Genomic DNA, 72,089 nt, shown 5'->3' with positions numbered 1-72,089 from the left:
CAGGCTTTACTGATATTGTAAAGTTTTACTTTTATGACCAAAGATAATGCTTTATTATTACTCTTGTTCACGTCCACGAGTCTAACTTTTTTCCAGGCCAGACCTTAGAGCATTTGCATCCATGACCATAAGGTACTAGGCAGATGCTAAACATGGAAGAAATTGCCAAGCGACAATGCTAAGAGCATCTCCACTCCCCCCCCCCAACAGGCCCCAGGGCGCCTTTTCTAGCGCCGACGGCGAAAAATCGGCTCAGTCGCGCCCCCAGATCGTTGTTTATCGCCGGTTTGGACCGAAATAACAACCGGCGACCCAAGCCGAACCCAGCGCACCGGGGGGCGCCTGGGGCTGCCGGCTGAGGCGAAGAGGCGCATGGGCCCGCCCTGTCGGCGGCAAACATGCCTATTTTCCGTCGTTTTCCTCCCTTTTCCCTCCATTTCCCCGGTGCTTCCCCCTTCTCCCCCGCTGTTCCCGCCATTCTCCTCCGGTTCCGGCCGCCATACGGCCGAAGAAGTATGCGCCCCCTCGCCAAGCCACCGATACCACCCAGCCGAAGCAGAGGAAGCCGAGAGCGCCGATGGCAAGGCCTGCGGGCTTGTCGAACGCCGAGTGGAAGGCGGACGTTGAGCGCCGGGAGGCGGTCACCACCGATCAGTGGAACAGGCTCATCACGAAGAAGGCCAGGGACGCGGTGGCGGTGGCGGAGCAGGGAGAGGCGTCTCGAGCGAGGATGATGAACCTTCCGCCCGGCCACTGCCCACAAGCCGCATGGGGGAGCCTGCAGAGCGTCGCGTCGCCGGCCAACTTCTCACCGCCAATATGCGGGTGCGCGCCCTTGCCTGGCTACTCCGACGACGACGTGCATGGCGGCTTCAACTCTAACATCACCTTCCCGCATGGCGCCGCCGCGTGCCTCCCCCTCCGGCTTCAACCCCGACTAGCGCATTCCCTCCCCCGCGCTCACCGCCGGCTTCAACACCCAGTACAGCTACTCGCCACCAGCGTACTCAGGCTTGCTTGGCCCGCCACTACGCCGTGGCACCCTACCCTTCGCGCATGCCTCGGCGCCACAGTTCAGCAACACTGACGCCGACATGGACGAGATCATCGCGAGTGGCTCGGCCACCGCCGCTTCGTGCCCCGGGTTCAGCGCGCAAGGCGAAACAATGGACACCGCTGTCGACATGGACGACGAGCTCAACAACGCCGAGAAGGAGGTGGAGGAGGAAGAACAGGCGGAGCCAGAGCCGGCGCCAAAAGCGGGAAAGAAGAAGCGGCCGAATAAAGCCCCGCCGGGCGAGCCTCGCGTCAAGTGGACGTCCAAGGAAGATGAGTGCCTCGCCGAAGCATGGAAGAGCATCAGCATCGACCCGATCACCGGCTCGAATCAGAACGCCAAAACGTACTAGAGAAGGATCAAGACGGTGTTCGACGAGCGCAAGTTGGTCGACCCCGACTTCGCCAACATCCACATGGATCGCGGCGAGAAGGCCATGGCGAACCATTGGGTGACCATCCAGACGGCATGCAACAAGTGGCATGGGATTCAAGAGGAGGTCGCGGCTCGTCCGAAAAGCGGCGACAACGTCGCGAGTCAAGTATGACCATCGGTCGCCGGCCCAGTTCTTCGACGTGTTCTTCACCGACACATTTGTCTTCGCCTGTGCAGACGGTCCGGATGTTCAACATGTTTCACCAGGACAACAATGACAAAAAGTTCAAGTTCCTTCATGTGTTCACCAGGATCGAGTCGTGTGAGAAGTGGAGGGAGTGCCGGCTCGCTCTCGCCAAGGCCAAGGAGACCTACAAGCCGGACGCACCTGCCTCGGCGACGACAGAAGGGCGCCCTGATGGCAACAAGAGAGCTAACGCAGCGAGGGACGCGGCACCCGCTGCCGAACAGCTACGATCATCAATCGAGTGGTGCATCGCCGACGCCAAGAACAACGCCGCCAAGAGGGAGGAGAAATCCGACGTGAGGTGGTCGGCGTTGATGATGAAGTAGGACGTCAAGCTCGACCTTCTCAGGACCAACGTCGCCGCGAAGAAGAGGAGCACAGACATGGCGTTCTTGATGGCGGCGGACATGTCGACGATGGACGAGCAGGTGAAGGCGTTGTACCTGGCGGAGCGTGATGGTAGCTGGAACTACGTCGGTATTTCCCTAGAGAGGGAGGGATGATGTAGCACGGCGACGATAGGTATTTCCCTCAGTTATGAAACCAAGGTATCGAACCAGTAGGAGAACCAAGCAACACAACGTAAACAACACCTGCACACAAACAACAACACCTCGCAACCCGACGTGTTAAAGGGGTTGTCAATTCCTTCTGAGGTACGACGCCTCAAGATAGGCAAACGGACGTGAGGTAAATTGTAGTAGATTGATAGATCGAACGCCAAATAAAATAAATAAAGATAAAATGCAGCAAGGTATTTTTGTATTTTTTTGTTTAATAGATCTGAAGAAAAATGCGAAGGAAAAGTAGATCGCATGGCAAATATATGAGAAAGAAGACCCGGGGGCCGTAGGTTTCACTAGTGGCTTCTCTCGAGAAAAAATAGCAAACGGTGGGTAAAAAAATTACTGTTGGGCAATTGATAGAACTTCAAATAATTATGACGATATCCAGGCAATGATCATTACATAGGCATCACGTCCAAGATTAGTAGACTGACTCCTGCCTGCATCTACTACTATTACTCCACACATCGACCGCTATCCATCATGCATCTAGCGTATTAAGTTCATGGGAAAACGGAGTAATGCAATAAGAACGATGACATGATGTAGACAAGACCCGTTTATCTATATGGCGGTAGATATAGATCTCATCTTTTTATCCTTAGTAGCAACGATACATACGTGTCGGTTCCCTTTCTGTCACTGGGATCAAGCACCGTAAGATCGAACCCACTACCGGGCACCTCTTCCCATTGCAAGATAAATAGATCAAGTTGGCCAAACAAAACCCAAATATCGGAGAAGAAATATGAGGCTATAAGAGATCATGCACATAAGAGATCAAAGAAACTCAAATAACTTTCATGGATATAAAAAGATATAACTGATCATAAACTCGAAGTTCATCAGATCCCAACAAACACACCACAAAAGAGTTACATCATATGGATCTCCAAGAGACCATTGTATCGAGAATTCAGCGAGAGAGAGAAAGCCATCTAGCTACTAACTACGGACCCGAAGGTCTACAAAGAACTACTCACGCATCATCAGAGAGGCACCAATGGAAGTGGTGAACCCCTCCGTGATGGTGTCTAGATTGGATCTGGTGGTTCTGGACTCTGCGGCGGCTGGATGAATATTTCATCGACCGTACTAGGGTTTCTGGAATATTGGGGTATTTATAGAGCAAAGAGGCGGTCCGGGAGGCACCCGAGGTGGGCACAACCCACCAGGGCGCGCCAGGGCCTCCTGGTGGGTTGTCCCCTCCTCGGGACTCCCCCCAGGTGCAACCAGGGCCCATCTGCTTCCTTTTGGCCCATAAAAATTATCGTGAAGTTTCGTGGCATTTGGACTCTGTTTGATATTGATTTCCTGCGATGTTAAAAACATGGAAAAAACAGCAACTGTCACTTGCCACTATGTCAATAGGTTAGTACTAAAAAATGATATAAAATGACTATAAAATGATTATAAAACATCCAAGATTGATAATAAAACAGCATGGAACAATCAAAAATTATAGATACGTTGGAGACGTATCAGAGCGGGGCCTCATCTTGAACCAGATGCATGGGCCGACAGTGACCACCACCCCTACGCCCACCCCGACGCCCAGCCCGAGCAGTGAAGCTGTGCCGACGCCAACGACCAGCCCGAGCACTGAAGCCACGCCAACACCGAGCCCGAGCACGCCCACGCCGGCTCCGACGCCGACCCCGGCCAGTCCCACGGCAGAGGAGCCTACTGTTTGATGTGTTTCATGTCTACGATTCCTTCCTTTTGATCAGTATGTTTGATCCCCAACCTGTGGCATGATGATCGCCAAACCTATGGCTTTTTTGGCAGCAGGAAAGACAAGTTCAAATTTTTTGGGCGTCTGGGGGCCGAAACCTGGGGGTGTGGCTGGAAACTCGGTCGCCCCCAGGGCAAAAAACCGCCGGCGCATACGCCAAAAGGCATTCACCGGGTGCGCTGGGGGGGGGCAAACGGATGGAGATGCTCTAATGGATGTGTTACTAGCCTCGACCCAGGACACATGTCCAAGACGCCTATACCGCTCGATTCGGTGCAAACTCTACTTTGGGACTTGTGGTTGGAGGAGCTCGTGTCTACAGTTTCAGTTGGGATTGGAGACTAGGATGGTGGATGTGAGGGCAAGATAACTGTGATCGCGGGGGCGAAAAGAACCACAACATATACCTAGCGGGCATGGAAGAAGAGACTTGCGTGGTGGCAGAGGAATTTTGGTGGAGGAAGAGGTGTTGATGTCTACTACACAACCTTCTTCTTGTAGACGTTGTTGGGCCTCCAAGTGCAGAGCTTTGTAGGACAGTAGCAAATTTCCCTCAAGTGGATGACCTAAGGTTTATCAATCCATGGGAGGCGTAGGTTGAAGATGGTCTCTCTCAAACAACCCTGCAACAAAATAACAAAGAGTCTCTTGTGTCGCCAACACACCCAATACAATGGTAAATTGTATAGGTGCACTAGTTCGGCGAAGAGATGGTGATACAAGTGCAATTTTGATAGTAGATATAGGTTTTTGTAATCTTAAATTGTAAAAACGGCAAGGTAACAAGCGATAAAAGTGAGCGTAAACGGTATTGCAATGCTAGGAAACAAGGCCTAAGGTTCATACTTTCACTAGTGCAAGTTCTCTCAACAATAATAACATAATTGGATCATATAAATATCCCTCAACATGCAACAAAGAGTTACTCCAAAGTCACTAATAGCGGAGAACAAACGAAGAGATTACGGTAGGGTATGAAACCACCTCAAAGTTATCCTTTCTGATCGATCTATTCAAGAGTCAGTAGTAAAATAACACGAAGCTATTCTTTCCGTTCAATCTATCATAGAGTTCGTACTAGAATAACACCTTAAGACACAAATCAACCAAAACCCTAATGTCATCTAGATACTCCAATGTCACCTCAAGTATCCGTGGGTATGATTATACGATATGCATCACACAATCTCAGATTCATCTATTCAACCAACACAAAGTACTTCAAAAAGTGCCCCAAAGTTTCTACCGAAGAGTCAAGACGAAAACGTGTGCCAACCCCTATGCATAAGTTCACAATGTTACGGAACCCGCAAGTTGATCAGCAAAACATACATCAAGTGGATCACGTGAATATCCCATTGTCACCACAGATAAGCACATGCAAGACATACATCAAGTGTTCTCAAATCCTTAAAGACTCAATCCGATAAGATAACTTCAAAGGGAAAACTCAATCCATTACAAGAGAGTAGAGGGGGAGAAACATCATAAGATCCAACTATAATAGCAAAGCTCGCGATACATCAAGATCGTACCACCTCAAGAACACGAGAGAGAGAGATCAAACACATAGCTACTGGTACATACCCTCATCCCTGAGGGTGAACTACTCCCTCCTCGTCATGGAGAGTGCCGGGATGATGAAGATGGCCACCGGTGAGGGATTCCCCCCTCCGGCAGGGTGCCGGAACAGGGCCCCGATTGGTTTTTGGTGGCTACAGAGGCTTGCGGCGGCGGAACTCCCGATCTATTGTGTTCCTCGATGTTTTTAGGGTATATGGACATATATAGGAGAAAGAAGTCGGTCAGGGGAGCCACGAGCGTGGGGGGCGCGCCCAGGGGGGCAGGCGCGCCTCCCTGCCTCGTGGCCACCTTGAAGCTTCCCTGACGTCTACTCCAAGTCTCCTGGATTGCTTCCATTCCAAAAATAACTCTCCCGAAGGTTTCATTCCGTTTGGACTCCGTTTGATATTCCTTTTCTTCGAAACACTGAAATAGGCAAGAAAACAGCAATTTGGGCTGGGCCTCCGGTTAATAGGTTAGTCCCAAAAATAATATAAAAGTGTATAATAAAGCCCATCGACGGGAAGTTCGGCCCCTCAGCTGGAGCAAGGCGATGTATCAGGTTAATTGGATATATAATAGCATGGAACAATCAAAAAATTTGGGCTAGGCCTCCGGTTAACATGATATATAATAGCATGGAACAATAAAAAAATTATAGATACGTTGGAGATGTATCAGGTGTCTATAATGCTCGTGGGGATGGGGCTTCGCGCGAGGATCTTGGTTGTCGGGAGAGGATGCCTACAGTGGCAGCCCTTCGACGGGAAGTTCGGCCCCTCAGCTGGAGCAAGGCGATTTGGTCCATCGATGGAGCAGGGAGGTGATAACCCACAAGTATAGGGGATCGCAACAATTTTCGAGGGTAGAGTATTCAACCCAAATTTATAGATTCGACACAAGGGGAGCCAAAGAATATTTAAAGGTATTAGCAGCTGAGTTGTCAATTCAACCACACCTGGAGATTAATTATCTGCAGCAACGTGATCAGTAGCAAAGTAGTATGATAGTTTCGATATATAGTGATAGCAGCAATGGTAACGGTAACAGTGATAGCAGTAATTTTGTAGCAAGTGCAACAGTGATGATAGCAGTAGTAACTTAGCAGAAACAATATAATATAAATTCGTAGGCATTGGATCGGTAATTTGTTGGATGGTATTCATCATGTGACAGTCATAACCTAGGGCGATACGACACTAGCTCCAGTTCATAAATATAATGTAGGCATGTATTCCGTAAATAGTCATACGTGCTTATGGAAAGAACTTGCATGACATCTTTTGTCCTGCCCTCCCATGGCAGTGGGGTCCATATTGGAAACTAAGAGATATTAAGGCCTCCTTTTAATAGAGAACCGGAACAAAGCATTAACACACGGTGAATACATGAACTCCTCAAACTACGATCATCACCGGGAGTGGTCCCGACTATTGTCACTCTGGGGTTGCCGGATCATAACACGTAGTAGGTGACTATAACTTGCAACATTGGATCTATAACATGGATATAATGGTGATAACATAGACGGTTCAGATCTGAATTCATGGCACCCGGGCCCAAAGTGACAAGCATTAAGCATGGCAAAGTCATAGCAACAACAATGTCACAACATAGTGGATACTAGGGATCAAGCCCTAACAAAACTAACTTGATTACACGATGAATCTCATCCAACTCCTCACCGACTAGCGAGCCTACGAAGGAATTACTCACTCCCGGTGGGGAGCACCATGGAATTGGCGATGGAGAAGGGTTGGTGATGACGAAGAACGAAGATCCCCCACTCCGGAGCCCCAAACGTACTCCAGATCTGGCCTCCCGATAAAGAACAGGAGGTGACGGCGGCTCCGTCTCGTGGATTGCGATAATTCTTTCCCCCTGATTTTTTTCTAGAAAAATAGGATTTTATAGCATCGGTTTCAGGGTCTGCGGGGCCACCAGGTGGGGAAAACCCACCTGGGCGCGCCAGGAGGGGGGCGCGCCCTGGTGAGTTGTGCCCACCCAGGTGCCCCCCTCTGGTGGGTCTTAGCTCCAAAAATTCTCTTTATTGATATAAAAATTCCTCGCAAAGTTTCATTCCATTCCGAGAACTTTTATTTCTGCACAAAACCAACACCATGGTAGTTCTGGTGAAAACAGGGTCAGTCCGGGGTTAGTTTCATTCAAATCATGCAAATTAGAGTCCAAACCAAGAGGAAAAGTGTTAGGAAAAGTAGATACGTTGGAGACATATCAACTCCCCCAAGCTTAAACCTTTGTTTGTCCTCAAGCAATTCAGTTGATAAACTGAAAGTGGAAAAAACCTTTTTACGAACTCTTTTGCTCTTGTTTGCATAAATAAGCTTAAACAACACCCAGGTTTTCAGCCAACATTATAACTAACCATGCCGACAATAACTCTTAAAAATTATATTCACTCATATCAATGACATAATCAACTAACGAGCAATAATGAGATATCTCAAACGGCAACACGTTATCAAAACAACCATGATATAATATGACAATAGTGGTATCTCGCTAGCCCTTTCTGAGACCGCAAAACATAAATGCAGAGCACCTCCAAAGTTCAAGCAATGACTAAACATTGTAATTCATGGTAGAAAAGATCCAGTCATGATGCACCCAACATTACCACACACAATGCATAAGCATGACAGTAGTGCTCTCAGGTTCTGGCGCTTATTTTAGAGGGTGATGACACAACATAAAAGTAAATAGATAGTCCCTTCACAGAGGGAAGCAGTGATTTGCAGAGGTGCCAGAGCTCAAGTTTTTAAAAAGAGATAAATGATATTTTGAGACATGCACCCTTCTCATTTACTTCACGACCATCAGTTATCAATATCTTCCATGCTAAGCACGCTAGTGGCGGTTCCCAAGCGATAAAAGTAAAGGTTTTGACTCCATTGGGAGTTTTTGTTTGATTATTTGTAAGCTTTTTCTGTTTGCTGTTTGGGACTAGGCATCCCTATTACCGCCCTTTTCTTGTGCGATGGTGATACGTCTCCGTCATATCTGTAATTTTTTATTGTTCCATGCCAATATTATACAACTTCCATATACTTTTGGCAACTTTTTATACTATTTTTGGGACTAACATATTGATCCAGTGCCTAGTGCTAGTTCCTTTTGTTGCATGTTTTTTGTTTCGCAGAAAATCCATATCAAACGGAGTCCAAATGGGATAAAAACTGACGGAGATTTTTTTAGAATATATGTGATTTTTGGGAAGACAAATCAACGCGAGACGATGCCCGAGGGGGCCACGAGGCAGGGGGCGCGCCCCAGGGGGTGGGCGCGCCCCTGACCCTCGTGGCCACCCCGTAAGGCGGTTTGTGCCCTTCTTTCGCCGCAAGAAAGCCAATATCCGGATAGAAATCGTGTTCAAATTTCAGCCCAATCAGAGTTACGGATCTCCGGGAATATAAGAAACGGTGAAAGGGCAGAATCAGGAGCGCAGAAACAGAGAGAGACAGAGAGACAGATCCAATCTCGGAGGGGCTCTCGCCCCTCCCATGCCATGGAAGCCAAGGACCAGAGGGGAAACCCTTCTCCCATCTAGGGAGAAGGTCAAGGAAGAAGAAGAAGAAGAAGGGGGGCTCTCTCCCCCTCTCTTCCGGTGGCGCCGGAACACCGCCGGGGCCATCATCGTCACCGCAATCTACACCAGCACCTCCGTCATCTTCACCAACATCTTCATCACCTTCCCCCATCTATCTACAGCGGTCCACTCTCCCGCAACCCGCTGTACCCTCTACTTGAACATGGTGCTTTATGCTTCATATTATTATCCAATGATGTGTTGCCATCCTATGATGTCTGAGTAGATTTTTGTTGTCTTATTGGTAATTGGTGAATTGCTATGATTGGTTTAATTTGCTTGTGGTTATGTTGCTGTCCTTTGGTGCCCATCATATGAGCGCGCGCGTGGATCACACCATAGGGTTTGTTGTATGTTGATAGGACTATGTATTGGAGGGCAAGAGTGACAGAAGCTTCAACCTAGCATAGAAATTGATGCATACGGGATTGAAGGGGGACCAATATATCTTAATGCTATGGTTGGGTTTTACCTTAATGAACGTTAGTAGTTGCAGATGCTTGCTAATAGTTCCAATCATAAGTGCATAGAATTCCAAGTCAGGGATGACATGCTAGCAGTGGCCTCTCCCACATACAACTTGCTATCGGTCTAGTAAAGTAGTCAATTGCTTAGGGACAATTTCGCAACTCCTACCACCACTTTTCCATACTCGCTATACTAACTTTATTGCTTATTTATCTAAACAGCCCCTAGTTTTTATACGTGCTCTTTATATTCTTGCAAACCTATCCCGTCACCTACAAAGTACTTCTAGTTTTATACTTGTTATAGGTAAAGCGAACGTCAAGCGTGCGTAGAGTTGTATCGGTGGTCAATAGAACTTGAGGGAATATTTGTTCTACCTTTAGCTCCTCGTTGGGTTCGACACTCTTACTTATCGAAAGAGGATACAATTGATCCCCTATGCTTGTGGGTTATCAAGACCTTTTTCTGGCGCCATTGCCGGGGACTTGTAGCGTGGGGTGAATATTCTCGTGTGTGCTTGTTTGCTTTATCACTAAGTAGGTTTTATTTTGTGCTCTTGGTTTCTATCTTTAGTTATGGGTAGGAAACGCAAAATACCAAAAAATTAGTTGTACCTACTACACCAGTGGTTGAAGAACCACTCAAAATCTATAACACTCCTGAAGCTTTTTACTTGGATCATCTTCGATCGCTATGTGCTCGTGCTGAAACCCCAACTAGCTTAGTTGAGGGCAAATCTTTAGATGAGCATGCTTGTTATGTGCGACACCGCATATCTGAAAAAGGGAAACTTTTATTGGATCAACTTCGTCGTTTGCAATGCTATGCTTGGAATTTATGTGAAATATATGATGTTACTTGTTGTTCTGAAAACCCTAAGAAACACCTTCCCTACCAATGTGAGTTTAGTGATAATGGAATCGTATCTTCGTATGCTAAGGGTGTTTATAATTACTATGATGTTCAACAAATTGAAGAATTTGTTGCTTTTAAGGGTGCTTATGAAATTGCTTCTTTGATTGAAACGTATGATGCTACTCTTTACAAATCTGAAATTTTTGCCATAATTAAATATTGTTATGATAATTATGCTTCTAATGCCTATGTTAAACCATATATTGAGGACTCCTCCGCTGTCCAAGAAGAGACTAATATTTTGCAGGAGTCTATAGAAGAAGGAATTGATGAAACCGTGAGCTCATTGGATGAAAAAGATGATGTGGAGAGTGGAGAACAAAAGGAGGAAGAGCGGATTAGCTACCCGTGCCCACCTTCTAATGAGAGTAACTCTTAAACTCATACATGTTTAATTTCCCTTCGTGCTTACCGAAGGATGATTGCTATGATGATTGTTATGATCCCGTTGATTCTTTTGAAATATTCCTTTTTGATGATGCTTGCTATGCTTGTGGCAAAGATGCCAATATGAATTATGCTTATGGAGATGAACTTGCTATAGTTCCTTATGTTAAACATGAAATTGTTGCTATTGCACCCACGCATGATAGTCCTATTATCTTTTTGAATTCTCCAAACTACACTATACGGAGAAGTTTGCACTTATTAAGGATTATATTGATGGGTTGCCGTTTACCGTTGCACATGATGATTTTGATAAATATAATATGCATGTTCTTGCTGCTCCTACTTGCAATTATTATGAGAGAGGAACTATATCTCCGCCTCTCCATGTTTTCAATAAGATAAAATTGCAAGAAACTGTTTATACTATGCATTGGCCTTTACTATGTGTGCATGAATTGTTCTTTTATGACATGCCAATGCATAGGAAGAGAGTTAGACTTTGTTGTTGCATGATATATGTTGCTTTGTGCTCACTACTAAATGTCAAATCATTGTTAATTAAAATAGGCTTTGATATACCTTGGGATCCGGGTGGATCCATTACTTGAGCACTATATGCCTAGCTTAATGGCTTTAAAGAAAGCGCTGCCAGGGAGACAACCCGGAAGTTTTAGAGAGTCATTATTTCTGTTGTGTGCTTTTATAAAGTTTAAAAATAAAAATAATGTGCCAAGATTTGCCTTTAGGATGTTTACATTGCTTGTTGGTTTGTGCGGTGCAAAACAGAAACTTTGGCTGTAGTGCGCGATTTTACATTGTTTACTGGAACGTCAAACGGATTTGAAACTTTTTGCACTGTATTTCTATACAAATTGTGTATTTTTCCTAATTGTGTCATAATTTTTGGAGTACCATAGGTATGGTAAATGTTCAGATTATTACAGACCGTCCTGTTTAAGACAGACTCTGTTTTTGATGCATAGTTTGCTTGTTTTGATGAAACTGTCAATTCCAATCAGTGGATTAAGCCATGGAAAAGTTATATTACAGTAGCTACAATGCAAAAACAAAATATTAATTGGTTTGCAACAGTACTTAGAGTAGTGATTTGCTTTATTATACTAACGGATCTTACCGAGCTTTCTGTTGAGTTTTGTGTGGATGAAGTGTTCGACGATCGAGGAGGTCTCGATATGAGGAGAAGGAGGATAGGCAAGAGCTCAAGCTTGGGGATGCCCCGGAAGGCATCCCATCTTTCTTCAACAAGTATCGGTATGTTTTCGGTTTTGTTTCGTTCATGTGATATGTGCAAATCTTGGAGCGTCTTTTGCATTTAGTTTTCACGTTTCTTTTATGCACCATGCTGGTATGAGATAGTACATGGTTGATTTATAGAATGCTCATTGCACTTCACTTATATTTTTTTAGTATGGCTTTATAGAATGCTTCATGTGCTTCGCTTATATCATTTGAAGTTTGGATTGCCTGTTTCCCTACACATAGAAAACCGCCATTTGTAGAATGCTCTTTTGCTTCACTTATATTTGTTAGAGCGTGGGCATATGTTTTGTAGACAGAATTAAACTCTCTTGCTTCACTTATATCTATTTAGAGAGATGACAGGAACTGGTCATTCACATGGTTAGTCATAAAATCCTACATAAAACTTGTAGATCACTGAATATGATATGTTTGATTCCTTGCAATAGTTTTGTGATATAAAGATGGTGATATTAGAGTCATGCTAGTGGGTAGTTGTGGATTGTAGAAATACTTGTGTTGAAGTTTGTGATTCCCGTAGCATGCACGCATGGTGAACCGTTATGTAACGAAGTTGGAGCATGAGGTATTTATTGATTGTCTTCCTTATGAGTGGTGGTCGGGGACGAGCGATGGTCTTTTCCTACCAATCTACCCCCCTAGGAGCATGCGCGTAGTACTTTGTTTCGATGACTAATAGATTTTTGCAATAAGTATGTGAGTTCTTTATGACTAATGTTGAGTCCATGGATTATACGCACTCTCACCCTTCCATCATTGCTAGCCTCTTCGGTACTGTGCATTGCCCTTTCTCACCTCAAGAGTTGGTGCAAACTTCACCGGTGCATCCAAACCCCATGATATGATACGATCTGTCACACATAAGCCTCCTTATATCTTCCTCAAAACAGCCACCGTACCTACCTATCATGGCATTTCCATAGCCATTCCGAGATATATTGCCATGCAACTTCCATCATCATCATGTACATGACTTGAGCATTTATTGTCATATTGCTTTGCATGATCGTAAGATAGCTAGCATGGTGTTTTCATGGCTTGTCCATTTTTTGATGTCATTGCTACGCTAGATCATTGCACATCCCTGTACACCGCCGGAGGCAGTCATATTTTGTTCTAGTATCGAGTTGTAATCATTGAGTTGTAAATAAATAGAAGTGTGATGATCATCATTATTAGAGCATTGTCCAAAAAAAGAGAAAGGCCAAAAAAAGGGAAGGCCAAATAAAAAAATAAAAAAATAAAAAAATAAATATAGAAGGGACAATGCTACTATCCTTTTTCCACACTTGTGCTTCAAAGTAGCACCATGATCTTCATGATAGAGAGTCTATTATTTTGTCACTTTGATATACTAGTGGGAATTTTTCATTATAGAACTTGGCTTGTATATTCCAACAATGGGCTTCCTCAAATGCCCTAGGTCTTCGTGAGCAAGCAAGTTGGATGCACACCCACTTAGTTTCTTTTGTTGAGCTTTCATACATTTATAGCTCTAGTGGATCCGTTGCATGGCAATCCCTACTCCTCGCATTGACATCAATTGATGGGCATCTCCCTAGCCCGTTGATTAGCCGCGTCAATGTGAGACTTTCTCCTTTTTTGTCTTCTCCACACAACCTCCACCATCGTATTCTATTCCACCTATAGTGCTATATCCATGGCTCACGCTCATGTATTGCGTGAAAGTTGAAAAGGTTTGAGAACGTCAAAAGTATGAAACAATTGCTTGGCTTGTCATCGGGGTTGTGCATGATTTGAATACTTTGTGTGGTGAAGATGGAGCATAGCCAGACCTTATGATTTTGTAGGGATAACTTCCTTTGGCCATTTTATTTTGAAAATACATGATTGCTTTATTAGTATGCTTGAAGTATTATTGTCTTAATGTCAAACGATAGACTATTGCTTTGAATCACTCGTGTCTTAATATTCATGCCATGATTAGATTACATGATCAATATTATGCTAGGTAGCATTCCACATCAAAAATTATCTTTTTTATCATTTACCTACTCGAGGACGAGCAGGAATTAAGCTTGGGGATGCTGATACGTCTCCGTCATATCTATAATTTTTTATTGTTCCATGCCAATATTATACAACTTTCATATAATTTTGGCAACTTTTTATACTATTTTTGGGACAAACATATTGATCCAGTGCCCAGTGCCAGTTCCTGTTTGTTGCATGTTTTTTGTTTCGCAGAAAATCCATATCAAACGGAGTCCAAACGGGATAAAAACTGACGGAGATTTTTTTGGAATATATGTGATTTTTGGGAAGAAGAATCAACGCGAGACGATGCCCGAGGGGGCCACGAGGCAGGGGGAGCGCCCCTGACCCTCGTGGCCACCCCGTAAGGCGGTTGGTGCCCTTCTTTCACCGCAAGAAAGCCAATATCCAGATAGAAATCGTGTTCAAATTTCAGCCCAACCGGAGTTATAGATCTCCGGGAATATAAGAAACGGTGAAAGGGCAGAATCATGAGCGCAGAAACAGAGAGACAGATCCAATCTCGGAGGGGCTCTGGCCCCTCCCATGCCATGGAAGCCAAGGACCAGAGGGGAAATCCTTCTCCCATCTAGGGAGAAGGTCAAGGAAGAAGAAGAAGAAGGGGGGCTCTCTCCCCCTCTCTTCCAGTGGCGCCGGAACGCCGTCGGGGCCATCATCGTCACCACAATCTACACCAACACCTCCATCATCTTCACCAACATCTTCATCACCTTCCCCCATCTATCTACATCGGTCCACTCTCCCAAAACCAGTTGTACCCTCTACTTGAACATGGTGCTTTATGCTTCATATTATTATCCAATGATGTGTTGCCATCCTATGATGTCTGAGTAGATTTTCCTTGTCCTATTGGTAATTGGTGAATTTCTATGATTGGTTTAATTTGCTTGTGGTCATGTTGCTGTCTTTTGGTGCCCATCATATGAGCGCGTGCGTGGATCACACCATAGGGTTAGTTTTATGTTGATAGGACTATGTATTGGAGGGCAAGAGTGACAGAAGCTTCAGCTTAGCATAGAAATTGATGCATACGGGATTGAAGGGGGACCAATATATCTTAATGCTATGGTTGGGTTTTACCTTAATGAACGTTAGTAGTTGCGGATGCTTGCTAATAGTTCCAATCATAAGTGCATAGAATTCCAAGTCAGGGATGACATGCTAGCAGTGGCCTCTCCCACATACAACTTGCTATCGGTCTAGTAAAGTAGTCAATTGCTTAGGGACAATTTCGCAACTCCTACCACCACTTTTCCATACTCGCTATACTAACTTTATTGCTTCTTTATCTAAACAGCCCCTAGTTTTTATTTACGTGCTCTTTATATTCTTGCAAACCTATCCCGTTACACCTACAAAGTACTTCTAGTTTTATACTTGTTATAGGTAAAGCGAACGTCAAGCGTGCGTAGAGTTGTATCGGTGGTCAATAGAACTTGAGGGAATATTTGTTCTACCCTTAGCTCCTCATTGGGTTCGACACTCTTACTTATCGAAAGAGGCTACAATTGATCCCCTATACTTGTGGTTTATCAGATGGCGAGTGAATAAACACTCGACCTGAGAATAACCCGCTTAACATGGAAGATACTAACCACCTCCTGTCATTCCATGAACGATCCAGGCACACAAAAAGGATATTTATTAGAAGCTTTTAGAGGTGGCACATGCAAATTTACTTAGGACGGCAAGTTAATACCGCATATAGGTAGGTATGGTGGACTCATCGGGAATAACTTTGGGTTCATGGTTTTCCATGTATAAGCAGAATTTCCACTTAGTACAGGCGAAGGCTGGCAATTAGGTTGAGAAGCGGCCAACTAGAGAGCAACAACGGTCATGAACATGCATTATGCATAAGTAACATTGGACACTAGCATGAGTAGGATATGAACACCATGAACATAAATATCATAGAGGCTATGTTGGTTTTGATTCAACTACATGCATGAACATGTGCCAAGTCAAGCCACTCGAACATTCAGAGGAGGATACCATATCATCATACTACATCATAATCATTTTAACGCAATGTTGATATCCAAGATAAATCATTATCCACTCCCAGCTACTTATGCATGGCATGACAAAATATAATCTCTAATTATCATTGCAAACATGTTTAATCATAATGAGTTGAATCATGGATACTAGGTTAAACATATTTACACAAACAGAACAAGTCGAGTTCATACCCGTTTCTCTCTGCCACGACCAGTTCATCGAATATCGTCTTTATTGTCTTTCACTTGCACGACAGAACAATGTGAAAATAATAATTGCGCAAGAGTGTCGTGGACTAAGCTGGAATCTGCAAACATTTTATTCAACAGGAGAAGTCAAGGTAAAATGGGCTCTTTATTAGATCAACAATTATTCAAATGAGGGCCACTCAACATTTTCATCGTGGTCTTCTCCTCGGCAAGACTCAAATAAAAAGAAAAGAAATTCAGAGAAACACACTGATATATTTTTGGAGTTTTTGGTTTTCTTGAACAAGCAAATAAAAGGGAAAAGCAAAAACGAGAAAAACTATTTACACGGGAAAGCTCCCAACAAGCAAAAGAAGAACAAGGAAATATTTTTGGGTTTTGTTTTTAGTGCTACTACTAAGCATGCATAGAAAGTAAACTAACTACAACTATTTTTTTGTTTTTTCTAAAGTTTTTCAAACACACAAGAAGAAAGCAAGAAAATAAATTTAAGCATGGATGATACAATGAAAAAGTGTGGACAAACCGACAACTGGATTGAAATGTGTGAACATGAATGTAATGTCGGTGAGAAACACGTACTCCCCCAAGCTTAGGCTTTTGGCCTAACTTAGTAAGCAGTCAGTAGCGTGGATAGTAGTCGGGGTGCTGAGGAGCGGGCATCCACTCATCCCACCGCTGAGGCTCCTCCTCTGCTGCAGCCTGGTCGTTCTGGTAGGCGATGATGTCCACAGGCATAATCCTATATCCGCCCCTGGCAACAGAATCAAACAAGGCAGGAGCAGGCAATGGAATAATATCACGAGTTTCAATGCTAAAAACCAGGTTATAAGGAATAGAAATGTCAAGGTAATCTCGTGTAACAAAATGGTGATGTTCCATGGATGCGTGGTCTAGGTAGACCTTGGTCGGAGGGTAATCATGAGGGTGTATCTCAACATTAAAGTGAGCCGCCAAACAAGTAGCAAAAATCCCACCATGTATTTTACCCTTGGATTTATTAATATGGAGGCGACGAGCCACAATAGCTCCCAAGCTATAAGTGTTGTCGCCCTCTAGTGCATGACGTAAAACAGCAAGGTCTGGTGAACTGAGCACACCCACCTTCTCTCTAGCAAGCAAGCATTTTGCAATGAAAAGAGCAAAGTAATGAACAGCAGGAAAATGCAAGCCAGCGGCAGTGATATCTGACACCCCTCTCTCATCTCCCACTGTCAAGGTACGATAAAAGGCCTCAAACTCTGCCGGCCTAGGCTCAACTAAACTCTCGTCAGAAGGGATCATGATTATGTTACAAAATTCAGTGAGTGGTATCTGACGGGTTTCAGCATATAAACTAAACTGCACCTCAGGGGGATTATTCCTAGGGAGGAAAGTAAAAATTTGAACAAAGATGTTTGTGAGGAGATGATACTGTTCATATTCAGCTGCGATGAAGTCGGTGAGGCCAGCATTAGCAGCATATTGCGTGAACTCCTGAAGGATTCCAGCCTCTTCCATGAACTTGTTATGCGGCCATTCGCACGGCCGTACCTCTGCCAACCTCCGGGGATGGAGATCACTGTCAGACGACTCCCCAATAACCCCCTTGGAGTTCTTCTTAGAAGCAAACTTCCTAAAGATATTCATCTTTTTCCTATGAACAAAAATTCTGAAATTTTCAGTCCACAAATTTTTCTCTCAACAAAACTTCACAAAATTGATAGCAACTACTCATAGGGATACATAGAGGCCATAGCAAGCATTCAAACTACTTAGAACTCTAAGAATTCAACATGCAAGCTCATCTGCAGCAGCACCAAGAGTAGCTAATTATTCAAAATATAAACCACTAAAACAAAAACTAATTGGACAAACGGTGGAGTCACATACCAAGCAACAATCCCCCGGAACAGTTTCGGAAATGGAGCTTCGAGCAAAGAGATCAAAATCCGCGGGTTTGAGAGCAAGAACATGGGAGAGAGAGCAATGGAGATTTTTTTTCTGGAGATAAGTGATGATGTGGTGTCAAGGGATAAGTGAGGGGGCCCACGTGGGGACCTCAACCCACCAGGGCGCACCCAGGTGGGTTGTGCCCACCTGGTGCACATCCCTCTGATATTATTTGCACCAAAATTCTTAAATATTCAGGAAAAAAATCGTATTAAATTTTCATAGCATTATGAGAACTTTTATTTTTGGGTCATTTTTTATTTCACGGAAAATTCAGAAAACAGACAAAACATGGCATTTTATTTTATTTAACTAATAAAAACAGAAAACAAAAGATAGGTTCAGAAGGCGTAGTGCTTACTAAATTCATCAACTTCATACTTCTAAAAAATGATCCATTAATAAGGTTGATCAGGTCTTATTAACAATCACTTTCGATAGTGAATCACTAAGTTACCTCAACGGGGATGTGAATATCCCCAACAATAAGCACTTCATATTTCTTTTTGGCAGTAGGTAGAGGTATTAGAAAACTTCCAATAGTGATTGTCGGAGATTTTTCAATAACATTAATACCATTCACTTGGACTTTTTTCTTCGGAAAGTGCACTGTATGCTCATTACCATTGATATGAAAAGTGACCTTGCTTTTATTACAATCAATAACAGCCCCTGCTGTATTCAAGAAGGGTCTACCAAGGATAATCGACATGTTGTCGTCCTCGGGCATCTCAAGTATAACAAAGTCAGTCAAAATAGTAACATTAGCAACAACAACGGGCACATCCTCACAGATACCGATAGGTATGGCAGTTGATTTGTCAGCCATTTGCAAAGATATTCCAGTAGGTGTGAGTTTACTCAAATCAAGTCTTTTATATAAAGAGAAAGGCATAACACTAACACCAGCTCCTAAATCACACAAAGCAGTTTTCACATAATTCTTTTTGATGAAGCAAGGTATAGTAGGTATTCCATCTTTAAAAGTATAATTAGCAAGCATAGTGGAGATTTCAGCTTCCGGTATTTTTCTCTTATTAGTGATGATGTCTTTCATGTACTTTGCATAAGGAGGCATTTTAAGGATATCAATCAAGCGAGTAGGCAAAAAGACTGGCCTCAGCATTTCAGCAAAGCGTTCAAATTCTTCATCATCTTTCTTTTTAGTTGACTTGGGTGGAAAAGGCATAGGTTTCTGAACCCACGGTTCTCTTTCTTTCCCGTGTTCTCTAGCAATAAAGTCTCTTTTGTCATATCGTGTATTCTTAGGTTGTGGGTTATCAAGATCAGCTGGAGGTTCTATCTCAACATAATTATCTGGTTCTTTTTCATTATTTGGTTGAGTATCTTCATGAACATCAGCATTATCTTTTTCATTATCACTAGGTGAATGTTCATTACCAGACTAAGTTTCAGCATCAAAGATAGAAACATTATTATCATTATCAGGAGGTTTTTCTATTTCAGGTTCACTAGAAGCATGCAAAGTCCTATCATTTTTCTTTTTCTACTTCTTTTTAGAAGGGCTAGGTGCAGTGGTGTTGTTCCTCTGTGAATCATGTGCAATTCTTTTTGGGTGTCCCTCAGGATAAAGTGGTTCCTGAGTCATTTTACCGCCTCTAGTTGCAACTCTAACAGCAAAGTCATGTATATTATTATTCGTTTCATCAAGCAACTCTCTTTGAGATTTAGCAACTTGTTCTAACTGAGTTTGAACCATAGAAGCATGTTTTCCAGCACCTCTAACATCATTTGAGATTCTAAATAACAAGTCACTCAAGCGAGCAATCATATCAGAATTGTATTTCAATTGTTTCATAACATTTGCATTGAAGTGATCTTTTTTTCTAATGTAATTTTCAAACTGATAAAGGCATTGGCTAGGGTGCATATTGTGAGGATTGTCATTATCATTGAACTTCATTAAAGAATATACCTCTACCACCTTAGGCAGTGCTGGTGTATTAAGCCCATGTATTTATTTAATAGGAGGTAGATTTTTAACATCCTCAGCTTTAATACCTTTTTCCTTCATAGATTTCTTTGCCTCTTGCATATCTTCAGGACTGAGATATAATATACCCCTCTTCTTCGGAGTGGGTTTAGGCGGTGGTTCAGGAAGAGTCCAACCATCATAATTTTTCAATATATTATTCAATAATTCTTCAGCTTGTCCAACAGTTCGTTCGCTGGAAACACAACCATCACAACTATCTAGGAAGTCCCTAGAAGCATCGGTTAGTCCATTATACAAGATATCAAGTATTTCATTTTTCTTAAGAGGACGATCAGGCAAAGCATTAAGTAATTGGCAAAGCCTCCCCCAAGCTTGTGGGAGGCTCTCTTCTTTAGTTTGCACCAAGTTAAATATTTCCTGTAAGGCAGCTTGTTTCTTATGAGCAGGAAAATATTTTTCCGAGAAGTAATAAATCATATCCTGGGGACTACGCACACAACCAGGAGCAAGAGTATTGTACCAAGCTTTAGCATCACCCTTCAATGAGAATGGAAATAATTTGAGAATAAAGTAATAACGAGTCTTCTCATCATGAGTAAAAAGGGTGGCTATGTCATTCAACTTAGTAAGATGTGCCACAACAGTTTTAGTTTCATAACCATGGAAAGGATCAGATTCAACCAAAGTAATTAACTCTGGGTCGACAGAGAATTCATAATCCTTATCATCAATAAAGATAGGTGAGGTAGCAAACTTAGGATCATATTGCATTCTAGCATTCAGAGATTTTCTTTATACTTGCATAATAATTTCTCTAGATCATCTCTATCCTTACAAGCAAGAATATCTCTAGTTGTTTCCTCATTCATAACATAACCTTCCGGTACCTTAGGCAATTCATATCTAGGAAGGCTAATTCTAGCAGGTGTTTCAGGAGTTTTAGTTTCAAGCTCATCATCAGATTCAACAACATCATGTTGTATTACTCTAGCAATTTGTTCATCAAGAAATTCACCCAGTGGCACATCATTATCATCAAGCAAGGTACTAGCATCATCATAAGTATCATTCATAGTAGAAGTAGCATCATCAATAACTTGCGACATATCAGGATTAATAGCATGTGGTGGTGTTGCAAGTTTACTTATAACAGAAGGTGAATCTAAAGCAGATCTGGATGGCAGTTCCTTACCCCCCCTTGTCTTAGAGGGATAAATCTTAGTCTTAGCATCCTTCAGATTCTTCATAGTGATAAATTAATAATAATCCCAAGCGACTCAACAAATATAGCTATGCTCCCCCGCAATGGCGCTAGAAAAAGGTCTTGATACACTACTGCAAGATGATCCAAACGCGACACTACGATCAGAGACCCTTCGAGAAACTGTGTGCGATGCAATAATCGTAAACGGTGCTGTATGAAAACCGTCAGAAATGTATAAAACGTTTGCGATGACGGATGCATCAAACACGGTTCAGGTTTTAGTTGCGTGTGTGCAGGGCATACGGTTCAGCTCAATGAGCTGTTTGCGATGAGGCGGAACAAAAGAAACGGGCAGCCTGATGAAGGCGTGTGCGATATAGAGCATACGGTTCACTCGGATGAAATGTTTGTGATTAGGCAACACAAAAGAAATGGTCAGCCAGATCAAGGTGTGTGTGATACGCGGCAAACAGGTCCGTAATCAGAAATGTGTGCGAAGACCAATAATAACATAGACGATTGCTGCTAATAAGCTGTGTGAATTGCTCTGTCTATAGTAGAATAACATGTATATATATAACTGAAATAAACATCCAATTACATAAGTGACTATACAGATCATTCGCACACACCTCAATAAACAATTGCATGCATTATAAAGTAGGAGAAACGATCGTCTAGTCATAGACTTCTTGTGACGCCCGGATAATCAAGCTACAGTAATCCTCTTCTAATGATGCCACGTCACCACGATTACTGTTGATAAACTCGCGTTGGTTCGAAACCGGTTCAAATTTCAAATTCAAATTAAAGTCCAAAACTCAAAGTTTTCAAATATGAAAGCTAAAATGTTCAAAGTGCGGCAAATAATCCATGGATATTTGTCATGTTGGAACAAACCACTTTTGGATTCCCAAATTGCCCCTGGAAATTTATTCAGTGGCCCAACAGTATCATAATGAACATTTTAAATTCAAACCTGATTCTAAACTCTTCAAAATAACCTCGAACTTTTTATGGTAGTGTCAAAAATTGCAATACAAATTATGAACCAAGTTTCATATTTTGCATAATCTTTTGATAGCCTAAATAAGTACACACCATGCCATTTATGAAAAGCCGAATACATAAAGGCAAAAATAAAAATAGGGAGAAGGCCCCCTGGCCCAACGGGGCCAATCGGCCCAGCTGGCCTCCCGAACCAGGCCGGCCCACCTCTCCCTGCTTCCCCCATAACCCCCACTACCCAATCGTAAACCCTAGCCCACTCCCCCGATTCCCCACTCTCCCCCTCTCCCGATCCCGATCTGGATCGGGATATTCCCCCAACCTCGGTCGCCAACGCCCGAACCTCACCGCTCCCGCCGCCTGGTCCCGCCGCCACCTCGCCCCAGAACCGCCCTCGTCGCGCCGGACCGCGCCGTCCTCGCCTCTCCCTCGCGCTACTTCCTCCCCGAGCTGGACGCCGTCGCCTCGCCGTCCCCGTCGCCGTCGCGCACCGTCGCCCTGCGACTCCGGCCCTCCCCGAGCACGCCTTTGCACCTCTACAGGGCTGGTGAGCCCCCCTCCGTCCGACTCCGCTCCTGACGCCCCCATTGCGCGTGCACGCTCCTGCTCGCGTCCTCGTGTTCACCACGGCCGTCCCGACGCCCGCGCACGTCCGCCGCGCTCCGCCCGCATACTGGCCACGCACGTCCACGCCCTGGCCGCAGCTCACTGCTCCTGCTCCCCCGCTAGCGCACTACGGTCACCACGCGCGCGTTCGCTGCCCGCGGCCTCGCGCCTATAGCCCCGCAGCCCCGCGTGACCTCGCTCGCCCCGTGCGCCCTGCGCCGCACCTGGCCACCGCCCCCTCACCTTGTTGTCCCCACTCCGGTAGGCTGCGGCCGCCGGCCAGCCAGCACGCGCCCGGGTCCGGCGACCCGGCGCCCACAGCCCCAGCCGGGTCCTAGCACCCGAGAACCGCGACCGAGACCCGCTAAGGCCCCTAGGGGCCTATGATAAGGGGGCCCCGCCCCAGAACGTTTTTATTAAAAAAAGGAATTAAAAACAATAATAGTTATAAAAATATTAATCAATTAATTAATTAACTTAATTAATTCTGATTAATTAACCTAATCACTTATAGTTAACTAATTAATCATGATTAGTTAGTCTAGCCAATGACAAACGGGACCCACACGTCTGTTGACCCAGTCAACATGCGGTTGACTGCTGACATCATGCTGACATCACGCTGACGTCATAATTATATTTTTCCTAATTAAATTAATTCTGTTATTCCTAAAAATGAAATAAAACTTTAAAAAATAATATAAAATAAACCGTAACTCCGATGAAAATGTTTTCTACATGAAAGTTGCTCAAAAAAATCCAACGAATCCGAATACGCGGTCCGTTCATCTGTCACATGCCCCTAGCATGATGAACATGGAACATTCCCCCCTCCGGTCTTCTGTCCGACACAGGTCCGAAACCGGGAACACCTTCCCGGTTGAATTCCCCCTTCACCTATATCGTGTAGCCATACGTTAGGTCACACCCGGCATAGCATATTGCCACGTTATGCTTTGTGATGCTATGTTTACTTTATATGTACTGTTTCTTCCCCCTCTTCTCTCCGGTAGACCCCGAGACCGATGCTGCCCCTGTGATCAACTACGTCGACGACGACCCCTCCTTGCCAGAGCAACCAGGCAAGCCCCCCTTTGATCATCCCGATATCGCCCATTCCATTCTCTTATGCTTGCATTAGATTTTGCTACTGTTATTGTTTGCTCCTATTCTGATGCATAGCCTGCTTTTGTAACCTGCTCATTGTACCTTCCCTGCTTATCCTAAACTGCTTAGTATAGGTTGGTTAGTGATCCATCAGTGACCCCCCACCTTGTCCTTGTTGCCCCTGCTCATCATTGAAGACCCGATCAATGGGATCAAAGACCAGGCCCCGGCACCGCACATCACTTTCCCCTTAGTAGCTCGACACTACTGGGTTACTATTGAGTGCCGAGGGTGAGACCTCTACAGCACTTCTGATGTTAACCCTGTAGTGTAGCTATTCGGTCATGGTCATCACGGGTGATTTCGCCTTAACCACTTCCGATACGACTCTGTCGTGCAACCCCTCAAGTGTGAACCTCGGGGGTGGTTCCTCTTACGTTCACCTTGATGATTACATCGAGTGGAATTCACCGGGGGTGATTCCTCGGGTTTTCCCCTTGATGTTTGGACACACGGTTACTATGGTTACTATGACTTTACACTGAACCCTGTTAATAAAGATGGGTCGGCCCTGAGGGGTACCCGCGCGAGCATATTTGCGAGTGATGAGGAGTCGGGTTGACCTGGAGGGTGCCCGCGAGATAATTATGAGGCGTGGTCGGGCATTCCTAGCCCTTGCCGCAAGTCCTCGAGACAGGGCAACGGGGTCACATCTTTCGTGAGTCTCTGCTTGTTGCCGCGCGTTCCTAATCCACTACGATTTGGATATTTGATCCGAGGTGCCTCTGTCCTGATAGCACTAACCATCATGTGGGCGTAGTATGGGCGTTCTGCGTCATATGCATCAGCCGAAGCTTAATAGACGTCAGCGACTAAGTGGCGCGCGCCGGGTTGGACTGCGTAAGCACCTGCCTTGTTGAAGGAGGTAGCTAGGTCTGCTCACCGGCCGCCCTCGCAACGTGCAGGAGTTCCCGGGGAGATGGCCCATGACCCCTGGGGGCATAGGTTTAGTCCGGCGTGCTGACCTCTCTATTAAGCCTAGGTCGGGTTGCGGCATATTGTTTGGCCGAGGCCGGGCATGACCAGGAAAGTGTGTCCGGCCGGAGTTAATCGAGCGTGGTGGGTAAGTTGGTGCACCCCTGCAGGGAAGAAAACATCTATCGATAGCCTGTCCTACGGTAACGGACACTTGGAGTTGTATCCCGATCGATACAACTAGAACTGGATACTTGTGATGAGAACTGGATGGTGATGAGAATTGGATTGTGATGACACTTGGATAGTATGGCTCTGGGATTGCTTTCTCGCAGGGAGTCGAGAAATGATCTCTGGCCGAGGTTGATAACACTACCACTACTTTACTTTATGCTACTCTACTCCCTCCTATTGCTGCAAGATGGTGGTTTCCAGAAGATGCTAGTCTTCGATAAGACTAGGTTCTCCCCTCTATTCTGGCATTTCTGTAGTTCAGTCCACATACAGGCCATTTCATTGATACGATGCATATGTAGTGTAGTTCCTTGCTTGCGAGTACTTTGGATGAGTACTCATGGTTGCTTTGCTCCCCCTTTTCCCCCTTTCTTCTTCTTTCTGGTTGATGCAACCAGATGTCGAAGCCCAGGAGCCAGATGCCACCGCCAATGCTTACTACTACGTGGAGGCCGCCGACGACTAGGAGTAGTTAGGAGGCTCCCAGGCAGGAGGCCTTGCCTTTTCGATCGATGTTGCTTTTGTGCTAGCCTTCTTAAGGCAAACTTGTTTAACTAATGTATGTACTCAGATAATGTTGCTTCCGCTGACTCTTGTGTATTCGAGCCCTCGAGGCCCCTAGCTTGTAATATAAAGCTTGTATTATTTTAATTTGTGTCTAGAGTTGTGTTGTGATATCTTCCCGTGAGTCCTTGATCTTGATCGTACACATTTGCGTGTATGATTAGTGTATGATTGAATCGAGGGCGTCACAAGTTGGTATCAGAGCCGACTGCCTGTATGTAGCTCCCTTTTCAACTCCTTGGCCGAAGTTGAGTCTAGAAACCGATAACCGTTTTACTAACTTGGCTGTGTGGCTTACGGGCCCACGTCGCCAATTGGGTGGTATTAGGATCTTTTATTCCCCGTCTACACTCTGGGACTCTGATCTCTCTTCCATTCGGGTTAAACGATTTTGCTAACTCTAACATTAGGATCTCGTAACTACTTCCTCCCGGAGAGCCCCTTATTACAGATGATCGCCTGCTGCACCAGAAGATTCCGAAGATACTCTCCGATGTTATCCCGGTAACTTGTGCTCATCGCGTTTGCAATTCCCTACCACGGATAATCCCCTATGAATAACTGCATATCCTTGTCGCTCATACCTTCATCCCCAGTTGCTCTTGTTATTACAAGATACCCCGAAATACTTGTCGTTGTTCCGAGAATCTTTTTGTGCCTACTGCCTTGCAGTTCCTTGTCGCCTGAATACACCGACAAATTAATCCTCACACATATCGAGCATTTGTTTTTCCCCAGTTGTTCATATGTTTCACAAAAGTCTTTGAAATACTATTCGATCTTTTGATAATCCTCAACAGCCTGTTGTTCTTAAAATTCTTGCTTGTTTGCATTATGGATAATCCCATAAGTCTAGTAATCTTATTGGCATCCTTTGTCACTATCCTTTTGAGTCAGTTGATTCAATATGTTGCGGATACTCGCAATCCTCAGTCGGATCATAGAATTCATCCTTCCGGCTTGGACGTCATTTGACCAAGAGCTGTTTCTCGACCAATCAAATTGATGTCGATTGTATCCCTAAGGCTATTCAACTTACTTATCTTTTGATCAGAGCGTCTACTTCTGATCTTCTATTTTTTAAATCATGATTTCTTTGCATTTAAGCATCGAATTATTCAGATGTTTCTATAATCCGAAGCCTTTGCATTCTTTCTTCTTCTGGTTGAGTACCGATACTCACATCAGATTCTATGTGGACCGCCAGATCCTTTGTTAGATTTTATCCGACAATGTCCTTCATATTCAATAACCTTTTGAACCTTTCTTCGGATACATAATGCCTTTGGTAAATTGTATCCTCTGCCTTCTCAACCATGCTCCGCCTTCGAGCTTCTATTATATTACTCCTGAGGTTTGTGGTATATGTTCCTAAGATGCCCCTATGGGTTGAACCTATGCTTTCCCTAGTCCGTGTGAACCCGAGAGTTTTCACGAGTCATACTCGTCTGGTGTTTTGCCAGATATAATTTCAACACTACAACTTCATCGAAAGCGAGAAGTAAATGAAATCATGTGCATTGAAGAAGCGGGAGTCGACCTTGAACTTGTGTTCATGCCCGTGGACACGATGTAGATCTTATCATGGAAGCTTCTCTTAAAACTAATTATCCCCTTGGTATAAGATCATCTTATATCTAGGATTTGATCCTTTGCAACCGTGGTTCTGACCATGATTGTTCCTCTTTGATTCCATTTCTCGGACAAGTTAAAGGACTTGTCTTCTGTAGATAAATGCATCTTCGCAACCTCTATTTTGATCTTCCATCGAGTATTAACCTCCGGTATCTCGAGAATAACAAAGAACCGTGTTGCTCCTACGAGTCTTCATCTGGTATTGCGTCTCATCGGTTTCAGATTTCCCTGGGTTTTGAGTTGTTAGTCACTCGAGAACACCGATAAGTGAATCGATTCCGCACTGTGATTCAATAACTCTAAGTAATTTTCGTTGCTTACAAGTTTAGTAATCCTTCAAGTCATTCCTAGCCTGATCGGCTATATCATTATCGTGCTAAATTTTAACTATGGTACCTGGTCGTTCTTCCCGGAGCACAACTTTCGACGACGAGCTAAGCTTACGTTGATCTTCCTTGTCATGTCATTTCACCTTGAACAGCAAGCTTGATTTCTAGTTTGTGTCGTACCCGTGGTTCTAATAACCTTTCGCTTCATCATTGCTTTGACTTGGTGTCATCGCCGATCGATTACATCTTCATGAAATCTCTCGACAAATGTGTCATGATCATCATCAACATTCTGAGCTCTTCCAAGATATCAATCGAATTCATGGTGAGAAATGTCATCCTTGCCTCTCGATGATTTGTGTCAACATCGACAACATTCTTGCCTCCCCCCAACACAATTTTGTTCATATCATTTTGGCATTACATCCTTTTGACCTGTCGATGGATTGTTGCTGAACCCATCGGCAACATCCTCATCTTTCAATGATGAAATTGTGCGAACTATTCTAGCAGTTCCCGTGGGATCCTTTGTGAATTCAAAAGTCTGACTTTTACCTGATGACCATGTCAATGATATCCCGAAGCATGTTTGTGGTACTCCAATCGTCAACAAGAACATTGGAAGCGCACTTCGAAATGTTTCTTGATCGATTATCCATACCCTATTGCATGGGTAATGTCATGATTCTTCCCTCACCCCCTTTATCTAAATGCTTTTGAACTTGCTGTCATATCATGTATATCCTGCTCCGCTTCCCCTTGGGAAGGATATACTCCCAATTCTGGTGTGTAAACACATTTTCCTTTCCATTGGTCTGATTAATCCGATAATTTCATTTTCCTTTCCATTGGTTTGTTTGACCTTCTTGTGATCTATATGATATAAGTAGAAGTAATTCCCTGCTTATAAAACACCCCGATGTACAACCTTGTCAGTGAGACCCCGTTACTATTGTTGATGACATTCCGGTAACCACCGATGGACGCGAACCTTGCCGATTGGTCCGCCTCGTTCAACGAGCAGGAATATGGTTCTCTTCGTCCCTCGCCCTTGGTACCAACGTGGTTGCCAACATAACTGACAGACTATCCTCCGACAAAGCTTGCTATCATAACCGTGTAAGATGTCACCGCTCTTTCTACTTTTAACCCACATGGTGGGCCCATAACCCACAGTTCCACAGGATCGAAGCCTGACTCTCCTGTACAACCTTGATGCCGAAGTATCTTATGCTCTTGGCTTTGTGTGTTATCACGAGCCACCCTCCGAGAGATGATCAATTCCGATGCTCTGAACCCCTTCTCACACTCTGTTCAGGTATCGATCGTTTGTCCATTCGCTTGAAACCTCTTATTGTACCTTCATATTTTGCTCTCGACGTTTTCTTAAATTTCAACTTGAGAGATGCCTCTATGCCACGTTCACTGAGATAGTCCCCACGTGCCTATCTTGTGTTGAGCTCCGTCCTTCTCGAGTCTTTCCCCCTTACTTCACCCCTTAAATCTCGGGACGAGATTTCTTGTAGTGGAGGAGAATTGTGACTCCCGGATAATCAAGCTACAATAATCCTCTGCTAATGATGCCACGTCACCACGATTACTGTTGATAAACTCGCGTTGGTTCGAAACCTGTTCAAATTTCAAATTCAAATTAAAGTCCAAAACTCAAAGTTTTCAAACATGAAAGCTAAAATGTTCAAAGTGCGGCAAATAATCCCTGGATATTTGTCATGTTGGACCAACCACTTTTGGATTCCCAAATTGCCCCTAGAAATTTATTCAGTGGCCCAATAGCATCTTAATGAACATTTTAAATTCAAACATGATTCTAAACTCTTCAAAATAACCTCGAACTTTTTATGGTAGTGTCAAAAATTGCAATACAAATTATGAGCCAAGTTTCATATTTTGCATAATCTTTTGATAGCCTAAATAAGTACACACCGTGCCATTTATGAGAAAGCCGAATACATAAAGGAAAAATAAAATAGGGAGAAGGCCCCCTAGCCCAACGGGGCCAATCGGCCCAGCTGGCCTCCCGAACCAGGCCGGCCCACCTCTCCCTGCTTCCGCCATAACCCCCACTACCCAACCGTAAACCCTAGCCCACTCCCCCGATTCCCCACTCTCCCCCTCTCCCGATCCCGATCTGGATCGGGATATTTCCCCCAACCTCGGTCGCCGACGCCCGAACCTCACCGCTCCCGACGCCGCGATGTCGCCGCCTGGCGCGTCCCGCTGCCACCTCGCCCCAGAACCGCCCTCGTCGCGCCGGACCGCGCCGTCCCCGCCTCTCCCTCGCGCTACTTCCTCCCCGAGCTGGACATCGTCGCCTCGCCGTCCCCGCCTCTCCCTCGCGCTACTTCCTCCCCGAGCTGGACGTCGTCGCCTCGCCGTCCCCGTCGCCATCGCGCACCGTCGCCCTGCTACTCCGGCCCTCCCCGAGCACGCCTTTGCACCTCTACAAGGCTGGTAAGCCCCCCCTTCGTCCGACTCCCCTCCTGATGCACCCATTGCGCGTGCGCGCTCCGGCTCGCGTCCTCGTGTTCACCACGGCCGTCCCGACGCTCGCGCACGTCCGCCGCGCTCCGCCCGCATACTGGCCACGCACGTCCGCGCCCTGGCGGCAGCTCTCTGCTCCCGCTCCCCCGCTAGCACACTACGGTCACCACGCACGTGTTCGCTGCCCGCGGCCTCGCGCCTGCAGCTCCGCAGCCCCGCATGACCTCGTTCGCCCCGTGCGCCCTGCGCCGCACCTGGCCACCGCCTCCTCACCTTACTGTCCCCACTCCGGTCGGCTGCGGCCGCCCTACCGTGGCCGCCGGCCAGCCAGCACGCGCCCGGGTCCGGCGACCCGGCGCCCACAACCCCGTTCGAGTGCCGCTGTCGGGTCCTGGCACCCGAGAACCGCGCCCGAGACTCACTAAGGCCCCCAGGGGCCTATGACAAGGGGCCCCCGCCCTAGAACGTTTTTATAAAAAAGGAATTAAAAATAATAATAGTTATAAAAATATTAATTAACCTAATCACTTATCGTTAACTAATTAATCATGATTAGTTAGTCTAGCCAATGACAAACGGGACCCACACGTCTGTTGACCCAGTCAACATGCGGTTGACTGCTGACATCATGCTGACATCACCCTGACGTCATAATTATATTTTTCCTAATTAAATTAATTCTGTTATTCCTAAAAATGAAATAAAACTTTAAAAAATAATATAAAATAAACCGTAACTCCGATGAAAATGTTTTCTACATGAAAGTTGCTCAGAAAAATCCAACAAATCCGAAAACGCGGTCCGTTCATCTGTCACATGCCCCTAGCATGCTGTACATGGAACATTCCCCCCTCCGGTCTTCTGTCTGACACGGGTCCAAAACCGGGAACACCTTCCCGGTTGAATTCCCCCTTCACCTATATCGTGTAGTCATACGTTAGGTCACACCCGGCACAGCATATTGCCACGTTATGCTTTGTGATGCTATGTTTGCTTTATATTTACTGTTTCTTCCCCCTCTTCTCTCCGGTAGACCCCGAGACCGATGCTGCCCCTGTGATCGACTACGTCGACGACGACTCCTCCTTGCCAGAGCAACCAGGCAAGCCCCCCTTTGATCATCCCGATATCGCCCATTCCATTCTCTTATGCTTGCATTAGATTTTGCTACTGTTATTGTTTGCTCCTATTCTGATGCATAGCCTGCTTTTGTAACCTGCTCATTGTACCTTACCTGCTTATCCTAAACTTCTTAGTATAGGTTGGTTAGTGATCCATCAGTGACCCCCACCTTGTCCTTGTTGCCCCTGCTCATCATTGAAGATCCGATCAACGGGATCGAAGACCAGGCCCTGGCACCGCACATCACTTTCCCCTTAGTTGCTCGACACTACTGGGTTACTATCGAGTGCCGAGGGTGAGGCCTCTACAACACTTCTGATGTTAACCCTGTAGTGTAGCTATTCGGTCGTGGTCATCGGGGGTGATTCCGCCTTAACCACTTCCGATACGACTCTGTCGTGCAACCCCTCCAGTGTGAACCTCGGGGGTGGTTCCTCTTACGTTCACCTTGATGATTACATCGAGTGGAATTCACTGGGGGTGATTCCTCGGGTTTTCCCCTTGATGTTTGGACACACGGTTACTATGGTTACTAGGACTTTACATTGAACCCTGTTAATAAAGATGGGTCGGCCCTGAGGGGTACCCGCGCGAGCATATTTGCGAGTGATGAGGAGTCGGGTTGACCTGGAGGGTGCCCGCGAGATAATTACGAGGCGTGGCCGGGCATTCCTAGCCCTTGCCGCAAGTCCTCGAGACGAGGCAACGGGGTCACATCTTTCGTGAGTCTCTGCTTGTTACCGCGCGTTCCTAATCCACTACGATTTGGATATTTGATCCGAGGGGCCTCTGGCCTGATAGCACTAACCATCATGTGGGCATAGTATGGGCGTTCTGCGTCGTATGCATCAGCCGAAGCTTAATAAACGTCAGCGACTGTGCGGTGCGCGCCGGGTTGGACTGCGTAAGCACCTGCCTTGTTGAAGGAGGTAGCTAGGTCTGCTCACTGGCCGCCCTCGCAACGTGCAGGAGTTGCCGGGGGGATGGCCCATGACCCCTGGGGGCATAGGTTTAGTCCGGCGTGCTGACCTCTCTAGTAAGCCGAGGTCGGGTTGCGGCATATTGTTTGGCCGAGGCCGGGCATGACCCAGGAAAGTGTGTCTGGCCGGAGTTAATCGAGCGTGGTGGGTAAGTTGGTGCACCCCTGCAGGGAAGAAAATATCTATCGATAGACTGTCCTACGGTAACAGACACTTGGAGTTGTATCCCGATCGATACAACTAGAATTGGATACTTGTGATGAGAACTGGATGGTGATGAGAATTGGATTCTGATGACACTTGGATAGTATGGCTCTGGGATTGCTTTCTCGCAGGGAGTCGAGAAAGGATCTCTGGCCGAGGTTGATAACACTACTACTACTTTACTTTATGCTACTCTACTCCCTCCTGTTGCTGCAAGATGGTGGTTTTCAGAAGATGCTAGTATTCGATAGGACTAGGTTCTCCCCTCTATTCTGGCATTTCTGCAGTTCAGTCCACATACAACCCTTTTCATTGATACCGATGCATATCTAGTGTAGTTCCTTGCTTGCGAGTACTTTGGATGAGTACTCACGGTTGCTTTGCTGCCCCTTTTCCCCCTTTCTTCTTCTTTCTGGTTGATGCAACCAGATGTCGGAGCCCAGGAGTCAGATGCCACCGCCGATGCTTACTACTACGTGGAGGCTGCCGACGACTAGGAGTAGTTAGGAGGCTCCCAGGCAGGAGGCCTTGCCTTTTCGATCGATGTTGCTTTTGTCCTAGCCTTCTTAAGGCAAACTTGTTTAACTCATGTCTGTACTCAGATAATGTTGCTTCCGCTGACTCTTGTGTATTCTAGCTTATGTATTCGAGCCCTCGAGGCCCCTGGCTTGTAATATAAAGCTTGTATTATTTTAATTTGTGTCTAGAGTTGTGTTGTGATATCTTCCCGTGAGTCCTTGATCTTGATCGTACACATTTGCGTGTATGATCAGTGTATGATTGAATCGAGGGCGTCACACTTCTTGTGACGCTCCCGCCACTGCTATGTGGCTCGATCCCTCGTCTGGGTCAGGAAGAAGACAGTTCCCCATGTCAACGATCCGCCTGTACATCTCGTAGCTTGTGTACGCGTCCATGGCCGTGTACTTGACATGTTGTTCATCCAGTCTCTCATGCCACACATTGTGCCAGGCGTTCTTGTCCTTATTGCTCTCTTCCTTCATCTTCGCGTAGTAGGGGTCGATGATGGCCGAGGCGAGGTCAACCAGGGAGTTCAGTTTGTTTTTGTCGCTGCCGCATACCTTGTAGTGGTGCTGGATGTTGACAAGATTCGGGCATTTCAAGTCCGAAACCTTGAGCGCTTTTAGATCGTTGGTGGTGTCCACCGTAGCGAAACTATAGTCGGAGCTGTTGATAAACCTGGAGAAACGCTCGCAAGGCCTTGTGGCAAGGTGGTACTGGTAGACGAGGACGTCATGTCGCACGCACAACTGGGCGACGGCAACCTTCTGATCGTGCCCGGCACGACCGATGGTGTACTCGATGTCGAAGCCGACCACTCGGTACTTGTCCTCGGCAAGGAACTGCTCCATAGTTTGGATGGAGCTCTCCACCGAGACCGGATCGTTCGTGTACACCACCGAGAGGGCCTTCCCCCTCATGTGGGTGTCCACTACATGATGCGTGGTGAACTGCCCGCCGTTGTCGTCGGCGGCCGCTGGGAGCGCCATTGGAACCACGGGGAGCGCCATTGGAACCGCTGGATGTCCTCTCTGTATGTGTCCTCGTGGGTGTGCTTATTGTGTCGTGTGAGACGAGAGACGAATGTAAATGGCCGTAGGAATAAAAGGGGGCCGGGCGGCATGGATTCTCAGCGTGTCCGCTTGGCAGTTTTTGCAGCGGGTAACTGCATCATCGCGCCGTGCCCGGTGCAACCGCTTGCACATGAACATGCGTGATCGTGCGACGGCCCCAAACACTGGCAGCGCGCGTGGAGGGACGAGGGCAGAGCACCCGGAGGGACGCGACAGCAGAGCGCGCACGGCGGGACGCGAGCAGAGCATGCCGCGGCCGCCTGAACCGCAAGCAACCACGCGCATAGAGCAGTTGAACACGCAGGAAATGGTCGCCTACAAGCTGGCCGACGGTTGCGTTGCTGCGTAGAGAGCGGTCGTGTGCTACCACCTCCATCTAGTCTATAGTGTCCTTTATATTCTATGCCATACTTTGCCCTCAAATTTAACCAACAAAATGTTAATGCATGTTTTAAAAATTATATAATTGGAAACTATGTTCAAATACAAATCCAACTATATAATCTTTGGTGACATGCATTTGTATTTTATTAGTTAAATCATACTTATAAACCAAGATGGTGGTATAGTAGGTAATTAAATGGCAAACGTTTTTATTATTATAACCGTATGTGTACGTGGCCTTTCGTCCTCCTCTCGCACGTCTTGTCACCCCACTGCCGCAGACGGCTTACAACGCAAGCTTGTGCAGCGCGCGGGGGCGTTCTTTTGGCCAAACGGAGGCGTCAATGAATCGTCGGTGAGCCCGTTCCCGCGCAACCTCGCAGGTTCCCATGCAAGCTTCCCGCCCGACTCGGTGAAATCCCCCAAAATCCCAATGCTTACCGGCCTGCTATAAAAACCCTCACGGCCGGCGAGTCCTGCGTCGCATTTTCCCCTCCCTCCATGTAACTTATCTCGTCTGCTTCTCCCACAATCGCCAATGGTATAGGTCCGTCGTCGTCGCTCAGCCACTCCGCCGTCATTAGAGGACAGCTCCAGGTGGGAGGCTACACCGTGGTGGCGGCGCAGTCCCCGGCGTAGTGTAGTGCACGTGGCGTCCCTGTTGGGTGTGCGCGGAACACCCACCACACGCTCCGCCGCCGGTGCCCGTCGGTAGCTGTTGCCGGCCGCCGTTGCTGCCACACCACCATCGAAAGCCAGGGCCATCGCCAGCTCCGCCGCCATGGCCCGAAGGCAGGAGGTGGCCGTCGTGGCCGCCACACCACTGCCGGCCACTGTGGCCGTCTCCCGCTCCGCCACCGCGGCCCGAAGGCGGGAGGTGGTGGTCGTGGCCGCCACCCCGTCGTCGGCCGCCGTGGCCGCCAGCCCACCGTCGACCGCCGGGCTCATTACCCGCTCCGCCACCGCCGCCCGAAGGCGGGAGGCGGAGGTGGATGCCCGCACGTGCATCAGCGACCTTGCGCGCTACATCGAATTCCTGCGGGAGGAGGAGGAGCGCCTAGTCAAGCACGCAAAGAGCCTTACCGCTGCCGTGGCCGTGGCACACGCCGCCTCAGAGGCGAGGAATCTGGAGATCTACGAGGAGAACCACTGCTTCGAGAGGGGTCGTCTGGAGCGGCAGAGGGCGTTCGAGGTGAGCGTCGCTGAAGCTGCAACAGCGGCAGGCACCACATTGCGGTTGCCAAGCTCGTCGGTAGGCTCCTCCTCCTCTGCCTCTTACTAAGCGCGCTCGGCAGAGGAGAGGCAGCCGGAAGTAGTACAAGGCCCCTCCGCAGCAGTAGTAGTAGTAGTATTTAGGGTCTATTTTGTTCAGTTCATCTGACTATAGATGTGGTGGAACTGTACAACGTACTTAAAATTAGCTAGTATATATAGTTGAACTAGCTATTTCAGTACGTGGTTGGCAACAATTAGGGAAAAGTTCGGTCGGTTCAGCTGTCGAGTTGAACTGTTTGTATAAATTAAGAATGATTGCTTAATATATGAATGAAATCTATGCTTAATTACTAAATTTTAGTTGCAAAAATTAGATACTGCTATTGATTTTTAGCTTCATATTTTGACAAATCGCAATGTTATAAGGATTGACAAATCTTACCAAATTGTTTATATGTGGTTGCACACGAGTCATCCAAAACAGCTGTTTGCGTTGAAGGGATGCACAAATCCTGCGCTGCTCTCACTTTGCATACGGGTGTTCTATCTAAAACATTTGCGACCAAGAGCTACCGCAATCCTGCTCGGCACATTTTCTCTTGGCTTCCTGGGGAAGCTGTCGGTTTGCATATGAGTTTTCTAACTAAAACGTTTGCGATGAGTGTTTTATATTTAAAAAGCGAATTAAACTGCGGCTAGGGAGCCATTAATGGAGAGGATGCGAGTAAGGCAGGCGGCCATGGAAGTCAAAGGGCTCGCTTCCCAGTGAGCCTGCGCAGCGTACAACTCGCACGCTTCCCGGTGAGCCTGCGCATTCAAGGACAGCTTGCACGCCTCTTGGTCAGCCTGCGCACCGGACGACGCTCGCATGCCTCCCATTCAGTCAAGGTCAAGCAGTTGTCCGCACGGCACCTCCTACAGCCATTCAAACCAAGACACGTGGCGTCACGTGAATGGTTACCAGAACACACACGGTTTGTATTATACAAACGTTTAAGATATTAAAGTGGCAGCTGTTTTTTCAAAATGCCTTTGTTGGATGTCATTATTCGAGTGCGCCTTCTCTCAAAATGGACATGGAAAATACCACAGCGCGTTGGGTGCCATTCCATGATAGCATGCCAAGTTTCATGAATTTCAGACGAGTTTTGGATTTACTAGAATTTAAAAACCAGGCATCTCAATGTTTTGCCGGCAATCAACGGTGCCCTAGTGTTTGAAATTCATTCCCATTTCTTGCGTGGGACCTAAGCATGCACCCAAGGACACATATTTGATTTTTCAACCAATTTATATGCACCGGAGCATGTGCATGTAGTTCAAATTTGAATTATGCACATAAATGCGTTGAAAACTCAGTTAATGCATAAAAATGTCCAAACGAACCCCGAAAAATCAAAAAAATTCACACAACACTCTTGTTGTTCTATGTTGACACGAGAAAAAAATTTGAAAGCAATAAGAGGCAATCGATATCGTTTTGTCCCCAAAGGTCGGACGTTCCCTACCGAAAACCATCATACTTGTTGTGAGAAGCTCCGGTTTGTGAGAAGCATATACCCAAACCTGTCCCAAATGGGAAAAAAATTACCACGGCATGTTGATGCCGCTCCATGATAGCATGCCAAGTTTCATGAATTTCAGACGAGTTTTGGATTTACTAGAATTTAAAAACCAGGCATCTCAATGTTTTGCTGGCAATCAACAGTGCCCTGGTGTTTGAAATTCATTCCCATTTCTTGCATGGGACCTAAGCATGCACCCAAGGACACAGATTTGATTTTTCAACCAATTTATATGCACCGGAACATGTGCATGTAGTTCAAATTTGAAGTATGCACATAAATGCATTGAAACCTCAGTTAATGCATAAAAATATCCAAACGAACCCCGAAAAATCACAAAAATTCACACAACACTGCTCTTGTTCTATGTTGACACGAGAAAAAATTTGAAAGCAATAAGAGGCAATGGATATCATTTCCTCCCCAAAGGTGGGAGGTTCCCTACCGAAAACCATCATGCTTTTTGTGAGAAGCTCTGGTTTGTGAGAAGCATATACCCAAACCTGCCCCAAATGGGACAAAAATTTTACCACGGCATGTTGATGCTGCTCCATGATAGCATGCCAAGTTTCATGAATTTCAGACGAGTTTTGGATTTACTAGAATTTAAAAACCAGACATCTCAATGTTTTGCCGGCAATCACGGTGCCCTCGTGTTTGAAATTCATTCCCATTTCTTGCATGGGACCTAAGCATGCACCCCAAGGACACAAATTTGATTTTTCAACCAATTTATATGCACTGGAGCATGTGCATGTAGTTCAAATTTGAATTATGCACATAAATGCGTTGAAAACTCAGTTAATGCATAAAAATGTCCAAACGAACTCCGAAAAATCACAAAACTTCACACAACACTCCTGTTGTTCTATGTTGACACGAGAAATTTTTTGAAAGCAATAAGAGGCAATGGATACCGTTTCATACCCAAAGGTGGGACGTTCCCTACCGAAAACCATCATGCTTGTTGTGAGAAGCTCCGATTTGTGAGAAGCTATACCCAAACCTGCCCCAAATGGGACAAAAAATTTACCACGGCATGTTGATGCCGCTCCATGATAGCATACCAAGTTTCATGAATTTCAGACGAGTTTTGGATTTACTAGAATTTAAAAACCAGGCATCTCAATGTTTTCCCAGCAATCAACGGTGCCCTGGTGTTTGAAATTCATTCCCATTTCTTGCATGGGACCTAAGCATGCACCCATGGACACAGATTTGATTTTTCAACCAATTTATATGCACCGGAGCTTGTGCATGTAGTTCAAATTTGAATTATGCACATAAATGCGTTGAAAACTCAGTTAGTGCATAAAAATGTCCAAACGATCCCCGAAAATTCACAAAAATTCACACAACACTCATGTTGTTCTATGTTGACACGAGAAACAATTTGAAAGCAATAAGAGGCAATGGATATCGTTTCGTCCCCAAAGGTGGGACGTTCCCTACAGAAAACCATCATGCTTGTTGTGAGAAGCTCCGGTTTGTGAGGAGCATATACCCAAACCTGCCCCAAATGGGACAAATTTTTTACCACGGCATGTTGATGCCGCTCCATGATAGCATGCCAAGTTTCATGAATTTCAGACGAGTTTTCGATTTACTAGAATTTAAAAACCAGGCATCTCAATGTTTTGCCGGCAATCAACGGTGCCGTGGTGTTTGAAATTCATTCCCATTTCTTGCATGGGACCTAAGCATGCACCCAAGGACACAGATTTGATATTTCAACCAATTTATATGCATCGGAGCATGTGCATGTAGTTCAAATTTGAATTATGCACATAAATGCATTGAAAACTCAGTTAATGCATAAAAATGTCCAAACAAACCCCGAAAAATCACTAAAATTCACATAACACTCCTGTTGTTCTATGTTGACACGAGAAAAATTTGAAAGCAATAAGAGGCAACGGATATCGTTTCGTCCCCAAAGGTGGGACGTTCCCTACCGAAAACCATCATGCTTGTTGTGAGAAGCTCCTATTTGTGAGAAGCATATACCCAAACCTGCCCCAAATGGGACAAAAAGTTTACCACGGCATGTTGATGCTGCTCCATGATAGCATGCCAAGTTTCATGAATTTCAGACGAGTTTTGGATTTACTAGAATTTAAAAACCAGGCATCTCAATGTTTTGCCCGCAATCAACGGTGCCCTGGTGTTTGAAATTCATTCCCATTTCTTGCATGGGACCTAAGCATGCACCCAAGGAAACAGATTTGATTTTTCAACCAATTTATATGCACCGGAGCATTTGCATGTAGTTCAAATTTGAATTATGCACATAAATGCGTTGAAAAATCAGTTAATGCATAAAAATGTCCAAACGAACCCCGAAAAATCACAAAAATTCACACAACACTCCTGTTGTTCTATGTTGACACGAGAAAAAATTTGAAATCAATAAGAGGCAATGGATATCGTTTCGTCCCAAAAGGTGGGACGTTCTCTGCCGAAAACCATCCTGCTTGTTGCGAGAAGCTCCGGCTTGTGAGAAGCATATTTTACCACGGCATGTTGATGCCGCTCAATGATAGCATGCCAAGTTTCATGAATTTCAGACGAGTTTTGGAATTACTAGAATTTAAAACTAGGCACCTCAATGTTTTCCCGGCAATCAACGGTGCCCTGGTGTTTGAAATTCATTCCCATTTCTTGCATGGGACCTAAGCATGCACCCAAGGCAACAGATTTGATTTTTCAACCAATTTATATGCACAGGAGCATGTGCATGTAGTTTAATTTTGAATTATGCACCTGAAATGTCTAGAAAACCAATTTAATGTATAAAATGTTCAAACGAACCTTGGATAATTCCAATTCTTTTACGACACACATATAGTTGCATGTTCACTCCAGATAAAAGGTCTAGCAATTCAAACACCGTCCATTGCCGCTATGACCCCATTATGTAATTCAAATCAAGATGGAAAATCAAGTAGATCGCACACAGTTTATTATTAGCAACCGTGTGAGATGCAGCAGAAAATTTCCTAGAGCACCGTCGGTGTATAGTATGCCTATGGCTTACGTGAGAAGGTGCGTCGGCTATAGTCCACAGCCGGCGTCTCAAGCACACTAGCTCGCTCCCCAAATATTATTTCACTATTCAATCATCGCCGATGAAAGCTGGGCACGTGGACCCGCGTCGTGAGGGCAACTTCGGTGGCCCACTCCGGCGAGAGCGCGGCCGCAGCCGCCATGCGCGTGCTAATAAGGTGCATGAGCGCGGCCGCAATCTGCGACCGGGTGGCAAAGGAAGCCCAAACGGCCGCTGTTGCTTCTCAGGTGGCGGCAACATCTGCCTCGGGGATAGCAACTAGCGAGAGCGGCACAGCAGCTGCCCGTTCCGCAGCAACTGCCTTAGCCCTGATGGAGGCCGCCCACGACCATGTCGAGGCCGCCCATGCCCAGCTCCTGGCGGTCACCGCACAAATTGAACGAAGCTTCTCCGACGGTCGGCAACCCACGGCCGAAGAGCTGGCAATCGCCGAGAGCGTTCGAGCAGCCGTCCGTTCCTCCGCCGTATACCTTGCGACGATGGAGCCCGTCCAAGCCTAGATCGCATCCGCCCACGCCCATCTCATGGCGGCCTTTTCCAAAGAGATGGTGGACGCGGATGGCGAGATGCTTGCCGAGTATGGTGCGATGGATGCCATGGAGCCCCTTCCCCAGGAGATCGTCGGCCGCGAGCTGGACATGGAGGCGGCGGCGGAGATCGACGAGCACCAGCCGTAGTAGTACTCTTTGTTTTGTTTAATTAAGAGCGCTGGTCTTTAATTTGTTGGAGTAATGTTTAGGTCAGTTACCTATTTTTAATTGCTGAACTTGCTCGATTAAGAAGTGTGGGTGTGCTGTAGTCTCCTTTGTGTACCCAAATTATGCAATGACGTGGATGACCACAGTAACCATGGAAATTCGAACCAAAACTTTTGACGTTCAAACTCATCACACACGGGCTAAGCTATCTGAATCATTTGTGATGTCCACATATCGTACACAGTTCTGAATAAGGGACCGTGTCTGATGACACTTTGCGCGCCAGTTTTTTGGCTGAAGCGATTCCAAATTTCCGGCTTCCGCGGAAATATCTACCTCCCCGCCCCCTCCCCCTTACCAAAAGCCACATTTCCCCTCTTTTCGCCTTCCTTTCCAAGTTGAAACCTTCACTCCTTGCTTGCAGCGTCGTCGCCTCCTCGCCGGCGACCCTCCTTCACGTTGCTCGACCTCGTCTATCCAGGCAGGAAATCCACACCCGACCCCCATCCTCCTCCTCCTTCCACATCCCACATGCCCCGACCATCGGCGCGAGCGCGACACCTTCCACCCAAATCACCGACCCCTCCACCAAATAAGCGCCGCCCTAAGCCATGGTGCACGCAGTATAGCCAGGATCTCAAGGAGCATTTGGCAGCGGAGAAGCAAATCATGGCCGCACGCATGGATGAGGTCGCGATGGCTGCCATTGGTGCCGATCCCCAGATCTTGGAGAAGCACCTTGCCATTTGCTAGCTACGCCGGTTAAGCATGCTCAGTTTACCTGTTGCGTGTGCTGCTCTTGCCTTTCCTTCACAAATTCTAGTGAATTGTGCTATCTCTAATTTTACCATGCAATCTGTTGCTCTAGTGTATATGTTCTATATGTCATGCAGTGTGGTCCTCACTTATTAACTGTTTTGTTAATTAGTTGTCGTCTTCAGTTAACTGTTTGGTTCAATTCTGCAAATGTGATGTTCAATTCTTCAGGCTGCAATTTTGTATTGTCTTCCATGTGAGAAATAAAGCGAATTTATCTTTAGAAAATACATGAGAAACGAATACAATTGCTATATTTCCAAGTTGTCAAGCATGCTTGGTTTGGTTATACATTGTGCAATGTGGTGCTCAGTTAGCGTTTGGTTCATTTGTGTTGTGGTGTTTAGTTAACTATTTGATTCAATTCTGCAATGCGATGTTCAATAGTTGTGGGTGCATTCTGTTATTGTATACCATGTGAGGAATAAATTGAATTTGGCTGTAGTAAATACATGAGAAACAAATACAATTGCTACAATTGGCTGTAGTTAACTGTTTGGTTAACTGTCTGATCTTCTATTAGGAGTATGTTATATTGTGCAATGTGGTGCTCAGTTAATGTTTGGTTTATTTGTTGTGGTGTTTAGTTAACTGCTTGGTTCAATTCTGCAACGCAATGTCCAATTGTCGTGGGTAGAATTTTGTATTGTTGTGCATGTGAGGAATAAATCGAATTTGGTTGCACTTAATACATGAGAAACATATACAAGTGCTATATTTCCTAGTTCTTAATCACGCTTGGTTTGGGTAAATGGGTTTTCTGTGTGGCTTGAATTAATCTGATGAATCTGCAATGTGCTTATTTTTCATCAACATATTTTACTGATAGCATGCGAACCCTTACTTAACCTGATGACTAACTACCTTATATGTGTTGCAGGGAAACAATGGGAAGCACTGAGGTTTACAATTGAGGTTAGCAAATGCATGGTCCGTTCTCTAATAGCACATTATTGTGCAATTGCAGGAACCATTCTAATATTTTGGTTTTTAACAATTTGGTCTTGCACATGTAGGTCCTGCTGTCAGAGGTTTGGACCCACTGTTCGACCCTTTTTGCATATGGGGAAATGAGTTGTCCATGAATATCAATCAAATCAAGAAACTCAGAAAGATTGTTAGGATAAAGAAATTAGCGACAAAAAACAACAAGATCTTTGTCTGCACAATGAAGAAGAAATCATTACACTACAAGATGGTACTAACTATTATACCTTGCCTTTTTTATTCCTTTGCCCCATTTCCAATATAGGCACATCCTTGTTTTCAGACCTTTCCAAAGCAGTTCACTGATGATTACCTCTCAAACCACCTCTATGGTTAGGAGGCGAGGAAGGTTTTCATACAACACCCACGGTTCAATATTCAAGTGTTCCTGAAGAGGACGAAGGAAAGATGGTCAATCATCCACAGGCACTGGCCTATAGTTGCAAAGACCTTCAACATGAATGAAGGCTCAATATCCACCTTCCGCTTTAGCAGTTTTCCAGAGGAGATGCATCTGTCTATATATCATATATGATGCTAATTTCGAAAGGTTCTACATGTTGCATGTGGAACTTGCTGCTGGTGCAGTTGTGTAATGGAGTAGCTGAGTGCTAAAGCTATATCATGTTGTACTCTGATGTATTTCAATTATGAAATTCTGCTTCCTTAATATGGAAATGAAATATATTGTGTGCTTAATATGAAATGTCAATTAGATTAATAAATGGATTATGAATAATCGGATAATTAGCCTGCTAATTGGGTTTTTCTATTGCAAACGGTTGTTGAAAAAATACTGTGGGCGATGACCTCAGGCAATGCACACAGTTTCTAGGAATAAACCATGTTGGATCAATGAACAATCACACACGACTTTCTCTTGAAAACTGTTTGCGTTAGGCCACCCTGCGCAAACTTTTGCCACATAAAACCCGTGTGTGATGGAAAGCCTTTGCCACACAGTTTCTTCTACGGACCGTGTGTGATACATTCAATAACGCAAACGATTTAACGGGAAAATTGTGTGTGATGTACCTGTGAACGGAAACGTTTTCCTTGGAGCGACTGTGTGGGATGGACATACGAACAGAAACATTTAGCGGGGACTGACTGTGTGGGACGTACTTGCGACCAGAAACAATTTCGCCATATAATTGTATTTTTTTAACTCTACTATACGTATTTCCGTGTTTGAGCGCTCGCCGGTCGCACACGAACTCATTTTGCCGAGCGTGTGTGCCAGGAGGGCATATCCCCGACGGTTTCTGGGTCATGTGGGAAGGACCCCCCTATCGCCCACACTCACTTGGCGATGGTTCCAAATGCCGTCGCGGAAAGGGGTTAAAAACCGTTTATTTAGGACCGGCGCGCACCAGTGATAACCCACAAGTATAGGGGATCGCAACAATTTTCGAGGGTAGAGTATTCAACCCAAATTTATAGATTCGACACAAGGGGAGCCAAAGAATATTTGAAGGTATTAGCGGCTGAGTTGTCAATTCAACCACACCTGGAGATTAATTATCTGCAGCAGTGTGATCAGTAGCAAAGTAGTATGATAGTTTCAATAATAGTGATAGCAGCAATGGTAACGGTAACAGTGATAGCAGTAATTTTGTAGCAAGTGCAATAGTGATGATAGCAATAGTAACTTAGTAGAAACAATGTAAGATAAATTTGTAGGTATTGGATCGGTAATTTGTTGGATGATATTCATCATGTGACAGTCATAACCTAGGGCGAGATGGCACTAGCTCCAGTTCATGAATATAATGTAGGCATATATTTTGTAAATAGTCATACGTGCTTATGGAAAGAACTTGCATGACATCTTTGTACTACCCTCCCGTGGCAGTGGGGTCCATATTGGAAACTAAGGGATATTAAGGCCTCCTTTTAATAGAGAACCGGAACAAAGCATTAACACACGGTGAATACATGAACTCCTCAAACTACGGTCATCACCGGGAGTGGTCCCGACTATTGTCACTCCGGGGTTGCCGGATCATAACACGTAGTAGGTGACTATAACTTGCAAGATCGGATCTAGAACATGGATATAATGGTGATAACATAGACGGTTCAGATCTGAATTCATGGCACCCGGGCCCAAAGTGACAAGCATTAAGCATGGCAAAGTCATAGCAACATCAATCTCAGAACATAGTGGATACTAGGGATCAAGCCCTAACAAAACTAACTCGATTACATGATGAATCTCATCCAACTCCTCACCGACCAGCGAGCCTACGAAGGAATTACTCACTCCTTGTGGGGAGCATCATGGAATTGGCAATGGAGAAGGGTTGGTGATGACGAAGAACGAAGATCCCCCTCTCCGGAGCCCCAAACGGACTCCAGATCTGGCCTCCCGATAAAGAACAGGAGGTGACGGCGGCTCCATCTCGTGGATTGCGATAATTCTTTCTCCCTGATTTTTTTCTAGAAAAATAGGATTTTATAGCGTCGGTTTCAGGGTCTGCGGGGCCACCAGGTGGGGACAACCCACCTGGGCGCGCCAGGAGGGGGGCCGTGGTGGGTTGTGCCCACCCAGGTGCCCCCCTCTGTTGGGTCTTGGCTCCAGAAATTCTCTTTATTGATATAAAAATTACTCGCAAAGTTTCGTTCCATTCCGAGAACTTTTATTTCTGCACAAAAACAACACCATGGTAGTTCTGCTGAAAACAGCGTCAGTCCGGGGTTAGTTTCATTCAAATCATGCAAATTAGAGTCTAAAACAAGAGTAAAAGCGTAGGAAAAGTAGATACGTTGGAGACGTATCAGGAGGTAACTTCTACGGTATCACCCTCCTTGAACAACATGCAAGGTGGTGACCAATTCGTCTTCGAGCGGGGGTTTCATCCTCAATAGGTCCCTCCATTTCAGCGATGAAAAAGCTCTAGTTCTCAGAGTACAAATAGTCGAGGATCTTATGGTAGTGCTTATTGAAGTCGTGCTCTGGGCAATTCATCCAAAAGTCCAACTGATGGAGAAGGACGAGCAATATATTTTAACACCCCGCCCCTCACATTTATGGTTTATCAGGCCTTAAACATGGGATCGATGAAGGGCGCAATTGTTTTTGTTAAATATTGCATTGGCCTGGTCTTGAACTTGGACCTCTTGGATCTACTACCATATTGTATTCATTCTCTACCTGTTTTATCCAAACGACAAAACTGATGGAGATGGGCAAGCAATATATTTCAATAGTGCTCGGGTATCATTAACTAAAGTTGGGGAACATGCAAGGCTAAAGTTTCTAACCAGACCAAGTCTAGGGCACCACCATGTTTTAGATGTGGTGATACATGACACTTGGTTAATTGTTACAAGGCGGTTCTGAAATGTGTCAACTATGGTAAATCTCAGTTATTGTTAGGTGTGCTATGATTAACATGCCAAATCTTGTGTTGAAGTAGTGGGATGTGGAGCTAATGGACTAGATATGTTGATATGCCCAGACATGATAGAAAATTGAAATCGCTAAGAGAATGTGGAGCAAGGAGTCTTCTCAAAATAATGGCGTGAGAAATGGATTAAACCGACACTATGTCACACAAGGATGGCTCTGAGTAGGTTACTTCTTTGCTAGTGACTGTCCAGGAGGTTGTCATGGAAGGGTATATAAACCGGAGCTGGTGAGAGAAATGAGGGGAGAAAAATCCTAAGAAATTCATAGAGGTTGCGAAGCTTACTAAAGATCATTATACATAGTACATTTGTTTTTAGGTAAACGAGATTGTGGAGCAAAGAGTCTTCTCAAATATGGCGTGATGGCAGTTGATGAACAACTGATTGGGACACATGTGGGGGGGTTCTGGATATGGTCTAGATGGTAGGGGTGGATAGGCCTGTCACAAATATAGTCCAGTTTTAAAGTTTGCAAATTTTAGATCATTGAACTAGTTTGTCCTTAGCACAAAGCAAACACGTTAAACAAGTGATTCAAGATAACTTACAAGAAGGTAAATGAGTTGATTTGATGTAGGATCATTTCGTACATCGTATATGGGGGCTGAATAAACTACATGAAAATTAAAGGTACTATTGCCCCAATTTTAGTTTACTTGGCAATTTTATGCTTTCCTACAGGTAGCCTAAGAGCACGCTACAAATGAAAATCTAATAGAGTACGACAACGGAAGACAAAAATTTACAAAAGTAGAAGTAAAGGTAAACGTCAGAGGAATGCAAACACGAGGATGCTCATGGTTCATATAGTTGGTGCTATCCTACTCCACGTTGATGGAGGCTTCGACCTGTGAAGATTCTAGGATTAGAAGATCCTTGTTGTGAGTTCATGAAGGAGCTAGTCCATGAACGACAATCACCCACTCAGGGTCCACGTAGTAGCAACCAATATATGTCATCATGACATATGGCAAATGAAAGGCTAGCCTCGCCTAGGGTTAATATTCACGTAGTAGGCGGTCTCCAAGCCCATTAAACCTTTTAGTTTCTTCACACCCATAAAACTCTCAAGCGCACATGTCCAATCTAGGAAACACACAACCTCCAAAAGTGACAAAATTGATGTTGCTTGCTGATGAATCCCTTGCTCTTGTGCTCGAAAAGATAATATGCTCCACACTCAAAACTCTCTCAAGATATCGGTTTGGATTGGAGAGGCGGGAGTGGAAAGCAAGGGGGGTCAGATATCAAAGGAGTGGCTTGATGGTTGGAGTAGAAAGCCCTTCGAACTCACCACAAGAAAGCGATATTATAATATGTTAGGAGTGAATGCTGCTTCGAGTAAACTGATAGGACATGTGTGGTTATAAACTGGACGTACCAAAAATCTAACCATTACACACTTTTTTGCACTGCTCGGGAGCTCCAAATGGTTAGTTCAGAATCTCCAAACAAAGCTAAATGTGGCAACTTTCAAACAGCTTAGAAAGTCTGACCAAATGTTGTTGAGATGCTCCGACTGACCAACCTCAAACACGCGCATGCCTCTAAAACGCCTTTAAAAATTTCAATCGGACGTGTTCGAAAATTCAGAAGATTTTATAGAGAAGGGAGTAGAATGTTTTGGTGGCTCTGAGTGGAAGTGTTCAAGAGCTTCGAGTGACTTAGGGTCGACACTATAGATGAATTGTTCATAAGATCCAAAGTGGAAGAGCTCGGAAGCTCCGAAGTATGACAATGGATAGATATAATGGAGAAAGAAACTCAACTTAGCAACCCCTATCCCGTTTTGACAATAACGACATATCTATGGACTCGATGTGATCTTGGATCACTAACAAATTAAGTTTGGCTTTGCCAATACTTATCTTCATGGAATTTTGAGGGTCACGAATCATCTTCCTTGGTGCATCATTTGGGAAATAATCTGAAATAAGCTTGTTGAATGGATAGTCCCTTGCGATATGTTGAAATTAATTACACAAATCCATCAAGGGGATTATGATGCACTTTCATTCAAGGGATGCAAACATAAAGGTACACTGCGATGGTTTCCCATGGTTCAGATAGTTCGTGCTATCCTACCCCACGCTGATGGAGGCTTTGAACCAAATGGCTCTAAGATCACAAGAATCTCAATTGCATTGCCCACCAAGAGATCTACCAAGTGCAATAAACCTATGCCATCATGGCTTATGGACCTCTCATGTCAATCCTCACCGAGGGGTAGATCTTCACCAAGTAGACGATCTTCATGCATTTAGAAACTATTGATTTCTTCATAATATCTTCAACAGAGGCTCTCAAGTGACTCCTAGCCATATAGGTAGTGCACACCATACAAGAAGAACAAGCAAAGCAAAGTCACATCATAGCTCCTCAAGAGATCCTCAATCAAAGCTCTCTCATGAACCTATGGGGTCTCTCTGTCTCTCTCTCTCTCACACACACACATGATATGATTGTGGTGAAAGAGATGATCCTAAGGTGTAGGGGTTCAAGAAAGGGAGGAGTAGTTCTCGGCCTTCAAAGATTCAAACAAGTGTTCATGGAATCATCGAGTCACTTCTTCTACTCAAGTCTTTCCTTAAGATCTTTCTTCCTCTCTCAACTTGTAGTTGTTGGATATGAGTGCGATGACTGGAAATGAGTTGGTTCACTTTTAGCCAAAAATGGGTATGGGAGGCTAGAGAGAGAGATAGAGAGAGAGAGAGTTCAAAATCTAATTGTTACATGAAAAGGTAACTAGCTTAGAAGTAAGAAAAACTCTGGCAGCTTTCAAGCATGTTCAAATATTTGAATAGCTAGAGCATGTTCAGGAAACAGACAAAAAAACCCATTACCCAGAAGTAGTAGGAGAAAATAGAGCGGTGGTCCATATAAAAAATATGTCTCCTTTCTACAATATTTGAATTGACCCAAAAGCAAAAGATGAATCCAAATGCTCGAAAGAACTATAGTAGATAGAGCAGTTGTTAACTAGGAATTGTACATAAAAGACCTAAGTCAAAACTCGGAACTACTGGGTAAAAAAAGTGTGGAGGCACCAGACTCATACTGTCACTGCGTGGAAAAGCAAACTGAGAAGGCTCGGAAGTGCCTCATAAAAATGTTTTGCTCAGTGGTATTGGAGCTACCCGAGAAATATCTCAATCAGATAGGCTTGGTAGCACAAGAACAAAAAGGTGTGATAGTTCTGATGCTATGTTAAGTTAGGTTTGAACTCTATGAAGCAGTAACCCTAAGTTGTTGACAGTAGCGGAAAAAATCCTTAGGGGTACTGGCGCTTAGAGATACCGATAATTGAGGTGGCTAGTGTGGTTTTTTAGGACTTTGAGTGTAGGATCTTTCATGAAGTTTCATATGAAAGTACCCTTGCTTGTACCCCTCTTGATAGTATGGTTCTCCTACATTCGATGAGAATTTTGGATTCACCAAAAGCCTATAAAATACTTTTAAGAGCTTGAGTCAGATAACTACTTACAAAATTGTAGGAAGGGGTCACACTGATGTTTAACTACAAGCCAATGGACGAAATACAAAATAAACTCAATAGAAGCATTAGTCCATCAAATGGTTGTGTCATAAATCACCAAAACCCAATTTGAGGTGCCTATGAGATGCACTTTCAATCCCCCTGATTGGTGATTGATGACAACGGTAGATGCTTGTCATATAAATTGAGCCCCCCCCTTTTGTGCATTACTTAAAATTGTTTTTGAAATATAAATGCACATATCATTACGATGTGTGGAAACATCAATTATATGTTACATTCCATGAGAGTGCAATGTGTGCACATGCAAGTGAGCGAATATATCTCTTGAAAACAAAGATTTACAATAATGGATATCAGTTGAGTACATCATCAAGAGAAACTAGACACATACAAAATGCACAAACAACAAACATGGACCAAAGAATATTACTTGAGAAAGTAAACAACTCTTGCAAAAAAGTTAGCCAACAAGGGTTGTGCATTTTCTTAATTATTCGTGCAAGAGACATTTTTTAGCAAAGAATACATGCAACAAGCATAAGTACGTTTGAACATGATAGATAACAATCCCTACCAGACAAAGTAAAATAGACTTTTACAATACATAGGAAGGGATCACGCAGGATCCCAAATAAGAACAGGTCTTGTAACTCCCAGAAAAGCACTTTCCTAGGCCTATGATATACACTTCTTCTCCCCCTTTGGTATCAAGATACCAAATGGTAAGAAAGAAGTCATCTACCCATCTACTAGGCTTGGGGTATAGGAGGAGGATTTGACGATCCTTGGAATTATTATTCTCCTACATCTTGAGAAAATATGCTTGTGGAAACTTCAAACAACTTTTCCAATTCAACCATCTTCCTTGTTGTTATGTCCTCTTTCCTCTTGAGAGTTTTTTCTCTCTTTCTATTAGTCTCATCCTCATGAGCTTGAGTTCTTGGGGAGGGCTTCTTCTTGGTTGCAATATAACTGGCCTTAGTCGCTGGAGCTTTCTTAGGAGCCCATTGCATATCAAACAACTGAGCCTTATGAAATAGTTTATATAAGATCAAAGATAAGGTATAGTGGAAAGTTTTGAAAAACAAAGAAAAGTAAATTGCAATTTTTTTGTCCGTTCTGATGATCCGGTAGTTCCAAGGTTTTATTTTTCGGTATTACCGAGCAAGTGAAAATTGCTAGAGTACTACGTGAAAAACACATCTAGTAGTTCGTGGTCAAAATTCATCGATAGTTCCGAGAGTGATGAACGCACAATGAATTTAACCTAGAACTTGAATTTGCTAGTATCGAGTGAATTTCAGCGAGCGGTACTTTTGGGTTGCCGGAGAAAAATCTAATATTGACTGTAGTTTTAAAATTATTTTGATTGAATTTCAAAGCACAACCAATTTGCACTTCGTCCAGATTGGTTTCTAAGGTAGTCAAATGATATGTAGCCATAGATTGGACAAGGCATAGCCTAGGGTTTGCAAATGCCCTAACTTTCAGTTTGCATACTAAAGCAGAGACAGCTATGAGATTTACGATTTTGGCAAGGATATCGATGAATGATCATCGGAAACATGTTGTGAGTAGTGTTGTAGGATGACTACGGTGACAAAAGTAGCGATTCAGAGGCTTGAGAGCAACTAGCGTGAGATAATTTTGGAGTAAACCGAAAAACACGCCTTGGTTGTTCCTAAGTGAATTTTGGTTTGTACACTATCCGATGGTAGCAGAAAGGAATTGTTGACGTGCATTGCACTTGCAACCTGTAAATCATACCGGGCGAAATGGTGAGCAAACACGTACCCCCTAGCAATGTTTTTGGTGTGCCCATTGCGGAGTGGGGCAGGGCGCCGTTTTTTTCCTTAACTTTTCTTTTCTTCTCGCGTCCTAGTTGGATGGCCCAGATGAGGTGTTGTTTTTCTTGTCTTTTCATTCTTTTTGGTTTTTGCGGTTTAACGTGTTTTTTTTTTACAATTTCTTCTTTATTTCTATTTGTTTTAAACTTTTTCATTTTCTAAATTTCATGAACATTTTAGAAAAATATGAATATCATTTTTAAAATCAATGAACATTTAGAAAAACAGAGACATTTGTGATCAATTCTTTTAACAAATCATGAATATTTTTTAAAAAAATGAAAAAAAATATTTTTTGGATTTATAAATATATTTTTAAATAAATTGATGCATGATTGTTCAGGGCGCTGGATCGCTGTCCAGCGCGTTGTGTTACTTGTGTCCCAAATGGGATTGGATGCAACAAATATGTTGATGGGCCGAGCCGGGCTCGGCCACTGGAAGCCTGCCCATCTTAGTTTTCGTGACTTGAGCAGAAACAAAACGAAACGAGTTTTAACTCTTGTGTAGTACTATAACTTACTGGAAGGAAAGCTGGATCTGACCAAGAAACAGCCTCACATCACAGGGGAAAAGGCCGTTCACCGTCGACAAGGCTAAGGTGTCGCGCACCGAGCCCCACACGTCCGCCCGCGGCCTCCACGGCGGGCCCTGCACGTGCCCGCGCGGCCACCTGGCACCGCGGTGGGCTGCGCGACGGCGGACGCGTCCAAGACATCGGCGGGGCCGCCCACACCCCGCGCCGGATTCGCGTCTTCCCCTCGCTTCCCTCCGCCTATAAATAACCCGCCCCCCGCCTCCACACAAAACACCAATCATTTCCTCTTCACTCTCGCTCCTCCTTTTCTGCCTTGCAACCAAAGCCCCATCCCTTGATTCGATCGATCGTTCGGGATCCTCCTCTCGCGCGCTTCTAGGACCTGTCCCTCGAAGCTTCTTCTTCTTCTCCTTGGACTTGTGCTTGGTATGGCGCAGACGACCGTGGTGGTGCCGGAGGTGGGCATGACTGCGGCCGCGCCCACGGCGTGCTCCTGCCCTGGTTCGCTGTTCCCCTACCCGCCGCCGCGTGCCGGGATGGCCGTGAGCCGCAAGTGCCTGCGGGCGGCGCAGGCGGAGCTTGGCGCCGGGATGCTCAGTGGCCTGGTCGAGTCCATGCGGGCGTCCTCCCCCACGCACGCCAGGGCCGCCGCCGCCCTCTCCGCCGGCGTCGACGACGAGCACGCCGCCTGGATGGCGAGGCACCCGTCCGCCCTGGGAAAGTTCGAGGAGATCGTGGCCGCGTCCAAGGGGAAGCAGATCGTCATGTTCCTGGACTACGACGGCACGCTGTCCCCCATCGTCGATGACCCCGACGCCGCCTTCATGAGCGAGACGGTGAGCCACTCCCCTCCCCTGTTCACCCTGCTTCCTACAGTAGTTTTATAGTACCTGTCATGCACCTCTGCTCACTACCTGCGAACACGTTATTAATTTTCTGACTTGGAATGAGCAGATGCGGATGGCAGTGCGCAGCGTGGCCAAGCACTTCCCGACGGCGATCGTCAGCGGTCGGTGCCGCGACAAGGTACTACACCCGCCAGCAATTAATGAACTCCCATTGCCATCGTCCACCACCACCACCACCACCGCTGACGAAACGAAGCTAACCGAACCGATGTGTGCGTGTTCAATTCTGCAGGTGTTTGATTTCGTGAAGCTGGCGGAGCTCTACTACGCCGGCAGCCACGGCATGGACATCAAGGGCCCGGCCAAATCCTCAAAGTCCAAGGTGAATTGATTCTCCTCTCCTCTTGCCCATCATCTAGCTAGCCGCTACCGCTAGCATGGTCGCCCGATCTATCACCAGCTCCATTTTTGTGGGCACGAATATTCCCATATCTTCGCAAACTAAAGGCATATACCTTTTGCCCCGCAGGCCAAAGGAGTTCTCTTCCAACCGGCAAGCGAGTTCCTGCCCATGATAGAAGAGGTACGCACCTTCAACCTCACAACCGCCCACTCATTCGCAGCAGAAATCTAGTTAGAATAAACTGTTCTAAACTCGAACCCATGCATGGTGCTTCTTCAGGTGCATCAACGGCTGATAGAGGAGACGAAGCACGTAGCCGGGGCCAAGGTGGAGAACAACAAGTTCTGCGTGTCAGTTCACTTCAGATGCGTCGACGAAAAGGTAGGCGACGGAACAGAACGGAAATGGGCGCTGCCACCGCGAATGGCAGCCGCTTTCCTTCCCATTTATAGCTTTATCCCTCCCCACCACCCGTATTCATTCACTTAACCACCGCTAGTGCTCATATAAAATTGAACCTCCCTTTTGTCCCTAGTGGAGTAGTGGGGAGGTTAGTTAGGTTTAATCACTTAACAAGTGACTGATCGGTGTCAATGATGATGGTGTGGTTTGCAGAGCTGGGGCGCGCTGGCGGAGACGGTGAAGGGCGTGATGCGGGAGTACCCCAAGCTGCGCATGTCGCAGGGGCGGATGGTGTTCGAGGTGCGGCCCACCATCAAGTGGGACAAGGGCAAGGCCCTCGAGTTCCTGCTCGAGTCGCTGGGCTTCGCCGACTGCCCCAACGTGCTGCCCGTCTACATCGGCGACGACCGCACCGACGAGGACGCCTTCAAGGTGCTGCGCCGGCGGGGCCAGGGCGTCGGGATCCTCGTCTCCAAGCACCCCAAGGACACCAGCGCCTCCTTCTCGCTGCAGGAGCCGGCCGAGGTCATGGAGTTCCTGCTCCGCCTCGTCGAGTGGAAGCAGCTCTCCAAGGCGCGCCTCAGGCTGCGGCGACAGGCCGACGCCTGATCGGACGACAAGGATCGGCCGGCCGGCGCCGGCGGGCTGGACTAATTATTTCACTGCTACGTGTAGCTTAGCTAGTTAATGAATCCCCTGCTCGTCCGAACAAAGCCAAAGGCTACGTACGTGGATGGGAAGAAGGAACGTACTATGGCGAACCTGTGGCTGTGGAGCATTGTTGCGCCACATGTTGTCTTCTAATTAACCGCCCTTCTTTTTGTGGGATGTACACCGTACCTACCGATTATGCATGCATGTAAATTACCTTTGTCCACGTACAAGGGGAGGAACCATGGAATAAAGAAAGAGAAACATGAGTAAATAGCAACAACAAAGCCTTCTCTGTCCGTGCATGCGCACACCATCATCAAAATTTGTTTCAATTAATCGATGTTTTGCCTCCGTTTTAAAAACTATACTACACTACAAATCCTACAAGATCATGTTATTCGTAAGCTAGCCCGGTTCAAAATAAAATGTTATTCGTAAGCTGTCTTAAAAATACAATAAATTCGATTTTTCTGGCCGCTGGATTCAAATCCAACGGTTGGCATATGTCTTATTTCATCCTTTTCCCCAGCTTCTTCTCGAGATGCCGTCTTTTTCCTCTTGCTCTCGCCACCGACGTCGCCGCCACCTCCACACCCGCAACCGACGCCGCTGTCGCACCTTTCTCACTGCCTCGCCGTCCTCATGCCGCCACATCCGCCAATGTGCCGCTGCCTCTGGCCATTCCTCTAACCCCGAGCTCTTCTCCAGCCTTCCACCCTGCGCGCACCTGAACTAACCAGCTTCCCACTCCCTTTCACCGGTGACCACCCGGTTCGGCCTCTCGCCGCGCGATGCCCCGTCTCTTTATCGGAGTTGCACGCGAGAATCGACCGGCGCGAGCTGCGAATTCAGGCAACTTACCAATAGCAAACGCGAGCGTACAGATCTATGTGTAGTGCATCCAACATTCCGTAACCCAGCTCGGACGGCCCCGCGTGAACTGCATGCAGATGCAGGAGCAATGCAATACAAGGATGATCAGGTGCATGCATGCATGCATGCATGTGATGTGCGCTGGTGGTGTCGGTAGGGTACACGTACGCCTCGGCAGCTTGCCTACCAAAAACCGAAGCCGATGGTTTCCCTTTACTTGATTGATGAGGAAGAGTTGCTCGCGCATGCGGCCAACGCTGGGGTTCACGTGATGGCACGCACAGCCCAGCCGCGCAGCGGTGACACGGCACCGTACGTCGTCGTTTGTCCCGGCCTCCGACGTGGCCGTGCGTGGCTCAAGCCTTGCTTGTTAAGCGTAGTGCCTCTGAACGATCGTTGTACTACCCCCTCGGCTGTTTCCCTTCTCTGTGGGCGCCAACTTTGTTTGCGACCGTAGCTACAAATGTTGACCATGCTGAGGCCCATCGCTGCCCTGCCCAAAAATGTTGTGAACGATCCTTGTCGCCGCTCGAGTTCGTACTACGGTTTGTCATGGAACGGGAGGTAGTACGTAGCTAGCACACAGTATAGCTGAAGCAATCAATGCTTGCACCCACCTGCAAACAGAGAAGGGTGCAGCGAGGCCACTTAAGTTTTTTTTGGATCGATCCAGCGACTCATCTGGCCACAGCTACTTCTGCTGCTGCAGATGAATCATTTGGATGGGACTCCTCGGATCGATCCACCTACCAAGAATCCAAGATGGATCGAAACGTGGAAAATAAATGTCAGAACTGAACCTCGTACTCTTGGTCTTGGATGCCAAAACCTGTCAGATTCGCTCCTCCCTGCATCGACAGTCGGTGGGGCGAATGGCGAACCACCATGCAAGCAATCATCGATGGGATGCACCTCTTGGAGACCAATGATTTAATCCGTTTTACCACCATTTTTAGTATAGATAGATCCTTCCGAAGAATCGGAAGCATGCGTCCACCAATACTGGACGAAGCAAGTGCGGCTAGCAATAAACACACGCAGCAATCAATCATCAGCGGCGATATTTGCCAGTAGTAAAGGCGCACTAGATTTCGCCTGATGGCGAGGCGATCCAATCTCGCACCACCATTGGCCAGCCCCACACCAGAAAGAAAAGGAGATGGTAGCAAAGCAGGCGAGTGGTGGAATCTACTCCAGGATAATATACAATGCATGTCGATCGATACATACATGCTTCCTGTTTCTCTTTTTTTTTTTTTTTTTTACCATTTGAGGATAATATCTGTGCATGCACCTGCGCCCAGCCCCATGAAAGGGAGGCGCCACCACTTGCGCGCTGCGGCCACGAGAAGCCAAAGGGAATCTACAAGGAACACGCGTGATGATGATGATGTGCCCGCCTCTTCGGCGAGGAGTTGGATTCCACATTGGGGATGGCGACCCTAGAATGGCTGCAATTCCTTTTCGGCCCGTTTGGAAAGATGATGGCGTAGTGGGTGAATTTGGATGGGTTTTGGTTGGCCCATGGGTGGCCGATGCCGACTTGGATATTTTAGATGGTAAATTGGACTGCCACATTGTTTATATCCGTGCGAAACACAGAGATGCATATGTCTGCAGTGATTTTTGAGAGGACAAGGACGGCATGTTTGGCGATTTCCTTGGAGGTTTGGATGGATATGGAAAATGATCCAAGATCAAGAGAGAGATAGATGCTCATCCGAATGGATTGGGACCGGTTCCTGTTCGTCCAAACAATGCCTTTGGCAATTCATAAATAGCTGGAGCATGCAGGTGTACATCATCTATTTATCTTGCATCGAATGCAACGGGTCCCGTCTCATGGAGGTCGCTTGTTTCCAGGGGGTTCATGGAGAGAAATGCATCCTCCATGTGTTAGGGTTGATCAGTAGAGGCTTCCCGGGGTGACCCCCCCTTTCAAAGAGAAAAGGTCGATCATGCGCTCACAGTTAACTGGCGGGAAAGCGGTGCACATACAAATCCATCCATCCAGCTCGTCCAATCGTTCTATCCGTCTAAAACGTATAATCACCAAAAGGGACCATCTAAAGATGTAGTCTAAGACCCTACGAACGAAGGCCTATCAGTTATCACCAAGTCTTTATCTTCAAGTAATTATCATCAAGATAAACATGCCATGGTCACAGATAGTTAACCTAAAGTTTGAGAGAACATGCAGATGGGCCAACACATACGTAGGTGGCTAGGTAGATCAAATCAAGGTGGCCCTTCATCATAGCAAATCATGCATCTATGATGGTGTGTTAATTTGAGTGCGCTGGTTTGCCTTTACGTAACATTGCATATATTCTTTCTGTGGGGAAGTAACATCGCTTACAGAACTGCTAAAAAAACATTCATATAGTTATCTTTCGCGATAATCCACTTCCGAGCCCGGGCTCAGATGAGCCCGGTGAACAGTAAAATCGACAAAAATATAAAAGAATACCAAAAATTCCAAAAACAAATTGCAAGCAAGGCGCATGTGCGTGATGTTCGTGCAAATTTTAGTGACATTTGGACATTCGAGGCGTGCACTACAAATCCAGACATGAGCACTACTATTTTTCAAATGTTTCTCTTATACTTGATTTTTTTTGCCACGAGCTCCTCTAATATTGAAATGTCATCAAAATTTGCACGAACATCACGCGCTCAAGCATCTTTCACCATATTTATTTTGTTTTTTCTTGAATTTGTTTGATATTGTAAATGCATTTACTATTCACTCACGGGCTCATCTGAGCCCGGGAGCCAAAACGCCGCTCTCTATCTTTCGTCTTTCGTCTTTGCTCCATGAATCTAGTTTTCCTTAAGATGGGGAAGGCGGGTACAAATTTTCCTTTTAGATGAGGAAGACACCCTTAGGGATCCACCCACAATCATTGATGACGAAACTAGATTCGCGAAACAAAGAAGAAATATACTACCATATGTGAAGTTTACGATTATGATAATGAAATCAGTACTAAACGCAAAAAATAATGATCCGCCCTGCTAGTGAACAAGAGAATTGTTGTTGAATATTTTTTAGAACTCAACTGAATGCTAGGACAAGGTTGACAAGAAACTTGGTCATTCCCCTGCTGAGTTCATTTGCCATGCATGCTCTTTCATGCAGTGTTGGGCACGTTTGCAAAATGAGGGTGAGCAAGCTATACAGGGAGCGGCGACTCTGCTGGCAGCAACTTTGGAGCTCCATACAATGAGCATGCAGAAATGAGTTTGTTCAGTAACCCCTTGATACTGGAACCCAATCCATTTTTTGAATCGAATGAAAAAAAGAAGTCAAACAATAAACTAAGGAAAGGAATTCTCTATTTTGAATCGACGATATAGGGTAATCAATATTTGACAAAAATCAAATCAAAACACTCATGGTGGGGGATGTTGCTGCCGACTACCGTGAATTGTATGCATGTTTGGAAATATGCCCTAGAGACAGTAATAAAATGGTTATTATCATATTTCTCGTTCATGATAAATGTTTATTATTCATGCTGGAATTGTATTGATCGGAAAGTTAAATACATGTGTGAATACATAAACTGCCCCGTGTCCCTAGTAAGCCTCTGCCAGACTAGCTCGTTGATCAAAGATGGTTAAGGTTTCTTAACCATGGACATGAGTTGTCATTCGATAACGGGATCACATCATTAAAGAATGATGTGATGGACAAGACCCAACCATAAGCTTAGCATATGATCGTATCACTTTCGGTTTTGCTACAGCTTTCTTCATGTCAAGTATCTATTCCTAAGATCATGAGATCATGCAACCCCCGGATACCAGAGGAATGTCTTGTGTGCTATCAAACATCACTTTGTAATTGGGTAATCATAAAGGTGCTCTACAGGTATCTTCGAAGGTGTCTGTTGGGTTGGCATGGATCGAGACTGGGATTTGTCACTCCGTATGACGGAGAGATATCTTTGGGCCCTCTCGGTAATACAACATCGTAAAGAGCAAGCAATGTGGCTAATGAGTTAGTCACGGGATCTTGTAATTACGAACGAGTAAAGAGACTTGCCGGCAACGAGATTGAACTAGGTATGGAGATACCGATGACCGAATCTTAACATATCGCTAGACAAAGGGAATTGCATACGGGATTAACTGAATCCTTGACATCGTGGTTCAACCGATAAAGATCTTCGTGGAATATGTAGGAACCAATATGGGCATCCAGGTCCCGCTATTGGCTATTGACCGAAGAGGTGTCTTGGTCATGTCTACATGATTCTCGAACCCGTAGGATCCGCACGCTTAACATTCGATGACGCTAGAGCAGAATTGGGATGTGTGCATTGGTAATCGAATGTTGTTCGAATTCACGGCTGAGATCCCGGACGTCGCGAGGAGCTCTGGAGTGGTCTGGACGTAAATACTTATATATGTGAAGTCTTGCTTTGGTTGCCGAAAAAGTTTAGGATATTATCGGCAGTGTACCGGGAGTGCCGAAAGGGGTCTGGGGTCCACCTGCCCCGGGGGCACACATGGGTTGTATGGGGTGTGCCTTGGCCTATATAGGCCAGGGGCACCAGCCTCAAGAGGCCCGTGTGCCAAGGAGAGGTGGGGGAGGAAGAGTCCTAAGGGGGGAAGGCACCCCCTAGGTGCCTTGGGGAGGGACGACTCCTCCCTTGGCCGCCTTACCTCCTATATATAGTGGGGAGAGGGAGGGACTGGAGACACAATTCCCACGCCCGGCGGTAGTCCTACCTCTCCTGTAACTCTGTTTTCTCCTCAGATTGGTTCCAGCAGCGTTTGGCGAAGCCCTGCCTGCACTACACCACCTACACCGCTGTTGCGTGCTGTCTGACGATGTTGCTCCGCTCCATGCCTATTGTCGTTGCCTATGGGTTTCGGATGTGGGTGCAACTCGTCAACTGGTGTTGCTTGTCCATGCCCACCCCCGATAAGCTGGTCGGTGTTCCCCTATTGTAGTATCAAACGACGCTCGTCAATTCCTGGTTGTGTGCGGCATGTGAGACTCATGCGACCCAAGAGCCAGGAGTAGAGGGTATTGGTTGTTTTCCCGGCTGATGAGGACACCACAACCATCGACAAGTCTCCAACAATTATAGGTCCAATCACAAGAAGTCGTGTCAAACTAATAAGTGACAAGGCGAACGCTAAATTAAGTTTACCTTATAACCTTGATGACACAACAATGCTTCCATCCTCATTGTTGTTGGTTGAACTTAGGTATCACATGGAAGAAATCCAACAACCTATGAGCTCTTGAAGCAACCAGTCTGGAGGAACAAGTTTGGAGAAAACAAGTTTCAAGTGAAGCTGATGCTGTCGGTTTTTACCTCTGATGTTTCGTTGTGCCACATCCATGTGGTGGAGATATGGGGCCATAGCGGTACATCTCCAGAAGCTACATCAAATTATCTTTCCAATGCAAAAAACCTCAAATCATTTAGAGTTGTGAGTCAAAAGCTATAGCCATTCTCGTGGAAGGTGTCCAGACTGTCAAGACTTCGCGAATTTTCGAGGAGGTCTCCAACAACTCCCAAAGTTGACTGCTTATTCACCCAAGGAAGCCATGCAAACCTGCTTATGTTTGAAACCATTTTCACACCTAGCTAGGGGGGTTGTCCCTGCTATAAAACCCCATCTCCCCCATCCTCTAGAAAACCTTTTGTCAAACCATTCAGCTACATGCTTATGCAGCAAGACTGCTAGAGAGATCCAAGAGATCCTTGCTACCTTTGCTCTTGTGAGTTCATCCGGATTCGCAAGAACGAGCCTCTGGTTCCCCCTAATTTGTGCTCTTTGGTTCCGGCCGCTTTGTGTGGGTTAGTCCCGGTTTGTGGTGTAGGAGATATGCCCTAGAGGCAGTAATAACAGTTATTTTGTATCTCCAAAGTTTGTAATGAATGTTTAGCTTCCATGCTATAACTGCAATGATTCCCGAGTCTGCAATATCCACGGGGCTCGGAGGGAAACTCATGTGCACATGTGGTATACTAAACGGTAAAATGTATTCCTAGTCTTGCCTCTAATACTGGCTCATGTATTGCATGATGATCCTGTTTTCCTGATCATGGGCATGTCTATGCTGGCAATTCTGAGGGCGCGATGTTGGTAGAACACTTGTGTTGAATCGACCCAAATTGATGTTATGCTATGAGATTCTTTTCGTCACAATTTTATGGTTAATAACACAGAGATAGTTAATGTTTGCATAATTCCTTAGACCATGGGAGTATCGAGTTCCTTCGTACTTGCTTTGTGAACTTTGGGGTTTGTTAAACGTCATCCGTAACTGGGTGGCTATTACGGCGGCTTACGGGTTCACGGAAAAGTATGGCAAGTAACGAGATAGCTCAAGATTGGGATTTGCTCCTCCGACGATGGAGAGATATTCTCGGGCCCTCTCGCTGTTACGGTATCCATAATCGTCTGGCCAGACACCTTGTGATTTGATCACTGGGATGCCGGAACACGGAAACGAGAAAAGAGAACAGAACCAGTAACGAGGTAACTTGCATGGTGGACAAATTGTTCGTCCACGGGGATGCAATAAATCTCACCTCGGGTGTTTGTGACATATCGTGAAGCAATAGGAATAGCTCACTACAACTGGAGGTTCACTCGAATATTCATTCGTGTGGGTATAGGGGTCAATATGGGTGTCCACGGCTCCGATGTTGATCATTGATCGGAAGGGGTTCCGGGTCATGTCTATATTTCACCGAACCTATAGGGTCACATGCTTAAGGGTCATCTATCTGCTGAATACTAGACAGGGAGTATGAGAGAAAATCACCGAAAAAGTTTCGGACACCGGAAAGGTTTCGGACAGCGAAATCATACCGCAGAGAGAGGTCATCGGATAAGTTTCGATGGTACCGAAAAGTTGTTTCGGGATATACCATTAAGTCAGATTGGTTTCGGCAAATGCCTGATAATTCTTGGAGGGTGCCAGAATCATTCTGGAAGCTTTTTGGAACTTTCTGAGATAAAAACCGGAAATGTTCCGGAGCTGCCGGAGCCACTGCAGATGCGTTTCGCAGATGAAAATCACTAAAACCAGAATTGTTTCGGAACACGTTGAAAATTATTATGGTGGGTACTGGAAATGTTCTAAGCCCACATAAATATTTTCAGTTCGAACGGACGCTGAAAAATGTCGTCGTGAATAGTGAAAGTGCTTTTTGGATATTTTATGGTGAGTCACCTTTTGGGATATTTCCAAAAGGCTTCTAGAAGGGCTTGGGGGCCAAGCATGCTCCTCATGGGGGCCCCCCAAGTGGGTTGGCCGGCCACATGTGTGGGGCTCCATGGAGCTCCACTTCCTCCCCATTATGCCCTTCATGTGTGACATTTGCATGGGCATTTTGGGTTTTTGTGAGCCATCCCTACCCCTTGGCTTTCCTACAAATAGAGGAGGAGTGGGCAGCCCAAAGCTCATCCCTTGCTCTCATACACATGCCATGCATTATCTGGCTTCTTCTCTCCCTCCCACGAAAAGATTTTCGTAGAGCCGTAAGGCTGTCTGGGTTCTGGCAGGAACTATTCTGGACGGCGAAGCCCTGCCGGATAGCTGACACCGTATGTGTGCAACCCCGTAGAGAGATTGTAGTTTTGATCTTTTGCCCAAGGGGCTGTTCGAGTGTCCTCCCGAAGGGCTGTCCGAGTTTCGAGGGTCCTCCCGAACGGCTGTCCGCGACATTGTCCGGGGGACTGTCCGACTGCCTCCCGAAGGGCTGTCCGGAGAGGGAGTACATCCTCGCGGTTGGGAGGTTGTAAATCCTAGCTGCGGGGATGTGCACCGACGATCTACACCGACTCTTCTTCTGCTGCGCATCGAGTCGGTACGGATCAGATCAAACCTTGTATGCAGTCTCCATAGTGGTCCTGGGCGTGCTCGCTATACCGAAAATTTTCGTTTTCTGTCGCGTTCCCCTACAGTGGCATCAAGAGCCGTGCTATGCGTAGATGCAGGTTACGATCTAGAATACATGGAGATGTATGGGTATTGCATAATATAATTTTGGAGTAGATGAGATCTATTGCTGAAAATTATTTATGCGGGTGACAGATGAAATCTGTTACCCGACGTTCTTGTTGCTTCCCTAGAATTTGCGTTTGCTCAATCTCGAGACAGCATGGTGGAATTTGACAAAGTTCTGGCAATCCGTGATCCTGATTGATCATGGAAGTGCTATCAGTTCTTTGGGTTCTGCCATAGTCAAAAGAAATATGAAATTCGCAGATGAAAGGGCATTGCAGATATGATCTGCACGGGGGTCATGCGTATGACGAAGTTTAGTATGGGGCTCGAGATTTAATTATCTCGTGTTTCATACACCCCGAGATGTTAATCTAGCAACTTGAATAATCATACTTGATGATAAAACGTTGGTAGCTGCGGTTTAAGTCAAAACCTTAGAAGCCACGTAAAATAAAATTTTGCATAAACCGATTAGAGGCGTCTAACTTGGTTTTGCAGGATGTGCATGTGATGTGGTATAGCAATGCTCATATTCAATTTGATTGTGTATGAGATGACTATATAATGTAATTAACATGACCCGCGTGTCATGATTCAGCATGATAGCTGGAGCCATATGATTGCACTTTAATGACCTGCGTGTCAACCTTAAGTAATGCATTTATTTTATCTGCTATGGAGATAGTGATATTATCTGGTGCATCGATAAGGTGGTGGCAATCTTCGCAAAGGTGAACACCGACGCGAATGCCGGAGACAAAGAAATACTTGACTTCTCCGTCAGAAGAGGCTATACCATATCATGCTATTATGAATTGCCTGAGATGTTTATCCCTCTTGATGCACCCTTCTTGATTGCGCGGTAGTCGCTTTTACTAGGGTGATCTCTCACTTCAAATATCAAGTAGTTAGTGTTCTCCCAAGTGCAGCACCGTCACAACATCTATCCTTTCGGGGTGCGCCATGGATGCATGGGTACGAACGATTGGAGAAATGTAAGGCGGGTGAGGTCAGACCTCGCAGCAAGATCACTTGGTTGTCTTGACGTTCATGGCAGGATCGTCCTGAGCTCGGAACACACACATCGAAAGATGAACAAGAGTCACATAGAGATGTGATCGGCAAGTTGGCCTACCAATTGAAATCCTCGTCATGAGATGATGATTCTATGACGTTGAATTGATATTTGGATCTTGAATCACTCAAAATCAATTTTGAGAGATATTGATTTGAGTGAGAGCACACTTTAGAATAAAAATGTTTATTCACTAGTGCAAATTTCATTATAAACAAAAGTCTAAGTGAAACTTGTGTTTTCCATTGTAGATCAAATGGCTCGCAACACCGCGTTCAACTTAGGCCCGATGTTAGAGAAAGAGAAGTTAGCTACGACTGGAAACAACTATGCGGACTGGGTCCGTAACCTGAGGATTGTCCTCAGGAGCGCTAAGAAATTGTACGTGCTTGAAACTGCTCTTCCAGCTAAACCGGCGGCAGATGCACCGGTAGATGAACAAAATGTCTGGGCCACTAAGGATGATGATCACAACTTAGTGCAGTGCCTCATGCTAGCTTGCATGACTCCAGGGCTTCAAAAACGTTTTGAATTCCATAAAGCCCGTGATATGATCCGGGAATTGGATGCTCTGTACAAGGAAACTGCAAAGTCTGAGCGATATGATATCATGAAGGCTTTGATGGATTGCAAGATGGCTGAGGGTAGTTCAGTTGGTGAACACGTGGGCAAAATGATTGGCTATTCTGAAAGGCTTAAAGCCCTAGAATTTCCACTTCCACCTGGCCATATGATGGACATGTTGCTTTCTTCACTCCCCCCGTCTTACGACGGTTTTGTCATGAACTACAACATGAAAGGGATGGAGAAGACACCGGAAGAGGTGCTCGCCATGCTGAAAACTACAGAAGGAGGACTGCGGAAAAATCGCAAGCAAGTGTTGCTTGTGAATAAAACCGCCAGTTTCAAAAAGAAGAAAGGCAAGCCAAAGAAGGGCAAGGGCGCCGGTAAGACCGGCTCCCAAAGCAACTCTAAGGGCGGAGCCAAGAATGAAACTGAGTGCTTCTACTACAAGGGCACAGGACACTGGAAGAGAAACTGCAAGAAGTATCTGGAAGATAAGAAGACCGGGAAAACCGGAAAAGGTATAATTGTTATACAGGTTAATGTCATTGACATTTTGCTTGCTAGCAAAAATTCTAAGTCTTGGGTATTTGATACCGGATCGGTTGCTCACATTTGCAACTCGATACAGGGGCTTCAGAAGGTGCGCAAGCTGGCAAAGAATGAAGTCGTAATGCGCGTCGGGAACGGCACTGGGATCGCCGCTCAAGCCGTCGGCATTATGCCTCTACGTCTCCCTTCAGGATTTATCTTAGAACTAAGTAACTGTTATTTTGTTCCACTGTTGTGTAGAAACATTATCTCCGGATCATGTTTAGTACACGATGGGTATTCATACAAGTCTGAGAACAATGGTTGTTCACTTTATTGTAAGGATATGTTTTATGGATTTGCACCCATTGTTGGGGGCCTTTTAATACTAAATCTTGAATGTGAAAATGATGTCTTTAACGTGAATGCCAAACACCTTAAGAAGGTTGATACCACCACCACTTACTTGTGGCACTGTCGGCTTGGCCACATCGGAAAGAAACGTATGCAAAGACTCCAGAGAGATGGAGTTTTACCATCCTTTGATTTTGAATCATTTGACACATGTGAAGCTTGTCTGATGGGGAAAATGACCAAGACGCCGTTCACGGGTCATCCTGAACGGGCGGGTGAATTATTGGAAATAATACATAGTGATGTATGTGGTCCAATGAGCACAGCCGCACGGGGTGGGTATTTCTACTTCGTGACTTTTACTGATGATTTAAGTCGGTATGGCTATATCTACTTAATGAAGCATAAGTCGGAAACCTTTGAAAAGTTCAAAGAATTTCAGAATGAGGTAGAAAATCATCGTAACAAAAAGATTAAGTTTCTGCGGTCTGATCGCGGAGGCGAATATCTTAGTCATGAGTTTGGCCAACATGTGAGTGACCGTGGAATCGTCTCACAGCTTACGCCTCCCGGAACTCCACAGAGAAATGGAGTATCGGAAAGACGTAACCGAACCTTGTTGGACATGGTAAGGTCGATGATGTCTCTTACAGATCTACCGATATCTTTTTGGGGCCATGCACTAGAAACTGCCGCTCACACACTAAACAAAGCACCGTCTAAGTCTGTTAAGACGACACCACATGAGATGTGGAATGGGAAGAAACCCAGTTTGTCGCATCTTAAAATTTGGGGATGTGAGGTACATGTAAAACGTTTACAACCTATCAAACTCGATCCCAGATCAGACAAGTGTAACTTTGTAGGTTATCCAAAAGAAACAATTGGGTATTCCTTCTACCTACCCTCCGAGCACAAAGTGTTTGTAGCTAAAAGCGGAGTCTTTCTTGAGAAAGAATTTCTCGCCAAAGAATTAAGTGGGAGGACAGTACAACTTGATGAGATTAGTGAATCTTCGGCAACTGTTGATATGGCTAAGGAACCGGAAGAAATTCCGCTCATTATCCCTGCAACTGAGCCGGAAGTTGTCGCATATCATGCGGAGACTTCAGACAATGTTGTAACTGAACCGCGCAGATCAGGTAGGGCTATCCAGCCACCTGAATGGTTTCATAATGAAATCTTCATTCTTGAAGACGATGAACCTGCGCACTACAAGGAAGCGATGGCGGGGCCCAGCTCAAAGGAATGGCACAAGGCCATGAAATCCGAAATGGAATCCATGTACGAAAACCAAGTTTGGAACTTGGAAGAACTTCCTGAAGGCGTAAAGCCGATTGGTTGTAAATGGATTTTCAAAAGGAAGACAGACGCGGATGGTAACATTACTATCCACAAAGCTAGACTTGTCGCGAAAGGGTTCACACAAGTTCCAGGAGTGGACTACGATGAGACTTTCTCGCCGGTAGCTATGCTTAGGTCTGTTCGGATATTACTAGCAATTGCTGCTTATTTCGATTATGAAATATGGCAGATGGATGTCAAAACGGCTTTCCTAAATGGAAACCTCAAAGAGGATGTATACATGATACAGCCAGAAGGTTTTGTCGTTCATAAGGATGCTGGAAAGGTATGCAAACTTCAGAAAGCCATTTATGGTCTGAAGCAAGCGTCAAGGAGCTGGAACATTCGTTTTGATGAAGTGGTCAAAGAATTTGGCTTCATCAGGAATGACGAAGAATCTTGTGTTTACAAGAAGTTTAGTGGGAGCGCAAAAGCATTTCTAATCTTGTATGTGGATGACATATTATTGATTGGAAATGACGTGAATTTTCTTAGCGAAATAAAAGACTCATTGAAGAAAAGTTTTTCAATGAAAGACTTAGGCGAAGCGGCATATGTATTGGGCATCAGAGTCTATAGAGATAGATCAAAACGCCTGATAGCGCTTAGCCAAAGCACGTACATTGACAAGGTGTTGAAAAGGTTCAACATGGAGAACTCCAAGAAAGGCCTACTCCCCATGTCACCTGGCACAGTGCTTTGCAAAAATCAGAGTCCTCGGACTCTGGATGAGCGAGTACAAATGAATGATGTTCCATATGCCTCGGCAGTTGGTTCTATTATGTATGCCATGCTATGTACAAGACCAGATGTTTCCTATGCGCTAAGTGTTAGCAGCCGGTACCAAAGTGATCCAGGGTTGGAACACTGGGCCGCAGTCAAGGGTATTCTTAAGTACCTCAGAAGGACCAAGGATTTACTCCTTGTGTACGGAGGTGATGAAGAGCTCATTGTAAGTGGTTACACTGATGCAGGCTTCATGACTGACCCAGATGACTTCAAATCTCAATCGGGCTATGTTTTCATATTGAACGGCGGCGCAGTTGATTGGAAAAGTTCCAAACAAAAGACTGTGGCGGATTCTACGACGGAGGCGGAGTATGTTGCCGCTTCAGAAGCCTCCAAGGAGGCGGTATGGATCAAGCAATTTCTTGAAGACCTTGGTGTGGTTCCAAGTGCTCTGGACCCGGTGGAAATCTATTGTGATAATAGTGGCGCCGTGGCTCAGGCAAGGGAGCCAAGTTCGCACCATAAGACAAGACATATTCAACGCAAATATAAACTCATTCGACATCATGTCGAAGATGGTTTAGTGAAAGTACGCAAAGTTCACACGGATCTGAACGTGTCAGGCCCAATGACAAAGCCTCTACCCCGAGCAAAGCATGAGCAGCACCGGATAGCCATTGGTGTTAGGGAAGCCATGTAACTGGATTATGACTCTAGTGCAAGTGGGAGTCTGTAGGAGATATGCCCTAGAGGCAGTAATAACAGTTATTTTGTATCTCCAAAGTTTGTAATGAATGTTTAGCTTCCATGCTATAACTGCAATGATTCCCTAGTCTGCAATATCCACGGGGCTCGGAGGGAAACTCATGTGCACGTGTGGTATACTAAACGGTAAAATGTATTCCTAGTCTTGCCTCTAAGACTGGCTCATGTATTGCATGATGATCCTGTTTTCCTGATCATGGGCATGTCTATGCTGGCAATTCTGAGGGCGCGATGTTGGTAGAACACTTGTGTTGAATCGACCCAAATTGATGTTATGCTATGAGATTCTTTTCGTCACAATTTTATGGTTAATAACACAGAGATAGTTAATGTTTGCATAATTCCTTAGACCATGGGAGTATCGAGTTCCTTCGTACTTGCTTTGTGAACTTTGGGGTTTGTTAAACGTCATCCGTAACTGGGTGGCTATTACGGCGGCTTACGGGTTCACGGAAAAGTATGGCAAGTAACGAGATAGCTCAAGATTGGGATTTGCTCCTCCGACGATGGAGAGATATTCTCGGGCCCTCTCGCTGTTACGGTATCCATAATCGTCTGGCCAGACACCTTGTGATTTGATCACTGGGATGCCGGAACACGGAAACGAGAAAAGAGAACAGAACCAGTAACGAGGTAACTTGCATGGTGGACAAATTGTTCGTCCACGGGGATGCAATAAATCTCACCTCGGGTGTTTGTGACATATCGTGAAGCAATAGGAATAGCTCACTACAGCTGGAGGTTCACTCGAATATTCATTCGTGTGGGTATAGGGGTCAATATGGGTGTCCACGGCTCCGATGTTGATCATTGATCGGAAGGGGTTCCGAGTCATGTCTATATTTCACCGAACCTATAGGGTCACACGCTTAAGGGTCATCTATCTGCTGAATACTAGACAGGGAGTATGAGAGAAAATCACCGAAAAAGTTTCGGACACCGGAAAGGTTTCGGATAGCGAAATCATACCGCAGAGAGAGGTCATCGGATAAGTTTCGATGGTACCGAAAAGTTGTTTCGGGATATACCATTAAGTCAGATTGGTTTCGGCAAATGCCTGATAATTCTTGGAGGGTGCCAGAATCATTCTGGAAGCTTTTTGGAACTTTCTGAGATAAAAACCGGAAATGTTCCGGAGCTGCCGGAGCCACTGCAGATGCGTTTCGCAGATGAAAATCACTAAAACCGGAATTGTTTCGGAACACGTTGAAAATTATTATGGTGGGTACTGGAAATGTTCTAAGCCCACATAAATATTTTCAGTTCGAACGGACGCTGAAAAATGTCGTCGTGAATAGTGAAAGTGCTTTTTGGATATTTTATGGTGAGTCACCTTTTGGGATATTTCCAAAAGGCTTCTAGAAGGGCTTGGGGGCCAAGCATGCTCCTCATGGGGGCCCCCCAAGTGGGTTGGCCGGCCACATGTGTGGGGCTCCATGGAGCTCCACTTCCTCCCCATTATGCCCTTCATGTGTGACATTTGCATGGGCATTTTGGGTTTTTGTGAGCCATCCCTACCCCTTGGCTTTCCTACAAATAGAGGAGGAGTGGGCAGCCCAAAGCTCATCCCTTGCTCTCATACACATGCCATGCATTATCTGGCTTCTTCTCTCCCTCCCACGAAAAGAGTTTCGTAGAGCCGTAAGGCTGTCTGGGTTCCGGCAGGAACTAGTTCTGGACGGCGAAGCCCTGCCGGATAGCTGACACCGTATGTGTGCAACCCCGTAGAGAGATTGTAGTTTCGATCTTTTGCCCAAGGGGCTGTTCGAGTGTCCTCCCGAAGGGCTGTCCGAGTCTCCGTCTGAGTTTCGAGGGTCCTCCCGAAGGGCTGTCCGCGACATTGTCCGGGGGACTGTCCGACTGCCTCCCGAAGGGCTGTCCGGAGAGGGAGTACATCCTCGCGGTTGGGAGGTTGTAAATCCTAGCTGCGGGGATCTGCACCGACGATCTACACCGACTCTTCTTCCGCTGCGCATCGAGTCGGTACAGATCAGATCAAACCTTGTATGCAGTCTCCATAGTGGTCGTGGGCGTGCTCGCTATACCAAAAATTTTCATTTTCTGTCGCGTTCCCCTACATGTGGTTCCGCGATTGTTCGGACAATGAGTTGGAGTTCTTGTAGCTCCGGTCAGCCATCCCCAATGTACAGGTTGGATCCAACCTTGGCAGGTATAAAGCTAGTTATCCTAGCTGCTTGCAGCTAGTCATCCCTCCTGATTCGATCCTACGACGTGAAGATCGGGCCACCCTCGGGCGTGAACTCGTTCATCGGGTTCCCACCTATCATCTGGCATCAGAGCCTTCGTTGACACTGTAGGATCTGTTATCTGAGTTTATCTTGCTATCATCCCTTTAGATCGAGTTTTCATGCTATATTTTCTGTCCTAGAAGTCCAAAGCCCCACCAAAAATAAATCCAAGCCTTGTTGGTGCTGAGATCTTGTTGTTGCATACCTTGCATGTTCTTCATCTTTTAGATCTGCACCAAGTTCATCTTCATAGTTGTTTCAGATTCGGTTGTTGTGCTTTGGAAAAAGAGAGAGAGAAAAAAAGAGTGGCAAAAAAAGTCAAGAAAAAAAAGAGTGGCAAAAAAAAGTCAAGAGAGAAAAAGAAAGTGTTGTGTAAGATCCAAAAAGTTTCAGCTTGGTAGAAATTTTTCAGAAGCTTGTGTGTTGTGTGTTTTTCAATCTTGGTGCAAAGGTGCTGTAGATCTATCCCCATATTTTCTTGGTTTGCATCAACTTGATTTCAGCACAAGCCCCTTTTTGTTTACCCCACCAAGCTCCACCAAAAACCGAAGCTAGTTCTTTGATCCCTGTCTTTCAATCGCTTTAACACATCCGGGATAAGCATAATCTGATGTGAACTAAATACTTTGGTGAGTAAGAGGTGAGGTTGTGTGATTCCACAAAAATTATCTTATTCCACTTTTTTAGCCTCACTAACATGGCAGGAACTGCATCGAGTGTTCATGGCGAAGATCAAGGGGAAGAAGTTGCCCCGATCACACGTCCTGAGTTTCAGGAATTACGGAACATGGTTCAACACCTTGGAAGGATGTTTCACAAGTGACCTCCAGTAGGTGGCGATAGGGTTCGACACCGACAACACCCTATTGACCCACTTGAGGAAGTTGGGGATGA

At 45.6% G+C, this 72,089-nt stretch overlaps 1 protein-coding gene across 1 annotated transcript; it reads left to right on the top strand.

Moving 5' to 3' along the window:
• Window positions 1–52,683: 52,683 nt before the first annotated feature.
• On the top strand, window positions 52,684–55,008 carry LOC109775940 (probable trehalose-phosphate phosphatase 7). The gene is made up of 6 exons (XM_020334638.3): window positions 52,684–53,253; window positions 53,372–53,443; window positions 53,558–53,647; window positions 53,795–53,848; window positions 53,948–54,049; window positions 54,284–55,008. Exons 1-6 carry the CDS (start codon window positions 52,846–52,848, stop codon window positions 54,677–54,679), a joined length of 1,122 nt encoding a protein of 373 aa, XP_020190227.1. The 5' UTR covers window positions 52,684–52,845; the 3' UTR covers window positions 54,680–55,008.
• The last annotated feature ends 17,081 nt before the right edge of the window (window positions 55,009–72,089 follow it).

The sequence above is a fragment of the Aegilops tauschii genome, chromosome 5, assembly GCF_002575655.3.
Source record: "Aegilops tauschii subsp. strangulata cultivar AL8/78 chromosome 5, Aet v6.0, whole genome shotgun sequence".
NCBI classification, from domain to species: Eukaryota; Viridiplantae; Streptophyta; class Magnoliopsida; order Poales; family Poaceae; genus Aegilops; species Aegilops tauschii.
The sequence above is the reverse complement of the archived record's forward strand: the minus strand, read 5'-3'. Positions and strand labels throughout refer to the sequence as shown.

Bases quoted from the DNA above. Each gene is read 5' to 3' on its own strand.
- LOC109775940 (XM_020334638.3), top strand. From the start codon at position 52,846: ATGGCGCAGACGACCGTGGTGGTGCCGGAGGTGGGCATGACTGCGGCC. The intron at 53,444-53,557 runs GTACTACACCCG...TCAATTCTGCAG, and splicing joins GCGGTCGGTGCCGCGACAAG to GTGTTTGATTTCGTGAAGCT. The intron at 53,648-53,794 runs GTGAATTGATTC...TTTGCCCCGCAG, and splicing joins CCAAATCCTCAAAGTCCAAG to GCCAAAGGAGTTCTCTTCCA.